Below are 72,089 nucleotides of genomic sequence, written 5' to 3' on the forward strand. Positions count from 1 at the left end.
TCCAAAAGTGAAATAACTTATAGAATGCAGCTTGATGTCTACCAAGAATATCTGGATATTGGTCATGTGTTTAGAGCACCTACTATCACAACCTTTTTGGGAATCCGCTTTTTCTTTACCTTACCACCGATCTGTTTCTTTCTGGGTTGTGAAACAGTTCTGGGTTAGCCATGCAATCTGAAACAGAAGGCTTTATATGGCCAAATCTTCCAAAATAGTGACATATTTGATCCTTATTTCCTGAGAAATTCTTCGGATGTCTTTGCGGATGTCGGAGCCTTTAATCTAAGATTTTATGTTTTACTCCAGCTGGAACAAACTTAACTTCTGCCACTTTATCTTTGGGTTTTCCTTTATGAGTATACCCAAGACCTCTGTTATTACTAGCATTCTTCCCAATTTGAAGGATCTTATTGAACACATTAGAACTACTGTTGAGCATTCTAACAGACTTAGTCGTATTGTTCAATTTTGAGTTAAGCAACATAACCTCTCATTTCAATTCATAGGTGATGGAAAGATGTTTTGCTTTATCACTCTAAAGTTGTGCAATAATCTTCTTCTGATCTTCAACTTGTTGATCAGCTTTCAGACTCTTAAGACACAGTTCTTTGCAACCTGTGGAAAGCTCCTCAAACGGGAGTTCTTCACAATCTGATTCTTCATCACAGATTCCAGATAGTGTTGTAACATGTTTGGCAGTATCTGTATCTCTTTCAGACTCACCTTCTGACCATTATACATTTAGTCTCTTCTTCTGCCTCTTGAGGAAAGTAGGACACTCAGCCTTTATGTGTCCATAACCTACACATTCATAATACTGAACTCATTTTCCTTGATAGAACTGCTCTTCAGCCTTGGACTTTTTATCAGTATCTTGATTTTCGCTCATGTCGAGAGACTTATTCTTAACATTTGGTCTCGACTTCCAGTTTATATTTTTAAACACCTTATTGAATTGTCTACCAAGTAGCACAAGGTCTTCAAATAGATCTTCACCTTTGTCTTCTAAGCTTTCAGTATTTGACACAAAGGCTACACTCTTTTTCTTATCAGACTTTTCACTAAGTCCCAACTTAAAGGTTTGAATAGATCCCATAAGATCATCAACCTTCATGGTGTTTATATCTTGGGCTTCCTCAATAGCAGTGACCTTCATGTCAAACCTCTTAGGTGGGGATCTGAGAATTTTTTTGACCATCTTGGCATCAGAAATATTCTCTCCAAGTGCACCAGAAGCATTGGCAACTTCCATAATATTCATGTGAAAGTCATGAATACTATCATCTTTTTTCATTCTTAAGTTTTCAAACTTAGTGGTAAAAGTTGAAGTCTTGACATCTTTACCTTAGAAGTTCCTTCATGTACAATCTTCAACGTTTCCCAAGCATCTTTGGCAACAGTACAACCACTTATCAGTCTGAAGATGTTCTTATCCAGTCCATTGAATAGAGCATTCAATGCTTTAGAGTTTCCCATGGATTTTTTATCATCTTCATCATCCCAATTTGCCACATCCTTGACAGTAATGTTATCGTCCTTGTCTTTAACCTAGGAGGACTCCAACCTTTAACAATCGCACTCCAGGCTTTGTCGTCTATGGAGTTAATGAAAGCCACCATGCGAAATTTCTAATAGTCATAGTTGGTTCCATCAAGAATAAGTGGTTTATTCAAGAACGCTCCTTCTTCCTTGTCCATTGTACCATAAAGTATATTCCTTAAATCTCACCCAGAGTCAGAGTAAGATGCATGCTCTGATACCAATTGAAATTCTGGTGTTTAGATCTCAGATGTCCTAAGAGATATCGAGACACTGATCTCTAAATAATACAAAATGACAAGGTATATAAAAGTGCAGTGCAAAAACTTTTAAAAAGAACACTAGTAATTTTTGACCCAGTTCGGTATTAACAATACCTACGTTAGGGGCTACCAAGCCATGGATAAGTCTATTATTATATTATCAATTGGAAGTACTATGCAAACAACCTCTAGTTCACATGTAAACAACCTCAATTTTACCGCCTTCTCACTTATTCACCACCCGTGCTAACTTCTACCTAAGACTTACCTAGGTATGAGGCCCTCTTCAATCCACCTCAATCACAATCGTAATGATCAATTACAAATATTAGAATACACACTTCCAAAAAATAACCACTCAATGCTTAAAAGGTTATGAATGAACACATAGCTTACAACTCAATGAAAACATTAAACTCTTCTATCAAGACGATATTAGAGCGGCTCAAAATAGACAATATTGCACAAACCCTAACACAAATTACAATGTAAGTTCCACAGAATAATAGGTTTGATGCTTGCTATTTAAAACAATCTTCTGGTTTGGACTTGGGCTTCAAATCGCAGTAGGGCACTCCAAGCAATATTCCTCAATCTTCACCATGAAGATAAGGCTTCAATCATTAGTTTCCTAAATATTCTACATATTTAGAAACCAATCAAATATCTTTAAAATAGATAAAAGATATCATAACATCAAACAAAAATCCCAAAAAAATTAACCATAGGTCAAACATAAGTCAACAAGTGTTGACAATATTTTTTATAATTTTTGAAAGTCAGAAAACAATTTTAAACCAATTAAAATAAAGCTAGCAAAGTAAAAATAAAGAAAAATAGTAAAATAAAAAATATAAATATGGAAAAATATAAATCAGAAAGAGAAAAATAAAATAAGATTTTAGCAAAAACAATGGTATTTTTTGGAATTAAAATGAAGGAGTTATTAATTTTTGAAATTAAATCAAATAATCAAAAGAAAATAAAAGAGAAAAAATCTGGACCATAAGATAATGTCAAAATGCGTTGGAAAACAGATCCAAGGGACCTGGCACGTTGTGCATATCATGGACTCTCCCAAATAAAACACTGAATCACTTTAAAAAAAAATTAAAACACGCGTGGCTTTTTGTCATTGGTTGAAGATGACCACGTCATCGTCTTTAAACTCCAGCCACCCTGAACTCATCACCTTCAAATGGTAAAATCAAGAGCTCAGACCTATCCCATTCTCTTTGTCTCATTAAGACGATGACAATCATACCCTCACAAAATATTTATTCAAAATGTAGCTTAGTTGTTTTAGAAAAAACTAGAAGATCATTTGAAAGGGGGTTAGAAAATACATGAGCATAAATCACTTCCAGTTAAAAATAACCCATACCTCAATTATCAGAGTCATGAGAGCTACATTTTAGCCACAAATTTGAAGAGAATTGGTGAAGGAATCTACTTGTAGAAGTTCAACTTGGAAGCTCTGAAAATGGAGTTCGTGTGCTTGATTCATGGAGAGTTAAGGCTTGATTCTTGCTCGGTTAGCTTCAGGAAGAAACAAGGAAGCTAACTCAGCAAAGAATTTTGAGTGAATTCGAATCTCAATTTTAGTAAAGGGTAGTGTGAGTTGCAACAGATGTTTTTTGGCTCTCTAAGCTTGGGGAATGAATGAGGAATGATCCTCTATTTATAGGGAAGCTGATGGAATCAAAAAGCGTGTCAAATGATCGAGAATTGAGTGAATTCGTGTGAAGGTCGAAGCAATAGAAGTGTGACTTGCAATTCACTCAAAACACAGCAAAAACTTGATTTTCAAAGAACCAAACTCCTTCTAGAAGGTTTCTAAACATGTTTAAGAGAAAAAACGCGTGCCACATGGTATTAGAATTGAGTAATTTGGAGATTGACCAAACTGATCATGAGCTTTCTTTAGCTTCAAGGTGCCAACTTCACCATCATGGGGCAACTTGTGTAGGGACCTTTATGATACAATCTTGGGCTCTTTGGAAAGTTGAGGAATCAAGATTTGTAATGTGCTTGGAAAGGTTTCATTTGGTGTCTTGCATAAAAAGTTATAGCTTCTCAAAGTGGAGAAAAAATGCACAAAACACTTAGCCAAATTTAGCAATTTTGGTACTCTTGGTCAGCATACTTCAACCTAAGGCCTCTACCAATTGGCTCGTGTGTTTTTTAATATTTCTTAAGCCAAATAACCTTCTCATTACATAGATCATGATGAAAATAGAATCAACTCCATAGGTTCCATGAATCAAAAGATATAGCTTTGGCAACTTGGACAAAAACAAGGCATTCCCTCGAGGTCATTTCATCAAACACCTTGATGCATATGCCGAAAGTGCATCTTAGAGCTTGAATTTGCTAAAAGTTACAACTTGAAAGCTATAGAGAATAGAAAAATAAGCTTAAGTACAAAAGTTAGAAAAATAAGTTTAAGTACAAAAGTTATGCAAGAGAAAATGAAATTTGCACCCATTGGCCTTGAGGTCAGTTTTGCACACCAAATATGCCTCGAAACCTTAGGCACACCAACATGACCTATAACGTTTTCTCTTCAAACATGATCTTCCACTCATATTTTTCTCTTGAACTTCAAATATGGATCAAATTAGACTCACTCAAGATCACTATGCAAAAAGAATAGGCTCAAGATGATGAAAATTGGCCAAGTTATGATTCTTTGAAGTTATTACACAATTCCTTAACTTTCAAAGGAGACTTGTAATGTCTTCTATCTTTTGATGACTTTCTTCACAAAATTTACTCTTGAATTGTGAAGAGAAGTTGTTGTTGAATTAAAGGAGTATTTTGCAAAAAGAAGCACTGAAAAATGTTGAAAATTGAGGGAGTTATGCCCTTTTGACCATAGAATCAATCACTTGTCCAATTAGGTCTATCTTCTTGAATCAAATTTGAAATTTTCTTGCATAATAAAGCATGAGAGGGTAGATATGACCTTTAAATGATATACTCTTAAAGCACACTTGATTGTGAGGTTCATAGCTTGATGAAACTTATGAAGAAGGCATGGAAATAAACATATGAACCTATGAAATTTCCTGATGAATCAAACCATATAATATTGAGATAGACTTGACCAAATGAAGTGAAGAGATTCTTAATACTTGATCCATGATGATGGGAAATATTCTCTTGAATTACAAGTCATTTACCTTTCATGAATGCCCGGTTGCTTGAGAATCACCCTCAAAACCCTAATTTTAGGAGAGGTGTGGATGCACTTGATTCAACACATATCTTGTATCAAAAAAAATGAAAGATAAAGACATATTTTTGTATTTTGGTTAGTGTAATATATATATATATATATATATATATATATATATATATATATATATATAAGCTAAAATATAGGGTCTTGATGGTCCCTCCTAAAGATAAGATAAGAACAACACCAAAAGAAACAACCCTCAATATTGTGATCTTAATTAATAATTGGAATGCAAATGAATGGATAATATTAGGGTTAAAAAATTGGGATATGACACATTCCTATCGTCTTCTACAAATTTCTGCTAAGTCTTCATGTGATCAGAAGAGGATAATTAGAAGAAGACAAAATGTGTTCAGTTTGATAGTAACCTATCAGAGTTTCTTGATCCTTGAGCTTTGATTGGCTTCATGTTCTAAGTCTTCATAGGTTGACTTAATCTTTAAAAGTTGACTTATTCAGAGTCTGGAATCTTCAAGTTAGCATCCTTGATCATATTCAGAGTGTCTAAGTCTTGAGGTTCTGATACTTTAGAGATTTACTTTTATTCAGACTCTGGTTGTCAGAAGATGACTTATTCAGAATCTGGGATATTCAGGTGCTAGTTCTTGCAACTTTTCTATGGATGTTCAATGTTGTGTCATAACTTACTTTGAATCAGGATTTTGTAATATGTTCCTGGAAACTTGAACAAACATTAGTATACCCAATTCTTATTTAAATACTTTGTTATCATTAAAACCTAAGGGATATGGTACAAACCAATTTTGTTCTAACAACAGAGGAGATGAATTGAATTTTTAAAAGATTATGATTTTGAGTTGAGTACCATCCTGATAAGGCTAATGTAGTGGCAGATGTGTTGAGTAGGAGGTCAATTCATATGTCAACTTTGATGGTTAAGGAAATGGAATTGATTAAGCAATTTAGAGTCTTAAGTTTGGTGTGTGAGCCGACACCGAGAAATGTGAAGTTGAGTACGTTGAAGGTAACAAACCACATGTTAAAAGAGATTAAGGAATGGCATAAGTCAAATTTGTATTTGATGGATCAGTGGACACTAATAAATAAAGGAAAGGAAGTGCACTTTAAGGTGGGTGACGACAAAATTATGAGGTTTTTGGACAAGATTTATATACTAGACGTGTCCGAATTTAAAAGTTGTTTTTGGAAGAAGGTCACAGGAGAAAGTTAATTGATCACCCCGAAGCTACAAAAATGTATTAAGATCTTAAGAGGATGTTTTGGTGGCTAGGTATGCTTAGGGATATGGTTAAGTTTGTGTATTCTTGTCTGGTTTGTCAGAAGTCAAAGAATGACCATTATAAGTCATCTGGATTGATGTTGTAACATCCTCAACTCCAATATATATTTTATACAAACGCATGCAGAAAATATGAAGATAAAATCAATGGAGACACATTGATAAAAACCTTTCATTTGATATTTCAAATGAGGAATTTAATTCAAATCATGGCATCAAAAAATATAGCAAAGTGATTTGTTCAAAACAACTTAATGACATAACAAAAATCCCAAATTGATGTTACAATATTAGAGCAACACCAGATACAAAACTAGATAACCAATAAAAGATACGGAAAAACATAAGCAAAAGTAAACTATTGAAGAGACCAACTACGCCATCCTCGATAACCAAAACTATCACTCTTGAGTCTTAACATGGGGATTACTTGTATAAAGTATAAAAGTAAAAACATAGAGACAAGAAAGGAATGATAATACATTTCACAATTCAAACGGTGTTAAAACAACAAGGATAGTATAATCATCATATACAAACAAATTACAATCACACAATTAGATAACATAGATAATTATGCATGCAATGATCTAGTGACACATAAAGCCCAATCATGTGCAACTTAATAACAAGACAATAAAATTCCATTCAAATTAGAACACCATTACGACGTCAGACCCGTGAATTAGGCAAAGATACCATACCCTTAACTACATGCCCAAGGAAAGTTATAGGACCTCAAAAACAAGGTGGATCTTACCTATGATAATACTTGATTCGGGAAAATGATTGAAGAATAACCATCATATGATAAAATGAATTACCTTTTAACATTTGTCAATTTTCATGGTGATATTATGGGACACACTAAAATTAATACATATGTGATTGATGAACTTCAGTCCTCTAGGTTCCACTTTCAATAGCTCATAACCCTTCTTACCTCTTGGATAGACATTGAAGGCACAATTCACAAACTTTACCATCAAGCTGAATTAGCTTGATTTGATCAATAAGCAATATTTTGATGACCTTCATAACAAAGTAGGTTACGATCTTCCTTCTCTTAACCTCTACAAGTGTTTCAAAGTCTACTATTTTTAATGAATACTTGTCAATCAGGTAAGTAGATGTGGTACTGGACTTACCCCAAAAACTCCATGAAAATTTAAGGGCCAAATGCATTTTTATCCCATGTCTTATGTAAAACTCATTAAAGTGCCTTGAAACAACCTTTAAGAATCATGCCTTGACCTCAAATCACATAACTTGTTCTTTTCATGAAAGTAGTCCCTAGTTGATGATTAATGAGCAATAATACTAGAACTCCCTAAAATATTTGAGCCTCATATTTTTAGACCATTTACTTATAATCACTTCACAATGTGAAATCTTCAACACCTTGTGTTCAACTCTAGTGCAATAGCCTAGATCATCAAAAATACTTAAGGATAACAAATTTTATCTGATCTCTAGAACATACCTCATGATGTGAAGAAGAATCCCACAATCATCAAACATTTTAAATCTTCTCATACCAGTACCATGAATCTTACAAGCCTTAATGTCAAGAAGGTGAACTACTCCACCTTCCTCTAGTTTCAAAGTCTTAAAGTATTCTTTTCTTGGACACATGTGATAAAAGAAATCTGAACCCATGACTCAACTCTCTTTACTCTCCAAACTCGATATCATTAATGCACCAACACTCTTATAACTATCCTCGTTAGAGGCAGCAACAATTTGAATAAAATCTCCATTGTCCTTCTTCTTGGGACAATCTTTCTTAAAGTGATATGGTTTCTAAAAAATAAAGCATTTTAACTTTGACTTTTCAAACCTCTTTGGTTTTAACATCCACTTCCTCCTCTTTATACACTCAAGTCTTCACCACAATTGTCAATTTTCAAATCTTTCACCTTTGAATTTTTTTTTATATCTCACATCTGTCTTACTTCATCCAAAGTAATAATATCTTCATTACCATAAAGAAGTACATCCTTAAAGTTCTCAAAGGATTTGAGTAATGAGCTCAACAAGAGTATAAATTTTCCCTTCTTTAATATTCACCTTAATCTTCTAAATATCATCAATAATCTTATGAAATTCTATTAACAGCTCCACTATGAATTTGTTCTCTACCATTCTGAATAAGTAGAGTTATTATTTTAGACACAACTTGTGATTCAGAGACTCGGTCATATACAATGGTTCAAGTGTTGCCCATATCAAAACTATTGTTTTCTCCCCAACAAATTCCATTATAACTTTATCCATGAGGCACAAGATAATGACACTTCTTTATTTATCCATCATCTCCGTTTTTTATAATTGTGTTAGGCATGCAGACATTGATGTCTCACCCTTCAATCCTTCAATACATTTATCTTGAGTTAAAATTGCTTGCATCTTCACTTTTCACAATCTAAAATCGTTGTCTTCAAAAAATCTTTCAATCTTCTATTTAGAACCTATGTGTTCACTTGTAAACAAAATTCCTTTGTATCGTGATGAGTTCCACTTGTTGTGAAATTGAAAGGTTCAATCGCATTAAGAATTTTGATATATGAGGACAAAAATGTTGGAGAATTTCCAAAAAAATCTAGAATATAAATTTATATTTATTGACAAAGAAGTCATAAAGAAAAGTATGATATATTGGTTGAAATACTTACTGGTAATATTGATGTCATGGGTTTGAATCAGGAGTATTTTTTAGTTTTTATTTGTTTATATTATGAACAGTAAAAATGTTGCAAAAAAAATTGAGCCTTTCAACTGTTATGAATATATTTTCGTTTCTGAATGACCATCTTGAAATAATTGAAACATTGTTTCTCCTCATCAATTGGTACAATATTTTCTACTTGAAACAATTGAAACATTGTTTCTCCTCATCAATTGGTACAATATTTTCTATAAATAAAAATACTTGTTAGGCATAATATATACACGAAAATTACCTATTTCAAGAGCCAAAAATCATATTTAAGTCATTCTTTTATTTTTCTAATGCACGGCAATAAGTGAAGGAACCTTATTCTTTAAAATATCATTGATCAATATACTTAATTTGAATGTGCGATTCATGTTAAGATTTCTAAAATATCCTGAAGGGAATTCGCCGGTTAACCCATTTGCATATAATTTTCCTAAATTTGTGGAAGAGAGTAATGACAGCCAAAATAAATGGCATTCAACAAAAATAATTCTATATGCAATAAGACATCAATCTAACTTGGTAGAAGAAGGTGAAGTAAAAAAATATTCAAAAAACTTATTTACTTTGTTCGATCAAACGATCTACTCTAGAAGGAGAGTGATCTTTAAATCTCTAATTCATCATACTTCTAACTTCTAACATTTGTTACAAAAGATTAAAAATGAGTTACAAGAAAATAATCACTCAAATTTTTTAAAAGAACTATATATTCTACTAGTGTTTCTCAATCTCTCCAATTTTTTATGTGAATCGCACAAACCTAAAATGTTTAGAAATATTTCTCAACCCCTTCCCTCTTAGATATTTTCATGAATTTCCCAAATTTCAAGAGCCCCCTCTTAAAAATTTACCATTGATTTTTGATTTCTGCAATCTCAAAAACATTTGTTTTTTTCTTTCATCACTTAAAATTTAAAAACATATTCCAACAAAAGAGTTGAAGATGAAGATTCACTTATGCGCTAGGTAGGATGGATAAGGAGTACACCTTAATTGTCAAAACACATAAAGACCATAACATATCCCTTTTGTCTATATTTTTCACATCATAAATCAGATTAGATAAAATACTAAACCTGTGTAGGGCACCTAGTTTTATATTTCTGCTGCTAAGGCCATTTTCAACATTACAAACAAAAACGCATTCCAATAACCTAATCTTGACCCACACCATCACCCAATGACAATGACAATACAATTAAAAAATTCTCCTTGCTTTTCACAAAAACCACAACTCTATCTTCTGTTTTCATGGAAAACCACTTTTATTTTTAACACATATTTATGGGATTTTGTTCTATCAACTGTGCCAGTGCACCCATGTTGGTAACTACTAACTAGATAACATTCTTTTAATGCCATTACAGATAAAAATTAATCACAAATGACACATGCAGCTACACATTTTAATTTTTAATTTTAAATATAGCATAAACTATATAAACTTAACATTAGTTCACAATACAACAATTTTGGAGAATGTGACTTCACCTACACCCCAAATATAAAAGAACCTATCAAACTTAGTAATAACATTAAATAAACCAAAACATAGTAAACCCCTTTTAAACAAGAACCAAAATTACACCCAAAATCCCAAGCCCAAGCCTTACAAAGCCCAGCCCGCGAAGCCTGCTAGACCTAGCAAACCAAACCCTCACATCATCCACAACAGGCCCACAAAGAGAGGTCATATCATCACTTCTAGTATTGTAGTAAACACTATAGAAAGCAATTCTAGTCATATCAGCCTTGGCAGTGAAATTGAGGTTAGAAACTTGAAAGGTAGAATTCGAATTCGGCGTGTAATGAATGTTCTGCGTTTGATCTCCAGCAAAGGCCATAACAGCAAGAGGCTCTTTGCATTTGTCATCAGCATGGCCTAACGAAAAAGTCAAGGTATATGGCTTTTCAGGTTTGGTTTCAACCATTTGAGATATGATACCTTCTTTCCCTGAGAGAAGCTCAATGGCTCTCTTTCCTTGTGGAACCGCATAATGATCGGAGTCTATGAAGCGAACGGCTCGGTTTGATTCAACTATCCAACCGGGGAGCGATGAAGTTTCTTCGTCTAGGTTTGTTGGTAGTAGGACCCCCATTGACGTGTTTCGGAACATCCACGGACCTTCTTCAAAATCACCATTGATTACTGCATTGTCTATAAAGCAAATCCCAACATAGTGCATTAAATATTTGAATGACCTTGCAGAAAAACATTAAAAGTGCTCACAAGTGTTTTCAGCAAAGTATAAATGCATAGAAATTATAAACAATAATGGGCTTCAAAATAATATGTACATATACCTTTGGGCTTCTCAGGAGTGAAAAGCTTCTTGATAGCAATGTTATCAATAATGGGCCCACAAGTAGGATCATCCTCCATACCCGGATTCTTAAACACCAACTTAAAACTATCCTCATCCGCATTAAAAGAAACCGCATAAGGATTCCAACCCTGAACATTATACAGTGTCTGCAAGTCTATCGTCTGTGATGCGGACGACACCGACACGTTAATAGATTCAAATTGCGCGCACGTGCGAGCCGCACAGAACGTTACCGAGTAACTTGAACCTTTTTCTACCGGTAATTCTTGGCTTATTTCAGCGTCGTTACCGATTCTTACTGCGTGTCTACCCTGTGGTACTATGAGGATCATTCCACCTTGTTTTTGCCCTGACTCGACTAGCTCAACGGTGCCGTTTGATTTCCAGTTTGGGACTTCGGTGGGTCCCTCTACTATTGCTTCGTTGGGGAAACCGTTCGATGGACTTAACTCAAAATCTCCATTTGGTATTAATCCTGTAAATAATTTAATGTAGAAAATGTCAGTATTTTTCAATTGAGTTAAAAGGTAGTGCACTAACAGTGTAAAACTATTTTACACTGTCGGTGCAACTGTCGGTGCATGATCCCTTTTCTCTTTTCAATTTTAACATGATTATGTGAGTGTGATATTAACCATAATATTTGGCAACAATGAAGGTAATTTTATGACCCATTAGTCAACTATGGTTCAATTCCAAAATAAGCATCTACCATGCACTAGATGAAAAGGTTAATAAAAAAAGTGAAAAAAGACAATACACAATAATGGTTACCATACATACCCCACCCTAACTTTGAGAAAAATGACCCTTCAAGTTCAACTATCTGTTAGACTATTTAGGGTAGAACATAAATATATTTTATTGGATTCCAACATAAATATATCTATATTTTTTTCTATTTAATATATTTATTTAAATTTATATTTTATTATTAATTAATTAATTAATTAATTATAATTTAGTAAAACTTTAAAAATAAAATATATTTTAAAAAAAGGTTTAATTTGAATTAAATATATTATAATTTTTTATCTAATATGATTTAACAACTTCTGTCAAAAATAAAATTAAACACAACTCAAACACTAATACATTAATGGGCTTAATGTAAAAAAAGGAAAAATTTTAGAACCAAAAATGTTTAGAACCCAATTCCAACATCTTCATTAGAGACATTAAGAAAAGCATATTCATAAGCCTCCATCAACATACCAATTTTTATAAATTTAAGTTGAAATTATGAGACAATGAGTGGCATATCAAATCTAAGTGTGTGTTTGGTTCTGCTAAAAAAAAATTAATTTTGAAAGAATTGATTTTAGTTAAAATTAAATTTAACATAAAGTGACTTATGTTTGGATATATTCACAACAAAAGTGATTTGTATGAAAAATGTTAGGATATTTTTATCAAAATGGCTTTTGGATATGTAAATGGCGAAAAGGGTAAAAAAAAGATGATGAGAATTAAGGATATTGTTCAATTTAAGGGAAAAAAGAAAAATTGATAGAAAGAGAGAATTGATTTCAAGAAGCTAGGAATTGTAGCTTCATAGAAAATCAATTCTGAACTAGAAAAAGCACAGTGCCGGCAGAATGTTTGAGAATGTCAAACACTCCATATTTGATTTTACAGGCTCAGAATTAATTTTGATGTTTTCTATCGGACAACCAAACATAAACTAAGTCATTTAGTTAAAACAATGAACTGTTACCAACTCATTAAAATGTTTTTGGATAAGTCAACCATTTCTAATTCTAATAAACCATAACAGTCACCAAAAAATTAGGAGTTTTTTATCAAGTTACAAAAGGTGGTCTAGTCAATCACATAATAACTCTTCCAAAATAAAAGTACATTTATATATAGACTCATCAACATCCAAAACAATAAAACTCAATAAAAATTATTAATTCCCACATGTAGAATCACACAAGATAAAAATAGCTTTAAGCATGGTAAAAAAAATATAATACTTTAGTATAAAACGACATGACAGTGAGACAAAAAAACTAATATAATCTGTGCAGGGCCACATTTTGCGCTGAAAAGATTTTCAATAGGTAAGGGATATCAGCAGAATCAATGTCAAAGTTTTGTCCACAAACAAATGTCCCCAAACCAAACCAAATTCAATTCAAACCAAAAGCGATAAATAACAACTCAAATTTATTATTTGACCCTTCTTTGAAAACAAAAACGGCAATAAACAACCACCTAGTGAAATTTAGATTACCTTATCCAAATGATATGTCTCAAAGCCACATTGGACCAATAAATTATGGAACAAAATAACTCAAAGTCACATTATACCAATAAATTATGGAACAAAATAAGCAACAGTTCAAAAATGTCCCAATGCATGCCAACTAGCGAAGAATAGGAAACTAAAAATAAGAACAAAATAAGGTAGCATTGAAAAATGACATACAGGAAGAAACCATCAGAAAATAGGTGGAAAAGATTCCAATGAAGAAAAACACGACAAAAAATGATGTTGATAGGAAACAAATTGAGGTCTTGTACGATACCGCGTTCACCGCGTGGGTCCCAACACATGCCCTCACTCCTCTTCTAGTAATTTTTTTTTGAACTATTAAAAAAAGTTTTAATATTTTTTTGGTATGTTAATCTTGGATATTTGTTTTGGTCTTTTAAATTAAAAAATTATATTATTATTTTAAATATTATGTTATTCTTTTCTATTCAATTAGTGACAGAGTGAGTGCATGTTATATTCAAACTCTAATATAACGTCCAATTTAATAATATTGGTTTAGTTATTGTGAATTATATATAAATATATATTTTAATGATAAAGAGTATGGCTTGAGCATGGGAATTTAGTTTAGGGTTTAGTACTTTAGGTGACATAAAACCAAAATATTGGGGAGCTTGAGGCACTTTACGGAAAGGTCCTTACACTTTGCTCAAGATTGGAGGGAAAAAAGCAAGTATTGAGAAGCGGGAACACTGTGGCAAAAACGTCATTTTACCATTTTTGTATCCCTAGGATGCGAAAAAGTCTTTGGTTTGGGACCCATGTGTTTACGGCTTACCAACCATATGCTCTCTTTTACATCTTTAGGTTAACATTTTCTTCTCTTATTAGTCCTACAATACTATACTATACTATGGCCATCCTATAATAAGCTTACTTGACTATTTTGATCACCATGTTTTTAGGGTAAAGTTTTTTATCCTTTCACTTTATCAATTATTGTGGGATAGTGATGTTTTTCGCGGTGATTTTAAATTTAGAAAATAAAATATCTAAAACAAAACTTATATACAAAAGTTTTTTTTGTTGGACACACTTTTCTTTAAGATTCGATAATAAACACTAAGAACTCACACCCATACAACTATGAATATAATAACGTTCAACCAATTAATAATTGAACTTGAATTTGCAAACTGTTTGACACTTATCTAAAAAGTTCGTTAATTCTATTCAAATTTTGTAATTAATAGAGAAAGGTAGTTATATTATTTGAAGTACTCTTTCTCTAAACTAAACTTATTATGATAATATATTTTATAAAAACAAATATTTCTTTTTTGTCTTATATTTTACTCTAGAGTAAAAGGGTAGTAGATATATCACTGTCATCTGCAGTTTTGTACACAAAATCAAAGTGGGTCATATACAATTAGGACTAGGAATTTGGTCATACTAACAAGATTAGTTGCATAATAGTATTTTTTTTTCTAAGAGCTTAAATCCTATATGTCAAACACTACAACCCCAGTACAAATTTTTCAATTATTCTGCCATCATAGAATTCTTAATTTTAACTTTCAGTCCTTTTCTAAGTACATTTTTTAACCCCACTCCTCGTGACACTGGTTTAAGGAGGAATGAAATTTTAACATTAAACCAATGAGATAAACCAAAACTAAATGAAAAATCACTTAATTAAAGAAAACAAAGACAGTGTTAAAAATCATGATGGTGTTAGTTTCACTTCTTGTAGAAGCTTGAAACCTTAAATAAAGTCCAACAGAACAACCTAGACAGAACATTTATAATGATTTTAAGGTTTCACGAATTTTAGAACATTATTCTAAGCTCAAACCTTAAAAATCACTCTCTTATTCTATAATAGCAGTACAATCACCTAGTAGAAACAGAACCCAAAAAAAAACTAGAGATACCATGAAATGTAACTAAAAAACCCACCAAAATCATAGAATACAATAACACACAAATTATATGCAAAACAAACAATTTTGATGTCAGATCTCAGCATACAAAAAAAAAAAAAGAAAGAAGAGAGACATTACCATCTTCAGCGATAGTTGCAAAAGCCAGATGAAACAAGAACAGAGGCACCAACATGAAGACCCGTTTCATTCTCGTAGAGCTCCGAGCCATTTTCACACAAAGAGCTTATCTGAGAACTGTATGGTGTGCTCTGTTTTTGAGGAGCACAAAGGTAAAGAGAGTAAGAGGAGTGAGTGTCCTTTTATCTAAGATTCTCTCACAAGGAGCTAGCAATAGTGTAAGTACTATTCTCTTTTTCTGATTTAGCTTAGAGTAAAATCACTTTATTGAAATAAAGTGATTTTAAAATTCTTGCGATCTACAGTGTGGGGACACTTTTTTTGTTTTGCTATTATTATAAAAAGAGTGACATTGGTTTAATAAATTTTGTATATAGATAGATATGATAAACTTTTTTAAGGGTATAGTAATATTAAAGGCATTCCATTGTTTATTGATGTTATGTATTTAATTGTGTACATTGTAGTACAGAAATTAATATTTATTTGATGGGCAAACTAAATTTACGGGTTCTGAGACTTTGGTCTCACGGCAGGCCCACTCCAGCGCCGTATCAGTTAGGACATACTACATTATAGTGTTCATATTATGCGTTTCAGTGGTATAATATCACATAGTAACCTTCTAGATCTATGTTTAGAAGGTCTCTTTTCCCACCTATAAATTTTAGAATTCGAAATTGTTTAAGATATGAAAATACACACTAAGCACAATATCATCTTATATGTCAAATATTAGTAGGAAGTTGTAGATAATTAAATACAAATAAGATTATAGGTTAGACACATTAAATTTCTTTTTCATCAAGTTCAACCACTAGTACAAAAAGATCAATATAATTTTAAAATTTACACCCAATATATAAAAAACGGGTGTAAATAAAAAATGCGGTGGCAATTTTGTAAATAACATGTCATTTTAAACATTATGAGGTGACAATATACACCCTATTTTCTAAAAACGGGTTTAAATTAAAAATATTATTATAATCAAAGTTAAATTACTCCCTTTAAACAAAAAAACGGGTGTGAATTTATATGAAAAAAATTTTATTTAAAATTTATAACTCAAAATATATAATCTATATAGCATATTAATAAATAATTTACATATTACTAATAAATTAATAAATGAATATTAATGGGTCTAAACAAACGATTTAACTTTGAAATATAAAATTGATGTTTCACTGTTTGACCTATTGAAATAAAAGTTATAAACCCCATTCTTACGCTCTCACCTTTATCTCAACCTCCCAAAACCAAAAACCTAAACCTTACCCTTTCTGCTCGTCACAGCTTCGTCTTCGATCAAATTGATGCAATTATCGAACATTCTCAAAAACACGAAACACGTCAAGGAATTCGAGCTTGGTGTGAATCTAAAAACTCTCCAAACGAAATTATCGAACCCGTTTCGCAACCAATAACAATATCTTTGTCTCATGAAGAGGCAAAAATGAACAGTGAACTCGCGAAATTAGTGAAGAAAGAGGTGGATTTGGTGCATCTGTGGCCGGAGTGGATTCAATTGATGAAGATATTGGTGCATTAGAATTATTTTTAACACATGAGGAAGATTGAGGATAAAATGGTGCAGGATTTAGGGTTTGATACTACCGAGGATGTACACGACGAGGGGTTTGATTTTACTAAGGGTTTTAAGAGTGTTCGTGTTATGTGTCTCAATTTTGGTGAATATCATTTTCACTTGTTGAGGTTTGTGCATTTTACTATAGATTTCAGTTAAATTGAACTCATTTTACTTTGGGGTTTTCAGATTATATTCAGATTTTAAGAAAAATGACAATTTTTTACAATGTTTGTGTGGATGTTATTGTTTTGTTTTGTTTGTTAACTCTTGAGGATTGTTTATATGATGATTAGTTTGCTACTTTGCAGTTCAATGGGAAATTATTTATTGGTTTGTTGATTTCAGATCCCTTTCGAGGCGGGATATTTAAGTTTTGGATGCCCTAATGGGGACAGAAAGGTGATTTTCTCTGGTAAGCTTTTAAGGAAGCTTGTACACCTTGACAAAAGAGATGTAAGTGTAACATGTACTATTCAGTGTTCAACGCAATTAAGTTACCATTCCTTAAGTGTTATTGCCTTACACGATTTATGCAACAGGGGTCTTGGAAAGACAATTCATTCAAATTTTGTGAGATTAATAGATATTAGTCCCTAATCTATGTGTCCATGTCTTTGTGTAGGAGTTGATGGACACTGAAGTTGAAAAGAAAAGGTAACATTCCAGTATTTAAAGTTGTTGTATCATAGAAATATTAAATATATAGGAGTTTACTTTGTGACCTTTTTTTCTTTTCTAATAAGCTATCCAATTTATCTTTAAATTACAATGTAGAGAAATAATTAATGAAATTGATATAAATAGGCATAACTTTGTGTCCAAACAGATGTTGTAAAATGTAAATCTTAATTCTCCGAGGTATGTTTTGATTTCTTAGCTTGCATCCATTGTACGTTATTTATTCGTGCATAAAGTCTCTAAAAAGACGAGGGGAGTGTGTTGGTGATGTTGTAGATGAATAATATGATGGAGACATAAAAGATCCCATTTTGTGAATTATTCCAGGCAATTTGGTCCTTCTGCTAACTTGTAAGAACTAGTTTGACATTAAGTGGTCTAATTCAGGGTCTAATTTGGTCCTTCTGCTAACTAGTTTGACCCTTTGGTATGTCTGTAACAAGTCTCTCTTGCTGCAATTACTCAAGTAATGATATCAATTTCCTTAGGTACTTGAACATAGAAATGTGGTTACTCAGCTTGTGAGAAGAGATGAATCTGCTGGTGTAAAGGCAATTGCGCTTACACTAGACACTCCAATGCTTGGTCGTAGGGAAGCTGATATTAAAAACAGGTTGGACGAAATAGAACAATAGACCGAAAGTTGATTTGACCAATCTTGTAACTTCAATAATTTCCTCCTGCCCCAGCAGAAACATGCACATCATCATAAAATTTTCATATATTCACGGGAATAGAGGTGGAAGTCAGATTATCGGTTCCCCACATCTGCCATGGAATCATCTTGGGTTTGGATCTGGACGAGAATATGACTTTATTGTCTTATAATTCTATGGCTATATTGAATAGAAAATATGCACACATCATTGACACCCCCTAGCGGTTGCATGTTAATCATCAAATAGTTTTTTAATGTGATAAATAAAAGAAGATATTTCATGTCTTTATCACTTATTTGAAGCATGAGTAACTTTTGTCTTGATGCAGGTTCGCTTACATCTTCTTACTGTAGTAATGAAGTGTTTCTTTAAAAGACCCCTGAGACTCAGAAAGCATTAGGAGCTGCACTGGCCGCAGGTCTTGCTGACTTTCACCAAGTCAGCTTATTTTGTAAGTTCACTATGGTTTGCTTTTATGATCTCTTGACAAGCCTATCTAAGAATGTCCCTGATATGTGTTTGAGAAACTATTACTTTCTTCATAGTTATTATATCAGTAATTTTATTTATCGTGTTTAATGATATTTGATATTTGCTAGTTTTACTAATCAAAGAGCTGCAATGCAATATTTTGGTTTTTTATATGATTAGTACTTGTCAATCTGTTCTTAATGAAGCTGTGTTGTTTGTTTTGTGCATTGGTTCTGTTTTTTGTGTCATTCTTCGCTTTCACAGTTCCTTGTTTGGCATCCTTTTAACTACTGCCTTTTTCATTCAGGAGCACAAGGAGAGGGTACTCCTTTGGTTTGTGGTTTCCCTCTCGCTATTGGTAGTCGGATATATTCTGGAGATTTTAGGTACTATAATTTAGATTTCTCAAGATTAAGATACATTTAATTCTCCTACTAACAACTGTAAGGTTTTTCAGGAATTCCTGTATCAAAAGCACTGTGAGATTCTAATTTAATTTAATAATCGAAATATCGTGTAACTATTAAGCACCATGAGTTGTTCCATTCCATTGAATTAAGCTATCCAAATAATGAATGCAACCAACTAACTACTCTTTCATAGCTTCTTTATTTGCTTAGTCAAATTGTCTTTCTGATTGAAAATCTCCAACAAGATGGAACAAGGTTTTTTTTCTCTTCATATTTTCCCACACTACATAAATATAAATATTATGTTTGTATAATAACGTGAATAAACTACAACTTCAACATATACTATTTTTCAGATGGCTATGGCAAAGCCCTCTATGTCAAATTGGTTGATGAGTTTGAAAGATGCATTCTCAGTTACTTTGCATTTCGTGTTGAGTGTTGTTGAGTACTGAGTTTTTCTTTCTTATCTAAATTATAGGTATTGAATACTCAGTCTCAACACAAAACAAAACTGAAAGAAATTCTATTGGCAGCTACAAGGTAATTTTCTCTTTTATGATTCCTTAAAATAGTTTCAAATTTGTTATAGTAAAGTGAGAATGACACTAAGTGATGTACATTTGACAGGAAGCAGAGATTTGAGAGAGTAACCAAGAACCTGAAGTTGACAAGAGTGTTTTCTACTTTGGTAGCAGAGATGAGAGTAATCGATGACGGCGGTAAGGGAGTCATGGTCCCGAAGGAACTCAGTGAGAGGAGTCCAGTGCTACTATTCATGAGTGGCGGCATGGGAGCCGGAAAAGTATCGTTCTTAAAGACATTCTAAGAGTAAGTACAACTTTATCATGCTGATGTAAGTAAGTTTCTGCACCGCTTCTGCTTGTGGCATCCTTTTATCATATAACTGAACTTCATAAGCTCCAATATTTTCTCAGGTGGATGCAAGCAACACTAGTTGACTTTTATATCAATGTTGTGGCCCTAGCAGTAAGTCTACATTTTATTAATCTTAGTAGCTCTAAATTTATTTCACTGACTTGGCAGATTAATATTCAAGAAGTTCTGTTTGTACACAAATAGATTTTAAGACACTCTGTTGACATTATTATTTTTTGTGCTTATAACAGAAAGACTTATTCTATGAAATTGTCAATACTCCTCTCCCTGAACTTGACAATTGCAATGAGAGAACAAATAACTGAATTCCCTTAATGCAAATAACTTCTCACTTAGCTATGTAGTATTAGATAGATACATATTACTCTATTAGAAGGTATGAAATGTAAATGATTTCCATCACTAGAAAAAAACTGCTGTTTGGTTTATTTTAAGTTTTCATTTTCAGTTGATGATAAGTTTTCACATAATAAGAAAAATGGCACGGATTATGCTTTTAAATTTTATGGATCTATTTATATACCCTGCCATTTTTTTTAAGCTGATTCAATTTTTAACCAGGGAAACTTGTTTTTGCTGAGCCTGTTCCCAAGGATAACGAAGCTGCAACTTGGAGAGACAAGTTAGATCAGCTTTATAAGAGTTCATCACAAAGTTTTAGAGTTGTTGTTCACGGATCAAAAGTATGCACTTCTTTTCTTTATGTTTTTTGTACTGTCAATTTTTTTATCACCTCTCTTTTACATACATATGAACATGCTCTTACGATAGGAATTAATCTTGACCAACTACCATAAATATTAATTCTAAAGCAAAACAGATCTCAACCATTGATTTCTCTGTGGTCCAGATTAGCTCCTCAATTCTCTCACGCTCGCTTGATACGCTACTTGTTTATATGATATTCGGAGCATGTCCTTCAGAAATGAGGTGGAAATGAGACAAAGTTTGCTGTGTAATATATTTTACATTGAAGACAGTGCATTAGAAGTTAAGTAGAAGTGAAAATGAATTAAATTGATAGTTTGAGAGAGAATTCTCTAAACCGTATCTGAATTTCATGCATGTGAATGAGTAACAACAATCAGTTGAAATTAGTTAAATTCTCCTAACTGGTAATTGTTTCACTTTATTATAACTAACTGACTAAAGAGTATAAGTCTATAACAGAGTTTAAAAGGGCTGAAAATAGCAGCTAGAAATTTGTCTTCAAGTGGACTCACAGGAGAGTTAGTATATTCCATATGGAAGCTCACTATGCTACAGTATTTGTGAGTATCTTTTTTTCTCTATATTCATTGAATATTCAAAATTGTAACTCTGCATATAGATTGTTCATTTCAGGAATTTTTCAAACAATAGCTTAACCGGACCTTTGCCCGAAAGTCTTATACAACCACTAGTGCTATTGTCATGGATTTGGTCTCTGATTTCTTTGGCATGAATTTAGTGTGCCTTTATAGTTCTTCTTAAACATAATAATTATGAATTGTTTGGTAAAACTTGGTGCTGACATTTGATAATAGTAAAGATAGGGGTTATGGTTTTAGATAGATTAATTGAAGACCCAGTCATTATTATTAGATTAATTGATAATGTGATACAGTGGTGACGTCATAAGGCAAACTTGAATGGTTATCTCTCCTATCAAACTGGCCAAAGCTTAGATAAGATAATTGTTTTCTTGGTTCTAGTTTTTTTGCGCCATAAAGTTTGAAAAGAATTAGTGAATTTCTACTTTTAATTGAACAATGATTACATTGTTAAACATGAATCAAATGGATGGTCTCTGCAACTTCTATCATTTGCATGTTTATCTTTAGCAGCAAATATGGAGGAACCCCTTGTTCCTTCTCTCTTGGACCTTCAGGTATAAACTAATAAATGATTAGAATTTAGAACCCATGTTCATTTGGCACTTAACAGCCTAGAACTGAAACTACAATTATTATGAAGGACGGTTTTGAAATTACTACTCAATATTTGTTATATTTTCCGTGTAGTCCACCTCTCAATTTGATTCTTTACTATTAACAATCTCTGCATTTTAATTTTAGGTTTCAACGTGGTTTGAACAGCAAGCCTAATGCACTCATCAAGAAGCTCCGCAAGGCGGTGAGTTTTCTATTTATTCACGTATTGTTTCATTTCGTTTGTTAATTCTTTTTGATACTTGATTTCAACTTAGAGGTTGGAGTTGGAATAAATTTGAAAATAGGAGGATTTTGACCAACCATCACAGTGAACCGACTGCGTTACTACGTCAAATACCTGAAGTCAACGTTGGTCCTTTTAATAAACATGGCCAACACATAGCCCTAAAACATTTCAGAGATAACAATCTCAGCTATTGCCCTATTTGTTAGATCAAATACTTATTGGATTTTGGTCTGATTGCTTACTATTCTATCTCAAGTGAATCTCTCTTATATATGAAGCTATATCATTTTAACTTATGCACGTATCAAGACTGTAATTTACATTCTAACATCCACCAAATACAGGACTCTGATGAGCTAATGATAGAAGCTGATATCACGTGCACAATACTAAAAAGCTGATTTTGGTCTGATTGTTTATTCTCTTAGCCTTTGTTACACCATGTAGGCATCAATACTATCACTTCCCAACAGTCTGTCAATCACTTCATTTTTTGCTTCTTAAGATGTATCCTGTTGCTTACAATAGAAGGATCAATCAAACTCTTGGTATGTATCTTTCTCTAACTGTATGCATAAGCATATTTAGACTATGAAGCACATACACATATACCGACACTGGACATGACACCGACACTGACATGCTAACATCAGTAATAATTTGAAAAAATGAATAAACCTTCATATTTGTTGCAAAGCATTAGCGTGTTAAAATGCACATCTGAGCTATATACCAAATTATGTTTTTTAAAAGACTATCCAAGTGTTTCAATGGTTACCTCGTGTAGTCAATGGTTACCTCGTATCTTTTACATACCCAATGCACAATCATATATTATAAGATTATCCGTATTTCATGCAATAAAACATAGCAAAATCGAAGCTCCTTCATTATTAGGGTTTTGATGGGTACAGAACGGAAGAGAAAGGTGAGTTTGTTCGACGTCGTCGACGCCGCCACCGCTAAGATGGTGAAAACCAACAGCGCGGCTTAATCGGCAACAGCCTCATTAACCACTGGAACGGAAATCCGTACTCTCAAAGGTACTATGAGATTTTGGAGAAGAGGAAAACGCTTCCTGTTTGGCACCAGAAAGAGGATTTCTTGCAGGTTTTGAAGGATAACTAGAGTTTGATTCTCGTTGGTGAAACTGGTAGTGGTAAAACAACGCAGGTTTGGTTTTTTTATTCTAACTATCTCTTTCAAATGAGTTCTATTTTGTTTTTTTTTAGGTTTAGATCATAATTAATGAATAAACCAAAAATTTAGTTCCTTAAGTAAAGATTACATTTTAAACAAACTCTAATTAATGTTTATATGTTAAGTAGTTGCCAAATCATATGAGCTTAATGAAGTGAAAAGCTAATTGAGGGATGGAGACATGAAGTTAATAATGCTAGATGTGATAGTGTTATGGGATAAAATTGGTTTTTTTTAAGTGTGTAGGATGTTAATTTTGTTGTGTATTTTTGGGAGACAGATTCCCCAATTTGATTTAGAGACCCCAGATAAACGCAAGAAGATGATGATTGCATGTACTCAGCCTCGTAGAGTGGCTGCTATGTCTGTTTCACGACGTGTGGCTGAAGAGATGGATGTTACTATTGGGGAAGAGGTCGGTTATAGCATCCGATTTGAAGATTGTAGTAGTGCAAGGACAGTTTTGAAGTATGTATTATTTTTCATTTGAAATTATGTTATGTAATCGATATGAAGCTTGTTATACTATTTTGATAAGAAATTGTTTTCGCCATCTTTTTTGTTCACAAATATAATGTTTTTTCGTCGTTTCTGCAGGTATTTAACAGATGGTATGCTTTTGAGAGAGGCAATGACGGATCCTCTTTTGGAACGATACAAAGTAATTATTCTTGATGAGGCACATGAAAGGACTTTGGCTACAGATGTGTTATTTGGCCTTCTTAAGGAAGTTCTTAAAAACAGACCTGACTTGAAGTTGGTTGTTATGAGTGCTACACTTGAAGCTGAAAAGTTTCAGGGATATTTTTTTGGAGCCCCTCTAATGAAAGTTCCTGGAAGGCTACATCCAGTTGAAATTTTTTATACTCAAGAACCATTTTTTTTTTCATTTTTTACACTCGTCAAAACTGCGGTATGGTTACCATTGATACATGTGACTCTTTATTGTAATAACACTTTCTTGTAATAATTTCTTGTGTCTTGTTTTTTTGCATACAAAAAACAATTGCTTCTCCAGGGCGTGGTATTTTGGCCATGGATGAATCCAATGCTACATGTGGAAAGCGGTTGGATTCAATTGAACTAGAGAACACCGAAACTAACCGTCAAGCATGACGTAAAATTATATATGAAGAAAGTGTTATGACTTAGTTAAAATATAATTTTTATGTGTATGATTTTATAATACTTGAAATATTATGACTTTACATGATTTTGTATATTTTTTTGGTTAATATGAAAAATATTTTGACTTAGTTAAAATATGATTTTTATGTGTATAATTTTTATAGTATTTGCAATATTACGACTGAAAATGAAATATAACTAAATGGTGTATATGAAATAGGGTGTAAATAGATATAATTGTTCATTCATAAATGGCGTATTTACACCCGATTTTTATTAAAATACGGTGTAATTAAGAACATATTTACACCTGATTTTTATTAAAATAGGGTGTAATTAAAATGTAATTATGCCCAATTACACCCGATTTTTATTAAAATGAGTGTAATTAAAACGTTATTACGCTCGATTACACCTGATTTTTATTAAAACAGGGTGTAATTAAAACGTAATTATGCCAAATTACACCCGATTTTTATTAAAATAGGGTGTAATTAAAAACATAATTAAGCCCAATTACACCCGATTTTTTTTAAAACAGGGTGTAATTAAAAACGTAATTACGCCCAATTACACCCGATTTTTATTAAAACAGGGTGTAATTAAAAATGTAATTACGCCCAATTACACCCGATATTTTTAAAATAAAACGGGTGTAAATTCATTAGACATTTCTCACCCTGTGGATATACACCCGATTTTTATTAAAAATAATGGGTGTAAATTTAATAAAAAACGGGTGTAAATTAACATTTTTGTACTAGTGAACTATGCACATTGTGATCTAATCAAATGTTGCGAGACAAATCAAATTTAAATATTGCATGAATGGATCTAACCAAGGTAATAGTTTGACCAAATATTGAAAATATGATTCCACATCATCATTGTGATGATGTTTAAAAGTGCATGTTGGTAAATTAAATATGTTCATTACTGTTGATTGACAGTCAACGATACTCAACAGATCATCATTTTTGTGTAATAGTGGTTGAGACACATATTTATTTAGATTAATTGGTGTTCGAGATGAGACAATGTAACATTGACAGTGATCCTAAACAAATAAGAATGGGTCCCTTGTTGTAGCAATTTGCAGTTAGATTGAACTAATTCTAATAGGGTAGGTAGTTTGAAAATCTTATGTATCTAGCCTTAAATACACCCTAAGAAACCTCCAAGATCATATGCATAAGTTTGCAGTAGTTCCATGAAGCTTTGCAAATGTTTGGAATGATAATAATTCATGAAAAGATGCATTTTTGCAATGTATAACCGATTACTTAAAAGGTGTAATAGGCTACCACCCTCAACGGTACATTATTTTTTAAACATAACCTTCATGTAACATAATTTAAGAAAATTACGACGGTTAGGAAAGTGCTCTTACGGCAATTTCAACAGTCATAATTTACAAAAATGATGTTTTTTTCAAAGATATGAAGCGAGATCAACTGGTAATTATTTACCACTTTCATGTAACCAATTACCACTGTGTTGAAAGTGAAAAACTAACTTTTTATGGCAATACTTGAATGGTTTTGATGCATGATGGTTTAGAAGCTTTAGAGATGATAATGTATGAAATATTATGAGCATTAAAGTGATATAACATGAAATGTAATAAACCTTTTAAACTTGATCATTTAGTTTGACTCTTAACTTGATTAACTTCAATATAATTCAACATTTGTCCATCAATTTTTCTTCTTTGATCACCATTGTCTTCAATCTTCACTAATCTTAATCATGATCAAACATCTTGATTTAAACTTTAAAATTGATAAGCATTCATCATATGACTTTTTAAGCTCTTTCTTCTTTGATAGCCTTCATCAATTTTTATTTTCATCAAAACCCCATTTGATAGAGGATGGATATATTCTTCACAAAAATCACTATAAATTATAAAAGTAATGTTAAATCACCAAAGACAAATGTAGTCAAAAACGAGTGTTGGGTTGTAAAATCGTAAGATCATACGTGTTGGGGTGGTAATTTAGTGCTAGGATCTGGGAAAGATCGTTTTTGGTCACTCCATAGTCAAGATTGAGATTTTTTTAGTAAGATCGTAAAAAAAGTAGTGTTGGGCCTTTTTTTTTTGTTTGGGCTGTCAAACCGGGTCGGGTTTTTTTAAGTGAAAACCCAATTTTTATTTAAATGAAATTCCTAACCCTAAAACATAACACAACAAAAAACGGCGCTCCTCGTTATCTTTCACGACCTTTTGCTCTTCATCCTCTCCCTCTTCAACTGATTTCACGCTCCTCTCCTTTCTTTCACGATTTTTTTCTCTTCGTCCTCTGTCTTCTTACCTTTTGCTATTCAGTTTTTGCCGAAAACTTCAAACTTCTTCAGTTTATCTTCTCCCTATTTAATGGCTTCCAACATAGGGTCAAAAAATGTTTCATCAACTTCTTCTGACCCAGCTTGGAAATATTGTGTTTTAATTGACCTAGCTTCAAGAAAAGTGAAGTGTAAGTTCTGTGAGGGTGAGTTTACAAGAGGTGTGTATCATTTGAAGCATCATTTGGCCGGAACCAGAAACAATGTTAGCCCTTGTTTAGCTGTTTCAGATGACATCAAAATAATAATGTGGGACAATGTTAAGCTCGGTTTAGCTGTTAAGATGATTTAGATGTTCCTTCTATTGTTGAATATGATGCTATTGAAGTGGAAGAGATTAAGAATGAGGATGAGTAGGGGGTTTATATAACTATCATGATATAGGAATGCATAATATCTTAGATGATTAGACTTATTTGTTATATTTATATTTTTTGAGCTACTTATGTTGAACTTGATCTTTTAAGCTTATTAAATCATGGAATGATGATTATGAATTATTAATTAAATTAGTTGAAAATTGTGATTTATTAGTTATTTTGTTCATGTATTATAATTTTCATATTTTTGTTCATGTGAATTTACCATTTTGTCCTTTAGTAAAATCTTAAGTGTCGTACTACGATCTTTGCTTTACGATTTTTCACAGGTCGTCCGATCCTACTTAAGATCTCGTGTTTGACTACCTTGCGAAAGACTATATAGTATCAATGTTCTATAAATCAAATTTTAAATAAAACTCGTTGCATCCTAGTTGGAGTTTTCTATCCCTAATTATATCAATTTCAAAACAACTATATCACAATAAATTTATGCATAATTTTTAAAATACAACAGTCACCTTCATAATAACACAAAATATATGAAACTCTCAACTATCAAATTTTTATACATTAGGTTTCAAATGCTACTGATTTGATCTTGATCAGAGTTTTATATCCCTAGTTATACCAATTTTAAACAAGCTATGTCACAATAATTTTCTACATAACATCTAAAATTGAATAGTCAACTTTACAGTAATATGAGATATTATAAAAGTATGATAAAGTTATGAAAAATTTCAATTTAATTGTTCTTACATATGTCAACCAATTCATTTTAGCAATACACTACATTTCTACTTTAACCATGAGAATATAAACAACATGATTATAAAATGAGCACTCTTTTACTCTCTTATGCTTAATTGATTGACATCATATAAGTTACACATATCCTTAAATTTTAAATTGTTATATATTTAAGAATAATATATAACTTAAGTCATCAAACCATAATTATTTAAAAAAAATTACAATACTATGTTTAATTAACAAATTGCCTAGTTGTCATCTAAAAACATATCTATCTTAATTTTCATTATACTTACAACAAAGGATAATATCATATCCATTTCTACACTTTTTAACACCTAATTTTATTTTATTTCTTATCTCAAATTAATTAACTAGAAGTATTGCATAAGCTATAGTATAGTGTACATAATAGTACCGTATATGTCATGTTAGCTTCTTTTCCTTTTTTGCATAATATATTTTTTGAAACTGATTAGTATATATTGTTATCGTGCTAGTTGTTTCTAATTTGATTGTGTGACAATGCCATGACCCGGTTCAAACGATAGTGGTTCGCATATGAGGTTTTTAGTGAAATGCCACTATTTTGAAAAAAAAATACCAATATGCTACACTTTCAAAAAAAATTATAATACCACACTTTCAGAACAAGCTCGGTCATCCAGTGGACAAGATAATACAATTAATTATTTTTATTTGTAGGATTGATCATCCATTGGTCGAGTGGCTTATTAAGTCGATTCCTTTTCACTCTTTAAGTCAGGTTTCCTGTTAACTGACTTAATAAGTCTTGTTGCTATTTAAAATTTTTTTGTTGAAATTATACACTTGTTAAGTTAAGTCTCATGTTAACCAACTTAATAAGTCTTGTTGCTATTTTAAATTTGAAAAATTATTTGAAATTATACACTTGTTAAGTCAGGTATCCTGTTAACCGAATCAATAAGTCGCTCGACCAATGGATGGCCGAGCTTGTATTAAAAGTGTGGCAAATTGGTTTTTTTTTCTTTTCTAAATAGTGGAATTTGAGTAAAAAATCCTTCACATGGTTTAATTTATTTACGTTTGTTGCTGTTAGATTGGTATCAAGTTGCCAGCAGCATTGCGTTGCAGTTTCTTTTATCTTTTCGTTTCATTTCGTCATATTCCATTTACATTATCTCCCATTACTTTACGCTATCGTCACTTTAATTTTTGTCGCGTACGTGTTGTTTTCTTGTCGTTTCGATTGCGATGAGCGCAATTTTGCGTTAGCAACATGCTGGATTCTCATGTATTTAAGTGCGACATTTTATGATTCATTATTGATGCGTTGTGTTATGCCTTTATGTTGCCTTTCACATGATATGTTGCATTACGTTAACTCTCGTTGTGCTTACTTTATTTTTGTTGCATTAAGTTATACACCATTGCATTACAATTCGTGGTGTCACCTTTCGCATGATAAGTTGCATTATGTTTTGTTTAAGTTTCGAGTTGATCGTGATGAGCGCATTTTGGGTTAGTGGCCGACCGTGATTTTTTTAGTGTGCGACATTTCATTCCATTGTTGTCATGTTAACTCAGGAGCGTGTGTATTATCGATAGTTTGGCATGACGTCAATATGCATTTGCTTTTGCTACTATGTTTCGTAACGTAATTTTACCATTCGTTATGATGCGATACTTCATGTTATGTATTATTTGTTTTTTCGCTTCGATTGTATTGAATGCGTGTTAGTTGTCATTATCGTATGCACGTTAATTCTCTTATCTTTTGTGGCTTTTGCGTGCGACATTACGTTATGTTATAATTCGTGCTCTCAAGTTAATTTATTTTGTGCAATGCTTAATTTTTTGATATTTTTGTGTTGTATTTTATCAAACCATTTCACAATAAAATTAACACATTTTCAAATCAATTTCAAACCAAAATCAATCAAACACTTGATCAACATCAAGTTGTTTTTCAAATTCAATCAAATCATTTTCGATTTAAAATCAAATCAAACGCTTGATCAACATCAAGTTTATTTTCATGATCAAAATTCTTCATTTCTTTTTCTTAACAAAGTCGGATGAAAAAGGAAGAGTTAGGCGTATGTCCTTTTTTTCAGGTATTTGGGTGCCTGTTGTATAGCTTGTTGCTTGGATACTCGTCTCTGCTCAAAAAAAGTAATAAGCGCAATTGAATGCCACGAGGTATGCCAATAATAAAGTAATAAGCGCAATAATAAATAAATTAAAGTTAAATAAAAATTATATACCTCTCTATATCATAATCGGTATGCCACATGGTCAATATATTTTGTAAGCACCGATTGGTCACTAGGTCCTCCAAAGAACTCTTCGTTAGTGTGCATAGATTGCTTCATCAAAGAAGGAGTTGTAACCAATGTAACAACAGTAGTAGTAGACTCGACGTCATCTGTCTCGGTCTCAACAGTAATATATACCATATCTATTGATAAGTGCCAATTTGTAGTGTTTTTGTATATATAGTTTTATGGCACTTATCGTGTTTTTCTTGTATTACCATTGAATAATTCCGAACTTAGTGTATAAATAGGTTTAATTTGTTTATACTCGTGTTTTAATTCATTTATCTACCAACTAATAGTTTTCCATTCATTTTGTAGGTATTCATGCATGGTTGGAGCATTGAGTAATAAAAACCAAATGTTAAGCTTTAAGATTGCAATGTTTAGCAGTTTATGAAAGAATAAGGCTCAAATAAGGATGATAAAAATCATCAATTTGGTTGCCATTTAATCATTGTTAGATAGAGCATTGAATAAGCTTTCTAACACTTCGAACTGAGCGTAAATAAAATCTGATTTTTTTTCAAGTTGCAACAGAGTTCGCTTAGTAAGCTTTTGCTACTTCTAAGCGAGATCTGCTTGGCAGAATTGTATATGTAAGGCAAAAACACATTTTTTTTAGGTATGGGTTGGATATTTTTGATTCATAACACCATCACCTTCATTCTTTGATGAGAGAAGCTAAAAAAACAAAAATGGATCATGCATCTTGATGATTATTAGGTGGATTTGCTTCAATCGGTGTTGATAACCCGAGAGATTCCGATTTGTCTTTTCGCTTCTCTATGTATTTTCCATCTGTTGGGTTTGTTTGTATACTTACTCTAAAAATATGTATATTTATCGTTCATGGCGTTGTAAAAAGCTTGCTTTACAAATCAAACTTGTTGTTTTCCTTGATATTTTTGCATTTATGTTTGCATTTGTGTTGTTATAGATATACACCTCACAAATCTTGATTGAGGATAAATATCTATTAGTTTCTAGATTCTAGAGATATATTTAGAGCTAATATTCACTATGGATACCGAAGCTTAATGCTTCAGTGTTTGAGTTTCACGCAAGAGATCGCCGACGCGAGAATACGGATGTTCTCGCAACTTTGCGTTAAAGATAACTTGAGTTGTGATATGTCTCGTTGGTGCTTCAGAGATGAACACTGATGTGAGAGATACGTGATGAGTTTGACGAGTATTGTAGGTTGAGTGCAACTGATCGATGGTTTAAGTTTGTGACGAGTAGTGTAAATTCATGCCTGATGAGTTTCTCCTCTCCAAAGAATGCATTTATTTTCTTGTTCATACGTTTTTGCCTTAACCCATTCAAACCTAAACTCATTAATGCGAGAAATTGTCGAACGGAAATTCAATAACACTAATCTCCATAGACACGATAAATTCCCGAAATAATATTTCCAAATCTTTTTTTGCTTGCACTCTACTATTTCAACATCTATCTCGACCTCATCAGTAATATGGGTCGCATCTATGTCGACCACCTTATCAATAATAAGGACAACATCTGCCATGACGTAAGGAATGTTCTTAAATAACAGGCGTCGAGCTTATGACGTAAAACAAGCATGTTTATTCTTTTTAGTTTTTTTTTTAGTTTAGGTATTGTGATGCAATTTCATCTTCACTTTTAAATCTTCACTTTTAAATTCGTTTAGAAAATTTCATCTGGTATTTTAGTTTGTTAATATTAATAGTTTGTGTGTTTGCCTTTGAGCTTGTTTTGAGTAGCTTGAGGAATTTGAGGTTATTTTCCAAGTTTGATCGTTTCGACTTGCAAGTGTATGGTAATGATTTTGTTAAAGTTTTATACATGTCTAAGGTATGTGTTTATCGCTTTCTAAACTATATCATATTCATGATACTTAGGCATTTTCGCTTGTGAATCACTTTAGTTTCCACCTTTTTTTGTGAGGTAGTTTTCCATTGTTCATATATGTTGGAGAACACAATTCTTATTCTAATTAGATTTTATTATGCTTAATCTTTTGTTTGTGTTGACTATATGAAATCAGGAAAAGGATCAAGCCATTTTTGCTTCATTTTGAGCACAACTACCTAGCCAAATAGCCATTTTTACCTTGTGAGCGTGATCATTCGTACCCCCTTTTGAGCCTTTTGTCATTGTCCATATTCTTTGAATTTGATGCTTGTCTATGAGTATTAATTTCACTTTTTGTATGGATTTTGATTGTTCTTTTTCTTGAACCCTCAACTTTTTGTTGTTGTATGAATTTTTACCTTTCCTTAGAAAGTAGGGAGTATTCACATAATGATACAGTTGAATTAAAGTTGGGGAGAAAAATGATTGTGCCCTTGTGGTTGATTGCTATGAGGTTGAAAGAGAAAAGAAAAAGAAAGAAAAAAAGGAAAAAAGCTTTAAAAAAGAAAAAGAAAAAAGTGTTTGAATATTGTGCAAATAAGTATGGTGCTTTGGTGTGAAATTTGGGTTGATAAAGAAGTTTAATTAGAATTTTGTGTTTGAATCTTTGGTGAATTGATTACTCCCTCAGATTTAGACAAGTTTTTGTTTCAATTAGCCTTAGGAATTATCCCTTGTTTGTTCACCCGACCATGCTACAACCTTGAAAAGTCCTTGTGATTCTTGCTTTTGTATATTCAATACGATTTTTGGATGACTACATAATTTAGTCTTTTGTTTGCAAGATTGTTGGATGAGTGAAAATACCCCACTTTTGTTTTTTCATCTACTGATGATTGTGTGCTAGGTGTGATTCACTTTTGAACTAGTGTTGTTTTAGGATGTTTGACATGATTCTTTGTATTTAGCATTTGTTTTTGTGATTATGTTGTCGTCACAGTTTAGTGGTGAGTATGTTTCTTTATGTGTACCATTTTACATTTGAGCCATACATTTGTTTTCGTTTTTCAAAACTTGTTGATTCGCGATTTTTGAATTTTTGCGTTTGTTTCCTTGAGTTAGATGATTCTTGTTTAGGGACAAACAAGTTTAAGTTGGGAAGAGTTTGATAAGTGCCAATTTGTAGTGTTTTTGTATATATATAGTTTTATGGAACTTGTCGTTTTTTTTGTTGTATAACCGTTGAATAATTCCCAACTTAGTGTATACATAGGTCTAGTTTGTTTATACTCGTGTTTTTATTCATTTATGTACCAAATAATAGTTTTCCATTCATTTTTTAGGTATTCATGCATGGTTAGTGTAACATCCCGATTTTTATTAATATTTTTATTAATTATATTAGTAATTATATTATTTGGTGTTTTTAATAATTACTTATTTATTTAGTTATTATGTGATATAATAATTATTTAAGTATTTAATTATGTGAGTGTTTGTATTTGACTCAATTGAGTTATTAGAGAGATATAACTAAATGGGCCTAAGTGATAGAAACATAATGGATGGATTGGTGGGTTAAGCCCAATTGACATAAGTGAGATAGTAAGAGAAGGTTAGGGTTTTAGAGGTTACTATTTTCATTTGGGGAAAAAAATAGGAAGAAGAGAAAAGAGGCAAAAGGGAAGAGAAAAGCTAGAAGAAACCTCATTTTCGCAGCAAGTTTCAGCATTGAGTCACCTTAGCAAAACGAATGTATATCTCAATCCAACCATTGGATCGTCGCGTGGTTTTGACACAACATTCCTAACTCATAGAGGTAAGTTCTGACCGGAGCGATTTTAATTTTGAGGATTTTAAGTTCGTCTGATAAGCTGATTTCCGAACTGGTTTTTAGGTGTGTCTCCAAATTATGTTTGAAGGATTTATTTTGGAGAAAAGCTTAGAGCTATGGTGAAAGATTTCATATTTTCCAAGGTAAGGGTGGGGTTCTTTCATGCTAAAGGGTTGTATGATAGTATGTTATAGTGGGTTTAATTCTATACTTTGATATCCATGTTCTTCTATGTTGCAATTTTGGGTATTTGATGATTTGTTGGAATGTGATGATATAAATGTGATAAGTTGTGTGCAATTGATAATCTATGTGTATTAGATTGTTATGTTTGTTGTGAGTAAACCATTGATAGTGAAATAATGGGTTTTGTTATAGAATTGGAAAATAATGGAATAGAAATATAATAGTTGAATTGAAATTAATATAGTTTAATTATTAATTGGATAGTTAAATTATTAGTTGAATTGATTCCAATAAGTCTATGTGATTGGAATATACTTGGACTTGGACCAATTATTCGGTTTATCGGTAAATTACGGTATTTTGAGAAATTGTTTGTAATTGTGTTTTGGCTTGAATATGTATGTTGAGAAATATATATTGTCATGCCAATGATGTTGTTTTGATATTGATTCTTTATGGTTAGTTGGTTAGCATTAATTCTAATGACTAATTGCTTGATGTTGAAAATGTGTGTTCATGTATAATTGACAAAAATGAGAATTAACATGAGATAGTATGATTACTAGTGTTAATTGGATTGTGTGAATCGTAATTGATTAATTGGCCTCTCATATGTGAATGATGTGTGTGTGTTGTGAATGTTGTGTACAATTGGTGGATAATTCATAGAGTTGAATTATTGTGATATGTGGAAAGTTAAGATGGTAGAGATGATCTTAATTGCATATATTTGTGAGATTGTACATACATTCATATCATAGTGTGCCTTGAAACATAGGTGGAATTGCTTTGAAACACAAGCGTGGCTTGGATTCTAGAGTGAATCGGAAAGCGGTAAACTATATGTTTACATTTGGTGGCTTTGGTCTTGTCCGGATCTGAAGCGTGGCTAGATTCTATATGAATCGGAAGCGGTGGAACTTTGGGTCCATATTGGGTACCACATGCATAGAGTCGCATGTCTTGCATTGAGTTACATTGGAGTTATGTGATGTTTGAATATATGTAATTATGTGATTAGGTGATTGTTATGTGTGCATGAGATGTGATAATTAAATTTGGTGATGTTTGATACATGATTTTGGTGATATATGTAAATGAAACGTATATGATGCGAATGCAAATATATATATATATATATATATATATATATATATATATATATATATATATATATATATGTATTAATGATATATGTATATATGTGGAATATATGAACCATGTTTTGCCATTGTTGATAGTTGTATTAATTTACGTTGTGATTATGAAGTATATGTTATTATGTGCTTGAATGACATACTTGTAAACTTGAATACATTGTTATAGTTGATAGTTAACATTATTGTTGTGATGCAAATTGCTTATATTGAGAAGTGGTGAATTGTGTATGATTTTATCTTTGCTATATGTATTATCATACTTTCCTTTATAATGTTTGATATCTCACCCCTTCTGCTGATGTTTCCCCTACCATGGGAAATGGGCAGGTACTCAAGTATAACTGTGGAAGATTGTAGATTCATCGTGTCTGGTTGGTGTGTCGCTTTGATACGTAGCACTCAGGGGTTGTCTATATTGTTGTTTCTATGTTGTTCATGTTTTAGTTGTTGAGTTCCAAATTGGATAATGAGAAGTACTATGATGTTTGAAGTTGTTTCCGATTAAATAAGATGATTTGTTTATAAATTCGAATGTTATGATTCTGCTGCATATTACTATGAAGTTGGTTTGTCTAAGAGCTGTTATGAGTTGTTTTGTGCTTCTCTGAGATTAAAGTGCTATGTATCTGTTTATGATTTGTTTATAGGAAGTAAATGTGATATCCCAAATGCATTGTTGATAGTTTTTAAAATACTCTGATTTCTCACATGATATTTTTGGGTAGAATTTGGGGTGTTACATTAGTGGTATCAGAGCAGGTCGGTCCGTCCGGCCAAGTTGTCGAGTCAGTTGAGTTGTGTGACAGTTGAATGATGTCAGTGTTTTATTCCTTAGTACGCGACATGTGTGTGAAACACTGTTGGTACTTGTTCGTTTTGTTGCAGGGTTATTTTAAGCGAAGTAGGGGAGAAGCTGTGCTTCTCGGATATGTTTCAGTTGTAAGTTATTGGTGTAATATATTGCTTAAGGGGACAGAACAATCAATGTAGAAGTTTGTTGGTTCCGAATTCTAAGGTAACATGGATTTAAGATTTTGTTTGTTTAACAAGTCGGATCATCTTGGAATAAGGATAATTGTTATAAGATGGAATTTAGGAAGTTGCCATATTCAGCATTATTAGTGGACTGTGAAGTTATCAATTTAAGTAATCGTTGCGTAGGATGTTGACTTAAGAATAATGATTAAGCGACGGATTACGGTAGACCTTGTCAAGGGATCCTTGGCAAGAGATTGGAAAAGTTGTCGAAGTTGTTGGAACGTTCAAGTCGGAGTTAGAAATGTGAAGGGACGAGTATGATTCCAAGAATAAAAAGTGTTGATAGTGGTGTAAAGGAATTATGTTCTAATGTTATCACAAGGTGTGTGTTAGCATGTTCAGATGATTTTAGGAGTTAATGAAGTATGGTATTTTTGGTGACGTAAAGGATTCTATTGCAGTTAAGTAACGATGGTTTACGCTACCATTATGGTTGTCGACTATCTATTGACAAATTGAGGAACTGATCACCCTTAATCTCTTGTTGATAGTAGACGGAATCGTATTGGAATTAGATAGACTTGTCTTACCAGCTTGATAATATTGGAAGTGAATAAGTCTGTGCAAGATGGTGCGATGTTGTTTAGGTTGTTTGCAACTTTGGATGTTCATGAGGAAATAACGATTGGGGGATTATCGATAGTTGGCGCATTTGCATAAGTGTTTCCTAAAGATGTAAGTGATTTACCGTCAGAAAGAAAAGTTGAGTTTTCGATCGATTTAGTTCCTGGAACTAGTCTTGTATCGAGGACTCCATATAGGATGTCTGCTTATGATGTTGAAAGAGTTGAAGAGTCAACTTGAAGATTTGTTTGAGGAGAGGTTGATTCGTTCGAGTGTGTCGTCTAGAGGTGCATATGTTTTTGTTGGTTAAGAAGAAGGAAGGTTTTGCAAGGCTTTATGTTGAAACAAAAAGGACAAGTTGTAGCTTATGCTCCAAAGCAACTTAAGATTCATGAGAGAAATTATCTGACGCAAGATTTTGAGTTGGCCGCCGTTGTTTTTGTTTGAAAACTTTGAAGGCAATACTTATTTGGATCGAGATTCGATGTGTATAGTGACTACAAGAGTTTGAAGTATTTGCTTGATCAGAAAGAGTTGAATATGAGACAGAGAAGGTGGTTGTAATTATTGAAGGACTATGATTTTGGTTTGAATTACCATCCGGGAAAAGCGAACGTTGTAGCCAATGCATTGAGTAGGAAATAATTGCATATGTCTATGTTGATGATTCAAGAATTGGAATTGTTGGAATAATTTCGAGATTTGAGTTTGGTATGTTGAAGCTTACTTGTGGTATTCTCGATGAGATTAGAGAAGGTCAGAAATCGGATTTGAAATTGGTTGACAAAATGAAATTGATTGATTGAGGATAAGGTGATAATTTTCGGATTGACGAGAACGGTGTCATGAGATGTCGTGATTGAATTTGTATTCCAGATGTTTCGGATTTGAAAAAGAGAATTTTTGGGATGAAGGGCATCAAAGTGGTTGAGTAATTATCCTGGTACTACTAAAATGTATCAAGACTTGAGAAAGTTATTTTGTGGCGAGGTATGAAGAAGGATATTGCGGAATTTGTGTATTCGTGTTTGACTTTTCAGAAGTCAAAGATTGAACATCAGAAACCGTCTGGTTTGATGCAACCGTTGTCCATTCCTGAGTGGAAGTGGGATAGCATTTCTATGGATTTGTTTTGGGTTTTTCTAGGAAATCGATTAATTGTGAGGCAATTTGGGTCATTGTAGATGGATTGAAGAATTTTGCTCACTCTATTCCGATAAGCAGGGATTATCCGATGGAGAGACTTGCAAAGTTGTATTTTGAAAAGATTGTGAGTTGGCATGGTATTCCATTGAGTGTTGTTTCTGATAGAGATCCGAAGTTTACTTCTAGATTTTGGAAAGTTTTGTAGAGTACTTTGATTATTAAGTTGTGTTTGAGTTTTGTTTATCATCCGCAAGCTGATGGTCAAACGGAGAAGACGATTCAGTAACTTGAGGATCTTTTGAGAACTTGTATTTTGAAGCTTTGTATGGTCGAAGGTGTGGAACGCCTTTGTGTTCGTGTGATTCTGGGGAGAGTAAGTGTAGTTTTGGAGATGAGATGGTTGTGTCGATGGTATTTTCGAGGACGAAAATATTCTAAGTGGGGGAGAGTTGTAACATCCCGATTTTTATTAATATTTTTATTAATTATATTAGTAATTATATTATTTGGTGTTTTTAATAATTACTTATTTATTTAGTTATTATGTGATATAATAATTATTTAAGTATTTAATTATGTGAGTGTTTGTATTTGACTCAATTGAGTTATTAGAGAGATATAACTAAATGGGCCTAAGTGATAGAAACATAATGGATGGATTGGTGGGTTAAGCCCAATTGACATAAGTGAGATAGTAAGAGAAGGTTAGGGTTTCAGAGGTTACAATTTTCATTTGAGGAAAAAAATAGGAAGAAGAGAAAAGAGGCAAAAGGGAAGAGAACAATGGTGGAAGAGAAAAGCTAGAAGAAACCTCATTTTCGCAGCAAGTTTCAGCATTGAGTCACCTTAGCAAAACGGATGTATCTCTCAATCCAACCATTGGATCGTCGCGTGGTTTTGACACAACATTCCTAACTCATAGAGGTAAGTTCTGACCGGAGCGATTTTAATTTTGAGGATTTTAAGTTCGTCTGATAAGCTGATTTCCGAACTGGTTTTTAGGTGTGTCTCCAAATTATGTTTGAAGGATTTATTTTGGAGAAAAGCTTAGAGCTATGGTGAAAGATTTCATATTTTCCAAGGTAAGGGTGGGGTTCTTTCATGCTAAAGGGTTGTATGATAGTATGTTATAGTGGGTTTAATTCTATACTTTGATATCCATGTTCTTCTATGTTGCAATTTTGGGTATTTGATGATTTGTTGGAATGTGATGATATAAATGTGATAAGTTGTGTGCAATTGATAATCTATGTGTATTAGATTGTTATGTTTGTTGTGAGTAAACCATTGATAGTGAAATAATGAGTTTTGTTATAGAATTGGAAAATAATGGAATAGAAATATAATAGTTGAATTGAAATTAATATAGTTTAATTATTAATTGGATAGTTAAATTATTAGTTGAATTGATTCCAATAAGTCTATGTGATTGGAATATACTTGGACTTGGACCAATTATTCGGTTTATCGGTAAATTACGGTATTTTGAGAAATTGTTTGTAATTGTGTTTTGGCTTGAATATGTATGTTGAGAAATATATATTGTCATGCCAATGATGTTGTTTTGATATTGATTCTTTATGGTTAGTTGGTTAGCATTAATTCTAATGACTAATTGCTTGATGTTGAAAATGTGTGTTCATGTATAATTGACAAAAATGAGAATTAACATGAGATAGTATGATTACTAGTGTTAATTGGATTGTGTGAATCGTAATTGATTAATTGGCCTCTCATATGTGAATGATGTGTGTGTGTTGTGAATGTTGTGTACAATTGGTGGATAATTCATAGAGTTGAATTATTGTGATATGTGGAAAGTTAAGATGGTAGAGATGATCTTAATTGCATATATTTGTGAGATTGTACATACATTCATATCATAGTGTGCCTTGAAACATAGGTGGAATTGCTTTGAAACACAAGCGTGGCTTGGATTCTAGAGTGAATCGGAAAGCGGTAAACTATATGTTTACATTTGGTGGCTTTGGTCTTGTCCGGATCTGAAGCGTGGCTAGATTCTATATGAATCGGAAGCGGTGGAACTTTGGGTCCATATTGGGTACCACATGCATAGAGTCGCATGTCTTGCATTGAGTTACATTGGAGTTATGTGATGTTTGAATATATGTAATTATGTGATTAGGTGATTGTTATGTGTGCATGAGATGTGATAATTAAATTTGGTGATGTTTGATACATGATTTTGGTGATATATGTAAATGAAACGTATATGATGCGAATGCAAATATATATATATATATATATATATATATATATATATATATATGTATTAATGATATATGTATATATGTGGAATATATGAACCATGTTTTGCCATTGTTGATAGTTGTATTAATTTACGTTGTGATTATGAAGTATATGTTATTATGTGCTTGAATGACATACTTGTAAACTTGAATACATTGTTATAGTTGATAGTTAACATTATTGTTGTGATGCAAATTGCTTATATTGAGAAGTGGTGAATTGTGTATGATTTTATCTTTGCTATATGTATTATCATACTTTCCTTTATAATGTTTGATATCTCACCCCTTCTGCTGATGTTTCCCCTACCATGGGAAATGGGCAGGTACTCAAGTATAACTGTGGAAGATTGTAGATTCATCGTGTCTGGTTGGTGTGTCGCTTTGATACGTAGCACTCAGGGGTTGTCTATATTGTTGTTTCTATGTTGTTCATGTTTTAGTTGTTGAGTTCCAAATTGGATAATGAGAAGTACTATGATGTTTGAAGTTGTTTCCGATTAAATAAGATGATTTGTTTATAAATTCGAATGTTATGATTCTGCTGCATATTACTATGAAGTTGGTTTGTCTAAGAGCTGTTATGAGTTGTTTTGTGCTTCTCTGAGATTAAAGTGCTATGTATCTGTTTATGATTTGTTTATAGGAAGTAAATGTGATATCCCAAATGCATTGTTGATAGTTTTTAAAATACTCTGATTTCTCACATGATATTTTTGGGTAGAATTTGGGGTGTTACAGTTAGACCATTGAGTAATAAAGGCCAAAGGCTAAGCTTTAAGATCGCAATGTTTACCAATTTATCAAAGAATAAGACTCAAATAAGGATGATAAAAAGCATCAATTTGGTTTCCATTTAGTCATTTTTAGATAGAGCATCGAATAAGCTTTCCAACGCTTCGAACCGGGCACAAATCGGAGTTACGGTTCTCAAGTTATGGCGAAAACAAAATCTGATATTTTTTCAAGTTGCAGCAGAGTTCGCTTAGCGAGCTTCTCCTACCTCTAAGCGAGATCTGTTGGGCAGAATTGTATATTTAGGATAAAAACATATTTTATTTAGGTATGTGTTGGGTATTTTTGAGTCCCAACACCATCGCCTTCATTCTTCAATGAGAGAAGCTCAAAAACAACAATGGACCATGCATCTTGATGATTATGAGGTGGATTTGCTTCAATTGGTGTTGACAACCTGAGAGATTCTCGTTTATCTTTTCTCTTCTCTATGTATTTTCTATTTGTTGGGTTTGTTTGTATACTTACTCTAAACATATGTATATTTATCGCTCATGGCGTTGTATAAAGCTTGCTTTACAAATCAAACTTGTTGTCTTCCTTGATCTTTTTGCATTTATGTTTGGATTTGTATTGGTATAGACATATACGTCACAAATCTTGATAGAGGATGAATATCTATTAGTTTCTAGATTCTAGAGATAGATTTAGAGCTAATATTCATAATGGATATAGAAGCTTAATACTTTTGTGTTTGAGTTTCTCGCGAGAGATCGCCGACGCGAGAATACAGATGTTCTCGCAACTTTGCGTTAGAGATAACCTGAGTTGTGATATGTCTCATTGGTGGTTCAGAGATGAACGATGATGTGAGAAATATGTGGTGAGTTTCCAAATATCTCTCCATAGACACGATAAATTCCCGAAATAATATTTCCAAATCTTTTTTTGCTTGCACTCTACCGCTTCAACATCTATCTCGGCCTCATCAGTAATATGGGTCGCATCTGTGTCGACCACCTTATCAACAATGACAACATCTGCCATGGCCACCTCATCAGCAATAAGAATCCACATCTGTCTCGGCCACCTCCGGTGGGTCAATAACCACCTGACCTTGCACCTTCTTAGCATGAGCAACCTCAACAACATGCTCATCTACATCATCTTTGGGTTGCCCGTCTAATCTAATCGCTCGACATCGGGTGCTACAGGGTGAGAACCAGTTGGAGCTGCGAAGACCCTGCCTCAATAGCCCTAGCACGGGATGCCTCTCTATTTGTGATCATGCATGTAATAGTGTCGTCATTTCCCCTAGTCTTCACTGCAAAATAGAAAAATTCAAAAAATTAATGAACTATCAGCAATTTCAAAATTTCTAGTATTCATATTTTCAAAATTTTCGGTACTATGTTAAAAAAATTTGAACTACCGACATTTTCAAAAATTTTGGTACAATTTTAAAAAATTTAAACTACCAACATTTTCAAAAGTTCCGATATTATTTTAAAAATTTTAAACTATCGATATTTTCAAAATTTTCGATATCAATGTATGAGTAAATACCAAAAACTTTGAAATCTCAAGTAAAAACTCATAAATTTATACTGCCATTTTCAAAATTCATGGTACAAATACAAAGGGTTTTACCAAAAATTTGAAAATTTTCAATAAATTCTCATGAAACTTGAAAAAAACATATTATTATTTTTTTTAAAATTTTCGATATTAATTGTGAAATTTTCGATATTGTTCAATAACTTTTGATAAATGTGAAAATTAGGGTGGATTTGAAAAAATAGTTTAAAATTTGTGAAAGATAATATAAACAATTTATTCAAAGTGTAGGGATGCTAGATATAAATTGGGGTATGGTAGGTTAAATTCTAAAAGAAATAAAATTGTAGCGGACATCAAGCCCATAGACTCAAAACAAGCCTGCAGCTAAGGTCCAAGCATTTTTTTTCTTAAAAGGTAAAATTGATTGATCCAAAATGGTATGTAGTGTAGTAGTATCATTTCTCCAAAAACGTTATTCTTACATGAGGTGTAATTACATTCTATATATAGACTAGAGTACCAACTACAAACAAAGTACTCATTAGTACTTCCTATCTGCGTTTTTTTATTATAAATTGCTTTGAAAAAAAAATTATATTTTAATATAAGTTATTTTATAATTTTAATGAATAATTAATGATATTTTTCCTACTATATCCTTAAATATTTATTATTCTCTCTCCATTCAATTATATAAATTTATCTTTCATATATATATATATATATATATATATATATATATATATATATATATATATATATATATATATATATATATATATATATATATATATATATATATATATATATATATATATATATATATATATATATATATATATATATATATATATATATATATATATATATATATATTTTGAGATTTGATCTTTCACATATATTAATATAAGACAATTTTATAAAAACTTTCATAATTTCTCATTTCATACAAGAGTTATTATTTTTTTTTAATATATATAAAAAATTCAAAACAATTTATAATAAAAAACGGAGGTAGTAGTAACTAGTACTAACAATATCTCTAATATAAACTAATGGTCTCTAACCATACATACATCTCTCATGAGCGGTCATAAAATTTTCAGCACAACATTTAGACAAAACTTAGATACAATTCTTTAGGTGCGGTTCTTACTATTTTCCAATGAAAATATAACAAGTGTATAATTTCCTATTACACATAAGCAAATTTCTCCTAATTTCACTCACAAAATGATATTTAAGTATATTTATCATTTTTTTATTGGAAAATAGTAAGAACCATATCTAAAGAATTATACCTAAGTTTTGTCCACAAAATTTATACAGAGTCACAAAAATGAAAAAAAAAACAGTAATTAAATAGTGTTAATGTTTAAATAACTAAACAATATGTATTATTAAACGGTCAAAATTTCAAAATGAAAGAACACACCCACCGTAAATTTAATTAAGCAATGTGATATGCATCAATTAAGAGACTAAATATTTTTGGATTTTGGTTAGACGATTGGTTGTTAAATGTTAGTATTTTAGTTATTAGTTGCGAAAATCTTAGACATCTGTAAAGTTTAATGAGGCTGATGTTGTTTAGGCCTTATAATTAATACTCCCTCCGTCCCAAATTATAAGAGAAATTTACTTTTTAGATTCATTGAATAATTAATGTATCTGATCTGCTTATAGACCAGATACATTAATTATTCAATGAATCAAAAAAGAGAATTTCTCTTATAATTTGGGACAGAGGGAGTATATATTTGGCACTGACCAAGGGAATAGTTATCTGATTCCCACTTAACAAAAATTTGTTATGATATAATTGGCTTTCATGACAATAGTATAAATGTGTGAAGGACTTGGCCATGGCCGAGAAATAAAAAATTGAAATAGAGAAGCAGGAGGTTTAGGTTGTCAAAAAGACTCCATCTCATTATGATATAAATTTTAATGATAATTCAGAAAATTTGATCAATCAAGTTGTAAAAAAGACTCCATCTCACTATGATATAACTCCAAATAAATAATTAAATAATCAGGTATCGAAATGTTATACACAATATCATGACTTAAGTTACATCTAACACTCGCAAGCGCATCAACCCATTCGTTCATTTCTTTAAAGGAGTGAGCCACACAAACTTTCCCATACTTATTCATAAGCTTTTTTTATCTAATTGATAATCACCATGCTCTCTCTAACTCTTGAGCTACCTTTGTTAATTGCCCGAACCACCATGGTAGAATCCACGTTAACTTCAACCTTCAGTAATCCAAGAGACAACATAAACTTGAGGCCTTCGTACAAACCCCACAATTCATCCATAAAAGCAATACAATGGCCAAAGTATTTCGAAAAACCACCTAACCACCTGCCTTTCTCATCTCTTATCACTCCCCCAAAACCAGCCAACAAATCATTTTTACGAGCCCCATTCGTATTCAACTTCACCCAATTACTACTCGGGGGAATCAAAGCAATAATTTTGGCTGTTTTAATCTTCTCCCTAACTACTTGATTCGTTCGCATAGCTTTTTCGCACTCCTTCATTTTTGAATATATGAATTCCCCTAGGTCAAAAGGATAGTCAACCTCTTCACCATGATCCTCTTTGTTCCTCCAAAACCAAATATAATAGCACCCCATAACTCATATCACACTCCAAGGAAACATAAGACTGCTAGTGTAGGAAATACTCATCATAATCCACTCATCCAACTCCTTATAGTTGGAATCAGACAGCCATGCACTCTCAAATCTAAATTCTCGAGGCACCTTATAATTTAAACACAACTTCAGAGTGATCAATAAAGGGTGATGATCAGAGAATTCTACTCTAGTAAGCACTTTAGCTTGAGCATATACGAATTCCAGTCTCCACTCTTTATTGCTCATAAATCTATCTAAATTCTCATAAATTTGTTGTCCCCCATGAAACAAAAGACATCTCCATATTTAACAGATTGCAATCATTAATTCTATCACGAAATTTTTTGCATTTCCTCGTCGAAGCTGGTGCACCACCTTTCTTATTTGCAATACTAGCTATATCGGTAAAGCCACCCGCTAGAAGCCAAGGTTCTTTCACATTTTCAGCAACACTTCTTACCTCCTCATAAAGAACTCTTCTATTACTTTTATTGGGGCTTGCATAAATGGCTATAAACAACCAATCTTTATCAATATGAACATTAATTCACATGTGAATAAACTGAAAAATTATATCTTTTAAAAGATAAAATTAAATGCAAATTACATTTAAATTGTTTTCTCTCTCATTTTTTCCATAAACAACATTGATTGTTTTTACATCTTTCTATGAAACGTATTTAAGAAAAATAATTTTTTTAATAAGTGTTAAAATATTAGTTTTTTTACTTAATAATCTACCATGAATGGAGTAACAAACAAAGTGGGACAATAAGTTATGGGAAATGTTCATAAATAAATGCTACGTGGTGTAATTGTAATACATTTACCCACAATATAAGTGTTTCGATACGTAATTAATTGGTGAGATTTTATCCTACCACTTTCACAGATTGATTTGGCATCCACGCATATTTTCATAACACATATTATCTTTGTCAAAATTTTGTCAAACCATTGAATAACTATTGAAGTATTTTCTAAGGATGGAGAATAGTTTAGTGGCAAATCGTATTATGACCAAGAAGTAACTGGCTTTGGGATAGGTTGGGGGTCAACAGTAAAACCACTGATTTAAGAGATGACAGTCCTCTGAGGTTGATCTTCTTTATCAGTCAAGGCTTGTAGAATCTCCATGACCTTGTTCACACTCCCTTTCAATTCATCAATGTCTACTTTAAGTCTTTCATTATGCTTCTCTTGATCCTTCATTCTTCTTTGGACGTTAGCCCTGATTCTGTACTTGTATCAAGGAATTAGCTTGACAGTAGACAAAAAACTTTGAAGAAAAAGACAAATGGAATGAATTTCTTTGACAACTTGAATGCACTCATGAAGATGAATGCAGATGCATGGATTTTTTTATTTTCGAAAATACAATTCCATGTATGGATGCATACAAATGGAATGCAACACAATGCCACATACGGCTCAGAAGATATAGTTTTGGAATCATATTGGTCTCAAATGATTTACGTATGATTTCTCATGGTAGGAAGGAGTTTAGGTGTTGCACAACCAGTAATTTTCATGGGTAGGCTCTAGAGTTCATCAGGTTCCTAGAGTCATTGAACATACTTTAAGAATATCGTGACCTTAACGGATTACTCATTGGACGACAACATCCTTAAATAAATCTCTTCTAAGTGAGGTTATCGCGTCAACCCCACTAGGTATACATCTCGTGGTCCAACACCACACAACCATCAACTCCAAGGTTTTTGACAGGGTTCTCAGAGTCACATACCACATTTAAAAACATCATTGCCATAGTAAATTACTTGCTTGTCAATGATATACCTCCAAAAGGATATATTCTGAGTGAGGTTTAGCATCAAATCCAAGAGGCATACATCTCACAAGCCAAAACTAAACCAGCATTCCTAATATCCATTATTTTGGGGTTCTAAAAGGTCCATCGAGTTATAGATCCCTTTTGATAATACTATTGCCAAGACAAATTACTTGCCAGTCAATAATACCTTTAAAAGGATCTACTCTAGGCAGGGTTTTTGCATCGATCCCACAGAGATTTATACCTCAGAGGTCATTACTACACAACTACCATCATAACGTAAGTTTTCTTTAGACTCGTGTATAGAGCCTTCTTCACTATGTGCCACCAACCAGGATATTCCAACCATACAGAATATGAAACGGTACAAAGGAAATAATAAAGACAATTAAAAGGAAAAATAAAGAAACCAAAATAAATAAGGCTAACATAAACCAACTAAACTAGGGTGGAATCACTTTAGGGAAACCTTCCCAACAAAGTCGCTAGCTGTCGCGGCGTAAAAATACTCGAGCAAATCGCCCGCTCGAAATAGAACATAGTCGCCACCGAACATTATTTATTCCAAAAAGAAAGGGAAAATATTGATAAAAAACACAAAAGAAAGGATAAGATGGTCATCGCAACCAAATTAGGGTTAATGAGTCAGTTATGCGAGGGGAAGATATTAGCACCTCTCACATCCATTTTACTCAACAAGACAAATTAATTAGTTTTATGATTGAGTGTTAGCGTGATGTTTTATTGTGATCTTCTAATTATTACGCGAGAAAAGGGAAGGAAAATATTTTTTGAATTGTTTATTATGGTGCCAGAAAAAACTTTGGGTCATGCTCTTATGTATCTCCAGGTGCGGTGGAGAACTCAAGTCTACGTAGTTTTAGGTAGAAAATGTTTGTGAGTTGGTTGATTTTAGTGAGAGATACTCAATCACATTCAAACGAAAACATGGAGCCCAAAACATTGATAATTGAACATCTGCATCACCTCAAGAATGAATGACTGAATCTGGATCGACACAGATTCTTGCTATCATCACATTCGAGTGAAAAACGTTTGATTTTCACATTTGGAGGCGTTGTTTGCATCGTCGCGGAATAGAAAAAGAGTCTTTCGTTTATGATAATGATTTTGACATCGCTACAGGGAGAAAAAAAAGATTTAATGCATTGAGTTTATCTTAGGTGGGAGCCAAGCATTCAAGCGGTAAGCTATTACAACCATCACCTAAACATTTAGAGATTAGGATGAGTATTACACCCAACTAACCCTTTTGTCGTCCAAAACATTTATGAAAAAGTGTGAGACGAATCAATATTCGTTTAATTATCGTGTTTTGAATGTTTTTTATTATGAATTTTTTTTGAAAAGAACTTGATGTTGAACAAAGTTTATTGAATTAAATTGAGAAATTGACTTGAGTACGAAGTGAAGTGGAAAAGCAACTTGATGTTGATCAAGCATTTGAGACTTGAAAGATTGATTTTAATTGCCGTTTATAAAAGCAATAAAAATAAAGGGGAGAGACACACACTACCAATACAAGAGTTGATCAAAGCTAAAAAGAATATAATCAATAAAGGAAATAATAAAAAGAAAAGGGGTACGCTATCGATACATAATGTGTGAGCAATTAAAGTAAAGAAAAGTAAATGTGAAAAATAAAATAAATAAAGCATAAAGAAATAATAAAAGGGATAAGTATGCACTATCAATACATGAGTAAGAATTAAATGACATAAAAATAGAGAAGAATGCATTATCAATACAAGAGTAAATAAAATAAATAAAACACAATAATAATAAAAATAAAAATATATTCAATTAACTAATTAAATGAATTAAGAAATAAAATAAAATAAAATACTTTTTGAGTTTTTTAATATGTGAGCAAATGAAATTTACAAATGCATGAAAAAAATAAAATCGAAACTAAAAAATAAAATGATAAAGCATTTAATAAAAATAAGAAAATAAAATAAAATAAAAGGGGTGTTGGGCAAACAGGGTGCAAAGAGCATAAGAAAATGGTGGCATTAGACAAATGAACGTTGGGCCCACCAACCACCAAACAAAAAATAATTAGAAAAAAGACAAAAAATGAGCATGATAAATTGATGACCATGATTTAATCAGAGTTTGTCTTCAAGAACAACAACAACCTTCATTCTTATTTTGCCCATAAGTTGCTCATTTTTTTTAAAGAAATTAAGCAAATGAATAATGAAAATTCATCTCGATCTCACGTACAAGAATTTAGGCAAAATGGAGTTTTGAATCAATGAAATTTTAAATTGTTGATTTTTTTTGGCTTTCGCACTCTGGTTCTTAGGGAAAGAGGCCCAAGTAATCTAGAGCTTGTGCCGAGAGGTACGGGCACTGACCATGCATTGTTCCCACCTAGGAATCGAACCTGGTATTTCTCGAATCACATCCTTAGCAAGAATAAACAATAAACATTAAGAGCCCACCTAAATAAAGAAAAATAAAAGGTGACTTGAAAATTGAAGAGAAATGTGTCCAAAGTTTTGGTTTGTTTTTGTGAGTGATTCTTGATGAGATTTGCGAATGAGAATGAGTTTATTTATAAGCTCTAGAAATGATAGTTTAAGAATTAAGAAAAAGGAGTTAAGAAAAGTGTTAGTGAATTCTAGAAGCTTAGTTACTTAAATAATGAATAATGATGCAATAAATTAATGAAATAATGATGTACATAAATAAAAGATATTTTGGGTCTTCTAGAAACTTTATTTTTGTTTTATGATATATGAAAATAATTAATAAAATTCAAATTGATATAATGATGATAAATCAAATGATCATAGATTTATTTTCAAAATACATAATGAAATAATGCAATTCTAGTCAATTTTTTTCAACATGTAAAATGTTGACTTTTCTTTGACTTTTTATTATGATGTATGATATGATAAAAGAATATTCATAATGAAATGATGTGATGATTTGAATGATTTCTCAACAATGATTAAGGATCCATGAATTTATAGACAAATTTTACAACACATGAAATGTTGACTTTTTTGTTGACTTTTGATTTTTGAATAAAATAAACTATAATGCTATGTGTATGATTATGATACCTTTATTTGATAAAAATGCACATATATATATATATATATATATATATATATATATATATATATATATATATATATATATATATATATATATATATATATATATATATATATATATATATATATATATATATATATATATATATAGCTAAAAAAATAAATTTTGTTGATAAATGAATATATATCCAATGAACTTTAAAACAGACCGAACAAAATTAGAGTATTACAATTACAATTAAAAAAAAAATCTAAATTCAATATTATATAAAGTGATCTCTTCATACCTTTTATGAAAGATTATAAAGGGTTATCGCAACAAACTAAAGGCAATCCAAACAAACCGACTAGATTACAATCCACATAGTTAAAGAAAGAATCCTACTCCTTCTATACAAACCAACCCAGCCAAAGTATATTATGGTGCACATCCCAACCCAGAACAATCAATGAACTAACTAGGAGCATTCCCATAGACTCTCCAACCACCTGATAATACAAGCTACTAAACAATGCTTAAGACACAGAAAACATCCCAAAATAGACTTACAAAAAACACAAAACACAAATACTAGAAGAAACTTGATCGGTAACAGCTTCCACACTTCCTTTCTTGGGCCAATTAATATAAAAACCGATCTATAAAGATGAGTGAGAGACCAATTATATAAAGTCATGCGTACGTTTTATTTATAAAAACATAAATAATACACTTGTAAATAAATTTATAAACATTATTATTATTATGAGAGTGTTCGTAGCCTCAGAAAGTTGGTCATAGACTCCTTCAAACTCAGGACCTCAAGGAGAGCATACCCTTGAAACTCAAACACCCTCTCACTATACCAACCCTCTCGGGTTATTATGATTTAACCGTAATAATATTTTATAAAGCACAATTTAACTGTGATAAATTTTAAACTATAGATTATAGTAATCCACCTTGGCTCTAAAGACATCTTGCTAAGAGTTAGGGGTCACTTCAATTCCATCAAGATGTTTCATTTTCATCTGCACTTGCATTTGCTTCCATGTTAGATAACATATACTCCATGCTTGTCTTAAGGCATATTGTCTCCTTAGTTCTACAATTCAAATAAATACTCAAGAAATAAGCATTAAAAATATATACATGATCATATCTTGCGCAATTGCCGCTAATTTCAGAAGCTTCTGGACCAGGACTTGTCTGGTGAACCACTCACCATGAAAGGAATATTTGTTTCATTGAGTGAAAATTGAACTCTAGTAATACTAATACTCCCTAAACACAAAAGGGAACAGCCACTCAAGAAGGGTAATGGGATGTACCTATATTTGATGAAATTATATCTATCATTATCTTATGAGTAAGTCGCATCTTTGGAACATGTTTATTGCGGCCGTCGAACTGCTATACACCAACATTTCGAATAAATCACTCATTCTAAAATAGAGTAATAAATTATTATCAAAAATTGAATCCATGTCTTTGTGAGGTAAGAGCCAAATTTTTATCAAGTGAATGAATCTTCTTTGACAAAAATTATTTAGGGTTAATTCATACTCCCTCCGTCCCACAATGAGTGACCCATTTGGAATATTTTAGTGTCCCAAAATGAATAATCCATTTCAATTTTCAATAAATTTTTTCCAATTCTACCCTCAATTAATTAAACTTTCACAATTTCCAATACATAGTTAGGGGTACTATAGTAAAAGTATTATTCTCTCTCTTACTTTTCTACACTTTTCTTAATATGTGTGAAATGGTGGGCTGGGTCACTCATTGTGGGACGGAGGGAGTATTTGATTAATTATAATAAGGGTTGAATATCTTATTGAAAGCTCTGGGTTAATATATCAATTTTCTATTTTAGTTTCTCTGATTTTTTTATATGTATACCCCGGTTTTGCCAAAGTCGATTATTTCCACTCTTAAACGGAAAATTCATAGATGACATCTCCATTAGTAATTATTGAGAGACATTTAACTTACTAATCTTATGACTTCTAACAAGTAGTGGCATGTTAATAAATTGGATTAATTGCAAGGGGCAAGATGGTCATTTCTACAAAATGGCTTAAGTGGAATTCTCTTTTCTCTCATTCATTTTCATATCAGAATTTTAGTAAGAAGATTGGAGGGAGAGGAAGTGAAGAACATGGAAAATGAAGAAGGAGTGTCCAAGATTCTCCACCATCAACATGCATTTGCAAGATACTTAGAGATATCAAAGTTTGGTTTCATGAATCATGCTTGGTGTATGGATCATCATCATCTCCATCATCAATTCAGAATTTGTTCTCAACGTGAGTTCCACAGTTAGAACTTGGGTAAAATTGGGGAAAATTTGTTTGATCATGATGCTTGATTAAATGGTAGAATATGTGTTCTTGAAGTGATAATACATGTATTGAATTGCTGTTACATGTTAGGGTTCAGATTGGGATGGATTAGAATGTGTTAGAACTGATCTTATGCAGGAAAAATATCATTTTTGGCTCTAGTTCAGTGAGAAATCGATTGTACTGTGAAAAATTGATATTCTGCGCTTCTGGTTCAGTGAGCAATCGATTGCACACCAGTGCAAATTGATTGCACCTGACAGAAATTTACTCGTTTACTGTTTCGACCATAACTGGAGCTTCGTAACTCGGAACTGGGCGCCGTCGGAGGCATTGGAAAGTTAATAGAAAGGGATACAAGATGCTTAAGCTTTCACAACTTTAGAATACTCTTAAGTATTAATACAATCCATGTGAATATTCTTGTACCTTGATTAATAAAAGATAATACTTGAATAATTGATTGTTAACCATTCTAAAGGCCTTTGTGCCCAAGCGTTCCTTCAACTAGGTTTTAGGCATCATGGAATAAGTGGTGATGAAAGTCAAAGCTAGCCATGTACACTAGAATATGTTGAGGTCTTATAGCTCGTGAAGCTAAGCATGTGAACCAATGGGATGGGGAGATCTCACAATTTGGTGTAATTTGTGTACATCAATTAACAAAATATGACTATGGTAAGGTGAACCTTAGGATACCTAGACTAAGAAACATGAACAAATGCTAGCATGCTATTCTCTTTTTCCTTATCAAGTGACTACATCCAAAGTCCTATAATTTAACGGTGTAGTGATTATGGACAAGGGGTTAGAGGACATACATAAGGACAGTAACTGCGAGTAGGCACGTTACTTATATGTTGGCTATTTCTTGTGGAGTGATTCCAACGATGCCCCTGTGCCACCTATATTGCAGGCGTTCTCAGGCTTTGGTCTTAGGAATTGGTCGACTCTGTAGTTCATGAGCTATTCTTCGGGGATGAACTCCCGGGGATGTGTACCTCACCCTCTCCTTTTGTCGTTTCCTTTACGGGTGAATTTCTATGTGAGATTCGGGACCTGGAAATTGGAAGAGTTGAATCGTTGTAGCGATTCAATGTCGTTCCATGGTTCTATATAGTCCAAATTAATTACTAACCAGATAGATTTAAAGGTATGATTTTTGGGTCTTGTTTCGGAGAGCAGATAGGTAGATAATCCCGAAAGACTAGACCTTGAGGGTAGCTCCCGACAGAAGGTAAACCCAGAAGACCTAATCTGGAGGAAACATGTACCTAATATCTGAACATGTGATATATTCTCAGAGTATCCAATTAGGTGATCAGTGGACACTCATTCATGGTGCTGCGAATGGATAAACTTTCATGTACTGGATAATGAGGACTCCTTAGGATCTGAGATGGATCCGTAGATGATGCATGTATCCTGTAGAGTCGAGAGAACCCATAAGATAGGGGAACTCACTAATATTTAGTAATCTCACCCCATTCATATTATTATTTTTCAAGTACCATGCAAGATCGAGTTTTTCCAGATGCTTGGATCAAGATCTTTTGATCAGATGTCGTGAAGACCGTGCTTGATCCTTTCTTCCGCAGTGTATCTTTATCATCGTGTAGATATATTCATTTTATCCATCTTCGAGATGATTTTGAAATGTATACAACTCATGTTATTGTTCTGACTTTTGTATGTACTCAGTACCAGTTATTAATATTTTACTGCTATGATTCTAGACGCATATTGGTAGGGTATTACATTATAAAAAAATTTTGTTGCAAATTTTAATCTCTACAATTTATAAAATGTTTCAAATGACTATTTTGAATGAATGTCATTGCAAATAACTTAAAATATTATTAGATTAATAATTTGTAAATATCTATTTTGGTCTTATATCTTAATCAGATAAACCGAATATTTAGTCTTTTATGTTAGTCAAAATTAATAAATAAGATTATCTAACACTTAAATGACAAATATCCACGTGTCGTTATTTTTGTCATGGTGTATGACATGTGGTTTAAAATAACTTTTCTTCTTTATTTAATGAATGACAATATCCACGTGTCGTTATTTTTGTCATGGTGTATGACATGTGGTTTAAAATAACTTTTCTTCTTTATTTAATGAGAGAAAAATCAATCAATCTATTATCTATTATTTATTATCTATTAAAATGAAAGAACTTGGAATTTCCATATTCACCCTTTTGATTTTACGTTTTAACTTTTTTGATTTCAGGGATATAAAAGACTATTTGAAACGTTGTTTAAACCTCATTCACTTGACATTTATTATTGCAGAGGTGTTCCCCCCAACAATTTTTCTTACTATTTTTTATTTTATTTAAATGTCTAATGTATTAATTGTCAAGCATTTTGAATTTATTTTTCACGTAAACTAAAGTTGTAGAAGATGGCAGGTCTCTCTTATATTCACTCTTTTCAAATGAATAGTTAGATTTTTAGTTTCTCAATAAACCTTCACTCTCCTCAATGTCTTAAATAGTGAAAGATCACATTGAGTGTTGTAGTAAAAAAACTACACTCTTTAAACCATATCCTATAAAAAGAAGGTTAATTTTTTGTGTTGGGGGACAAAAAGAATACATATAAAAATTAGAACCAAAAAGAGAACACCAGAAGAAACTCTAAGAACAAGTTAACTGAAAACTTTTGCAGAGAAAAAAATTCCGAAATCAAATTGCAATACATTGCCCCATAAGTTATCATCACTGAAACAGATCCAATCAGTGGCATGTGATGAGCAAGGATGAGCTTGGCAAACATTAAGGATGAGGAACATCCAACCATAATGGATTGTCAGGAATTCTGAAGCTACACAGACTCAGTGCGAAGAGGTAAAGGTTGGAGATCTTGGAAGGATCATTTCCCATGTATGCCAAGACAAAGTACCTGAAGAGATGTGTTGTGTGAGGATTAAGGCCTTCAATCAAGAATGTTAGGACACAAGTCTATTTGCGGGTTGTGTTTCCTGGGATGGAATATTCCATCCCCTTGCTGGAAGAAGTCGTGAGGAGCTTGTTTTTCGTGGTGATTGGAAGGAATTTGAGGGTGAATTCTATTTAAAAGGGGGCAATATAATACCCATATGCTCTGACACTAGTAATTATCATTTAAATAGGTTAAATGGTAATTAGAGGGCATACTTTACTTTGCCTCTTAACATCTTCTTACTAGCAATCTAATTAGTCTAAGGAATGGTTAGAATGGAACTAAATAGCACATTAGTAATTTTTACATGGTTGGAGGGTACTCTGGTCATTTTCCATATTAATGGGAAGGACTTAAGGGTTCTTTGGTTGAGTTCTCACTCTCATTCATTGCAAAATCAAATTTTGAAGGGAGGAGAGTAGAGAAGACATGTATGGAGGAGACAAAGAGGAAATGCTCAAATGAACCTTCTTCCCCAACCACTATGGATTCATGTTGGAGTTTTATGGAACCTCGAAGTAGGAGCAGAAAGATAGCTATGATTCATTATCATCACCATCTCCATTCTTATCATCCAACTCAGAGTCTTCATCATCATCAAGGTGAGTTCCATAGATAGGAACTTGGGTAGGAATTGGGGGAAACTTTCATGATGTGGGGTTTAGAGTGATATCAATTCATTACATGCTTGATTAATTAATGGAAATTGTGTTCTATAATGTTCTTGTATGCTTTGGTTGTGAATTTTTCATGTTACTATGTGGTTAGAGCTGATATGGGAAAGCTTAGATTGAGAATAAATGTGTTGGGACTTGTTTTATGCAGGAAATATGTCATTTTTTACTCTGTTTCAGTGGTAAATTAATTTACCTTGGATGTAAATCGATTTCCCTTGCAGAAAATCATGTTTTTAGCTATGGTTCAGTGGTAAATCGATTTACCAAGGATGTAAATCAATTTCCCTTGCATAAAATCATGTTTTTAGCTTCTGGTTCAGTGGTAAATCGATTTACCAAGGGTGTAAATCGATTTTCCCTTACTAAAAATGATCTTTTATTGTTTCAACCATAACTCTAGTTTTACAACTCGAAATGAAGCCCACTCAGAAGGGTTGGAAAAGTCTTTTAGTGCTCTTTATGGATATGCTTAGACATCATGCTTTTAGTTCAGTTATGACATATGGAAAATGTATGTTCAATTGCATAAAGTTAGATAAACATATGTGACTTTGGGAATATGACTATAGGATGTTACCCTTGTGTTGGTTTCATGACAATAGGTCAAGTCTAAGTCTTATTCATGACTAATGATAGCTTGACTTGAGTAATGGATGTATGTTTGGGATTTGAACATAGATAATATGATCATTTGATTATGCTACTTGTATGTATGTATGTATGCAAAAGAAACACATTATATTGAAATGCTATGCTATGATCACTTGCTTGGTTACTTCCCGATTGTTCCGGCCGAACATTCAGATGTGGATTGTGATGTATGCTTAAATCAAAGTAGGCCGATGCTACTAGGTGGTAAGGCACCGGTATTCACGGACTTAGTTCCCGATGGACTACTGTTGCGATGTGCTTGTGAGGGTCTAAAAGGGCGTTTCTCACTTGCGGTTCACATCAGCGTTATCGGTATGTCATATACATTTGAGCTACTGTTGCGATGTGCTTGTGAGGGTTACCACTTACGGTTTACATCGGAGTTATCGGTAGATTATACACACCTGAGCTACCATTGCGATGTGATTTTGAGGGTCTTACAGGACGTTTCCCCACTTGCGGTTCACATCAGCGTGCTTGGTATGGTCGGAAAGTGATGCCACATAAGAAATATCACTTCGGATCCGCCTCTGGTGATGCCAAGTAGGAAATAATGCTAGTGCTTTCGCCCGATGGACTTGTGCAGTCATGATGGCGTTAGGCATGGCAACGGCCCGGGATGGAGACATTTTTTACCTCCCCCAAACCCAAACCGAACCCCCAATCAATCCCCATTTTCCGCCCCAAACCCAAAAAATCACACGGTTTTCAAAAAATAAAAAATTAAATTATAAAATTTGACATATTTTTAATCTTCTAAATATATATAATGGTAGTTAAAGATTGAAAGTTTTTTTAGTTATAAAAATACTAAAACAAAGCAACAAATTTCAAACTAAATTTTTTATAATTTAAAATTTTAAAAATTGTTTTATGATAAATTAAAAGTAAGTGTTACTCTATTTTTTTAAATGTATATTGTTGATCCAATTTAAAGTAATGTATATTGTTGGCGCCAACAGTATAATAAATCAAATAAATTATTTGTAATTTATCTAATCGAAATTTTATTTGTATCATTTCACGAATTTGTTTATAAAATCAAATTAATAATGATCAAATTATCATTTTGATTTAATACCAATGAAATTTTTTAGTATTTCTTAATAATTTAACTAAATAAAACACATTTAAAAAAATAATTCAATTCATTAAATCTAATCCATTATTACAAATTTTAATTTTGTTATTAAACCAATTACATGTAATTATAGTATATATTGTATTTTGTAATGTTTGCTAATAAATATAACAGTCAATTTTAATTTTCATATTATATAATTTTTATTCAAATATATTTATAAACAAGAAAAAAAGTATAGTTAATACTTATATATTCAACTGATTCAATCATATTTTTTTCTCGATTTTAAAGAATACTTAAATATTAGGTTAAATTACTCCCAAGGTCCTTTAAGTTATTTAATTGTAACAGTTTGGTCATTCAAGTTTTTTTTTTTGTAATAACTTTGTCCTTTTGGGTGATATCTGCCTCGTTTTTCTCTCATTTTAATCATTTAGAAATGTTGGTTATTGTGTTTTTGGAAGCACTTCATCATTTTTATATCTCTCAAAATAATTGCATCCACAATCAACACATTTTCTCGGTTAAAAAAGGATAATGATGTACACATTTGATAACATAAAGGACCTAGTTGTAGCAAAAATAACATGAAGGACAAAACTGTTACAATTAAATAACTTAAAGGACCTTGAGAGTAATTTAACCTAAATATTATTTGTTAGATTAGAATATATTATTTTCTAATAATAATATACAGGTTTCACTATTAAATTATTTTATTTTAAAAATTATAATAAATTTCAATAAGCAAAATTTAAATAGACAATAATTATTTCATAAGTAGACAAAAATTGGAAAATTAAAACGTTTATTTTATTATTTGCATTATTATAATAAAATAATTTAAAACCAACTGCAATTTTCAAATTTAAGTAAACAATAATTGTCCAATAAATTATAATTTCAAAAATATTAATTGTTTTAATTTTGAAAATTAAAACGTTCAATCATTATTATGAGATAAATACTTTATGATATGTAATTATTATTAGACGTCTACCCGTGTGATGCATGGTAAATTCTATTAAATTTTTATTTATAATTATTATAATTTAAAGAAACCGTGTCGAATATATTTCTATAAATATTTTTAAGAATAATTTTGCTTATGATTAGAATATAAAATAATTGTTTTGAAGTTTATAAAATTTATATAATATTTGCCACACTTTTACACTTTTGATTGAAAGGTAAGTGAAGTAAAATAGAGGTAAATAAATGTAAAATTTAGAATAAAAAATAATGTTACACATCTTGTGATGTTAGAATTAAATAAATAATTGTAATATATTACTAATACCTATTTTATATTTAAAAAAAATACTACTTTATAAATGATAAATTTAAGTGGTGTTTATATCTTGACATTTATTCGTAGTTATCAATAATTTTAAATTATTTTTTATGTAATTTTTAAAATTACAACATATAATTGTGCATGTGAAAAAATAAATTGTGCAAGATAAATAAATTGTTTTGGTTCATTCCACCACAAACTATTGTAACCACCCTTCAAGTTTTGGCTTCAAAAGTTATCAAACTTAACAACTTTAATATATAAGATTATTGAATTGGAAACTAAATCACTTTATGTCTTTTGAAAATGAGTGTAAAATAAATTTCATACGTTATGTTTTTTCATTGTGCAGAAAACGACCACTTTATGACTTTTGTGTCGAGACAAATTTACTAAGGAAATTTGCATTGTCATTCTAATCAATATTGTCTTTTATTACTCATCATAGTTTTTCATCAAAATTGAGTTTTATTTTATTTTAAATTGGAGTTTTATTTGCAACAAAATATTGCAGGAATATATTAGTAAAGTCTAATCAACAGTTACCAATTTACATTTTGATTTAATATTAATTACGTTGAATATTTTTATCAAATATTTTATTTGCCAATAGTAATAATAAATAAAACAAATCATTTGTGATTCATGTAATCGAAATTTTATTTGTATCATTTTACGAATTTGCTTATAAAATCAAATCAATAATGACCAAATTGTCATTTTGATTTAATATCAATGAATAATATATATTTTTTACTAATCTAACTAAATAAAACACTTTAAAAAAAATGTAAGGATGTTTATTTAATATTTCAATCTAAAGATTTGAATTTTTTTACCATTATATACACTATGCTCAATGCATTTATCGGCAACTGAAAAGTCACAATAGAATTTGGAATGTCTGTTTTGGGAAATTAAAACCCTTCATGCATCTAAATATTTTACTCACCAACTTTATAACCTAAATAATTTCATTGGTAAAAAAAAAAACAGAGAAAGCTGAGTTAGCAAGCACATTACTTAATTTTCAATATGCTTCAATCTATCCATAACATATTTTAAATATGGGTTCTAATAAGTTGAAAAAAATAAAATAATTAAATGTAACCAACAGTATATCGTAATGAAAGTTCTTAGAGACATAAATTGACAGGTACATTAATCTAAGAGTTATTTTTATTTCTCAATTGTTCATCGTAATGAAAGTCCTTACAAGCATAAATCCGCGGTAGACTATTCATTTTAATGCCAATCTTTTAAATCGTTGTTTTGTTGCCATTTTATATTAATTCACTACATAATTCATTTTTGATTAAATTTTATAATCTTTTTAACAAAATCCGATTAACATTAAATACTTAATACAATCTTGGTCAAGTATATTAATTTAAGAGTTCTTTTTATTTCTCAATTTAATAGCAGTAGATGGTTCATCATAACGAAGGTTCTTGCAGGCATAAATCTACCGCTAAATGTGAACTTATCTATGAGATACCAGCGGTAGACTATTCATTTTAATGTCCATCTTTTAAAAAAATTTCTTTTGTTGCTGTTTTATGTAATTGAAGTTAGAGAATCGGTTGTACGGTTTATTATAAGTACGAATTAATGCTTAAAAGCTGGTGCATATTATTAGCCTACATTTGTAACTATGTGAATGTTAACTAACTGATTAAATGAAGACAAGTTTTACAAATGAGAGTGAGGTAATGTGAATACAGACGAGACCCGTGCGATAGCACGAGTTTCTTACTAGTAATTCATAAAATATTAATACATCTGATATATGAGTAGACCTTCTCAACTTCAACTTCCCCAACTTTAAATTCCAAAACATTTTCATCTTCAAGTTCCTCTATTCTTAACAACTGCTTTCTCAGTTTCAAGTCCTCTAACTATGACTTATAGTTTCTTGCCAGCAATATTGAATTTAGGTTTCTGCAACCTAACACATTGCACATGACCTCAAAAAATAGAAGTATATATAGCTAAATAATTAACAATCCATAGTGTGCAAACTGCAGAGAATGATAGGAAGAAAATGTTGTTGGATCGAGTCTCGACAACACCAATTTGTAAACTTTCTTTTTATTATTGTATAAAAGCTACATACAGTAATTTTATTTTATTACTACATGAAAACTAGATACAAGAGTTTGAAATGACGCACCAAAAGTATATATGTACTATTGTGTTAAATAAATTTTCAATTATAAAACTAGTAACAAACCCGTGCATACGCATGGGTTCTGTTCGGTTATGCGAATTTGGATATATCATTTATTTTAAATAAAAATGCTAAAAAAGAAAGAAAAGATAAATAATTGATTATTTCGTTTATAAAAATATTTAGATCAATAATATATTTTTTCCCGTATACAAACTTCATTTTTGTTTAGGTATCATTTACAAAAATATTTGGATCAATAGTAAATTTCGTATATAAAAATATTTAGATCAAAAGTAGATTTTTTTCCGTATATCATTTTTGAATAAAAAATATTTGGATCATAAATACCATTTTTCAAAAATAATAGATTTTTTTTGAATACAAATATTATTTTTATTTAGGTATCATTTACAAAAATATTTGAATCAATATTAAATTTTCGTATATAAAAATATTTAGATCAATAATAGATATTTTGAATAAATTTTTCCCTATATCATTTTTGACTAAAAAATATTTCGATCATAAATACAATTTTTCGTATATAAAAAAATATATATCAATAATAGATTTTTTTTTTGTGGAAGAAAGAAGTGAGAAAGTGATGAAAGAGAAAAAAAAAGAATGGAGAGAGATTTCATAAGTTTGATAAAATATAAGAGTTGTATTATTTTAATAAAAAAATTAAGAACTTTATGGTGCAAAGACAAAAAAACCATAATTTTAATATGGTGGCAAAAATCAAATAAGAGTATTTTTGACTTTTCCACAACTATTAATTTTCTTATATTATAGATGATACTTTTGGTATATAATTGATTGAAATTCATAATGAACACTTCAGTTAAATTTCGTCCTTGATGGTTGTTTTGTATAACCCTTACAATTTTATTTCAATTTATTTTTGTATATATTTTACATACTATTTATAGATCATAAATAAATATTTAAAAGTTTATCATATGACCAACTCATTTATTATCATATTTTCATGATGAAACATAATCCGTTATCATTTATGCCTTGATTTATTATTTTTCTTTTTAGGGATAATAGTCATTTACCCCATGCCATATGAGCGTGTTTTGATTTATCCCCCACCATTGCCAAAGGCAGGTTTTGGCAACGATTTTTTTGAAAAAACCGTTGCCAAAAGGTAGGGAGGGGGGAAAGGCAAAATTCGCTAACATTACACGGGGTAAATGACTATTAACCCTTCTTTTTATTATAGAAAGATATATTGTTAACATTTATTTATAACATATTAAAAAGTTAAGCAAGATTACTATTATCATTAATTAAGTTATCATAATTAATTAAATAGATAATAATTGGGGGTGCATGTGAATTTTTTGAATTACCCACGTGTGACATAAGATCTACACTTAGACCGACATATATTCTAGACTTCTAGTGTACGAGTGGGTTTTAGGGAAACAAATATGCGTGGATTTGCCTGAGGTTTCCCGATTTGAGCGAGTGAGGATTGAAGGTTTTATAGTGAGACCGACTGTACTTAAAGATGTTACAATTAAAATAGTAAAACATGAGAAAATATGATTTAGCAATTAACATGTCTTCATAATGTTTTCATTTGAGACTTTTAGCTTTCTATTTCTAGAGGTTGTAGGGATACGATCTTAGTTTGTTTGCAGATCATAAGTGCTTACAAAATATATACCTAAAAAAAAATTATCAAAATTTGAAGTATTAATTGTCAAATAATTTTTGATAATTTGTTTTAATTTTAAGTATGTTTGCTTTTGGTATATTTCAACAGACGTATCAAAGTTTTTTTTCGTTGAGGATGGTTCTCAATACTTATAATTGTGATGATAATTTAACCTCTTAGTAAGTTGAAAAGACAAGTTTATAATGGATTTATCTAACTCGTTAATTTTTTTTACCAACACTCATATCCAACAATTTGCAGAGAATGATATGCGACATTATTCTGTCCTTCCCTCGAAAGGTGGAACTTTAATCAAGGTTACTTGATATTTAAGGTAGCCCATTTTTTAGAGGTTGAATAATCAGAAAACTCTTATCAACCCTCTAAATAAGTGATTTATTATTTACTCATCATTTAAAAATATTACTAATGAAATGGTTGAGCATTTATCATTTTTGGAGAAAAGGGTGCAAAAAGGTGACAAAAGCAATATGCCAAAGGAAACTTTCAACCCAAGGCCCAAAAAGACCAAGAAGAGTGAAAACAAGGTAAATAATCGATTAGCCTAATCGATTAGATACCCATTGTGTTTCAAATTTAAAATAAAAATTAGATTGTATCTCTGCTTCCAAGCATATCAAATCAGAGTATTGTCATACCCCCAAATTCTCTCTCCCCTCATTTTTATTTTATCTTGCTCATGGCATTGGATTTATCTACATACATTTTCCCTAATCACTCATTGTAGGTAGAACCATTCATTCATTTAAATCTCATGTAACATTACTAGGTCAAGGGATCACTGGAACATTGGATTTAACTGTTTGATATTGATTCTCAGTGTGTTTTCCTCATGATCAAATGATGTTAGAACTGAAGACCTATTGCTTATTAGATAAGTCATCTCGCTTTTTATTGGTTTATAGGAAGATCATAGAAGGGTATGGAAGAAGTGCTCAAGCTTTATCAAGGTTGACTTTTGGTTGGCCTATTTGTTCATTACTTCATCATTCAAATTAAATTTTGATTTTCATTGTGTGAATACATGAGGAAAGAGAAAGTTTTGAGGCATTTACATTATGCTGACTATTGGTCAACAAAGTCTACCATGGAATGTTGACTTTTTGACCAAGTCATGTAGAATTTCTCTATTCATACTTGATCATCACTACAGTTTCAAACAATCACTTGATGCACCTTAGCGACTAAAGGAATTTCAATTTAGATGGAGGGAAAAGATGTTACTTAAAAAGTAAGCCTCATTACAAAAGTCAATGTATGAAGACAAATGCAAGAGTACATTTCAAACTTAAGTGTACAATACAATGAAAATACATTGAAAAACTACAAGAAAAAAGCTACAGTTAACTTTTGGTCAACAATTGACTTTTTGGTCAACTGTTGACCATTGACCTTTGAGTTTGACTCAGACCACTGACTCCCCAACAAACTCATATGAGCTATTCTCAATTTGTTCCATTTTTGTACTCCAATTCCTTCCAAATTCTCTTCATCTCTTCACTTCTCCATATTCAAGTTTTTTCATGTAATATTCCATATTCATACCATGTCCAAGTTCATGCCATGAAGATCCGTCAAAAAAATTGGTAGGTTGTACTTGGATATTAAAGAAGACACTCATGTTCAATTAGAGAATGATCCTAATATAGAACTTCTCTATATTGATTCTGAGAATATAAAGGATTTTATGTTTGGAAATGAGTGGTTGAACATATCTATACTACAATTTGGGTGCTTATAAGTATATTTTATACGCTAATTACTGTCAATTTATTTGGTTCACGTAAGTACTTTCAATGTTAAGACTTCTTTCATTTTTTGAATTTTGTTTTACCATTTAGATACATGCATCATTTTTGTATATAATAAAATAAATAAAATATTTTTGGATTCTAAGACCCAATTAGTATGAAATTTTAATTGAATACTTACAATCACAGTTAAAAGATTGAAATAAAGTTTGTTATTTAGCATCGTTTATCCATTGGTAAATAATTTTGAATGAGTTTTCTCTAATATTTAGTATTCAAATTTTTACCAATTGCTAATTATGCTTTTGTTCATTTAGTGGTCACTGGAAATTGATTATTATATGTCCTAAATAGAGTATGGTAATTGTGTTATGTTCCTTAGACAAACAACTTGATTTAAAGATTAAACGTATAATTGCTACGTAAGTTTATATTTTATGAGACTTAGTAATATATTATTTGAATTTGTAATTATCATAGTGGAATGTTTAAATTATTATCAATATATAGAGGCATGGAGGAAACCAATATGTTAAAAGGACTTAAAAAACACAAATTGTATACCCCTATATTAAGTGTATTATTTGTGACATTTATTTATTTATAATTACTTGTGTTGTTGTGTGTATTATTACTCAAATCAAGCGATCTTATAACATTTTCTTCAAATTTATATAGTTGTTTAAGGACGCTATATCATTTACATTACCAAACTTTAAACACATTCATACACGTTAGACACCTTACTTCAATGGGATTTATCAAAGTGACAATATATTAGTTTTGATGTAAATAATGTATATGTTGTTTAACATTTTGGTACTAGATGCATGCTATTTTGGTGCATATTATATATATATAATATATAGTTTTGTCACGAATTTCGGTGCATATTTTGGTTCATATGTTGTTCTGGTAAAAAAAAAGGGAAAATTATACGCACCTTCCTTGAGGTTTGTTAAAATGACATCGACATCCCCACTAGTTTTAAAATATGCTATAACCTCTACTAAACATATAAATACCAACGGAAATTTTTAGTGACAAACCAAAAATAATAGGTAAATGTCATATATACCCACAGTTTTAAGCTACCACTAAAAACTAGAGGGCTGTCAATGTCATTTTAAGAGGCATCAAGGGAGGTTAATGCATATTTTAAAATTATAGGGGTGTCAGTGCTATTTTAATAGACCTCGGGGGAGGTGAAAGTAATTTTCCAAAAAAATATGGTATACAATATATAAATTAAAAAATGATATATATGTAAAATTAAAATAAATTATTTAAAAAATAATAATAAAGGAATTAACCACAATTGGATCACCATACTGTGGTGAAAGGTGACACGCTATCTATTAACTACTCATGGTTTGACTGTAAAGCAAACCCATAACCTAGCAACATTTTACCACGGTTGATATTCCTAACCATGGTATAATATGGTGCGCTATCCCGATTTCACCACGACTACTAGTCTGTGATGAAAAGTATCACACTTTCTATCATACTCTTTGTTATCACAGACTATCAACCGTGGTGAAATCTTTCTTCTAACCATGGTGAAAGATGTTTTTTGTAGTTGTGTGTGACATCTTGTTACTCACCAAACAGAATTTCACAGTTTATCAACAACTTCTTGGAAAGACTATTGCGACTCAAATTGAGGATCTTGCCAGGATCCCAAAAGATCAACGGTAAGCTTGGATCATTTTTAATCTCCTGGAAAAGTAAAAAAAAAACTTCCCCCACTATTTCTAGAGTGTAATAAAAAATGGAATATCAAGCTTTTGCCCAAGCCACATGTGAAGTCCATTGGCTAATGTATCTTTCGTAGAATTTTTCAAATTTCTCATTTTACAATCGTATTTATCTACTACGATAACAAATCTGCAATGCATATTGCAGAAAGTCCAATATTTTACGAATGTATCAAACACATTGAAATGAACTGCCATGTGATTATGTATAAAATTCAAGTTTGAATTCTGCATTTATTGTCCATTGCTTCTCTTGATCAAGTTGTAGATATTTTCACTAAAGCTTTACATCATATTTCTTAACATTCATTTCACCTTGAGAGTACTATTATTATTATTATTATTATTATTATTATTATTATTATTATTATTATTATTATTATTATTATTATTATTATTATTAATATTATTATTATTATTAATATTATTATTATTATTATTATTATTATTATTATTATTATTATTATTATTATTATTATTATTATTATTATTACAGTTTTGGTCCCCCATCCAAATTTTGAACCAACTGGTCATGTACGGTCATGTATTGTTCATAAATTATGAACAAAATTGGGATGGGGGACTAAAACTGTTTAAAAAGAAAATATGGGGACCAAAATCGTGAAAATACCAAAACAGGAGGACTAAAACTGTAATTTAGCCTACAAATTATTATATTTCTTGTGAATTGATGTATTGATAATATTTTAAACGTTGATATTATAGATGATATAAATTTGTTTATAGACAAAATTGAGTTACTTTTTTCTTCAAATATTTATAAACATCAAGGTAAAATATTATTTTTTAAAAATAAATAGTTAAATTAAATAAGGGCTTTTTTCCTGTGTTGTGAGTGGAATATATTATTTTCATTGCATATCCAAAAAGAAATTGGTAAACAGTAAAAAATATCATTTATAATTATTTTTTTTAATTGTAATATCTTCTCAATATAATAATGAATGAGTTTCTCAATACTGTCAGTCAAAAAAAATTATATTATTGAATTTTTGCATTAGATGATAATATTCAGAAATTATTCTCAAATATAAAAACGGACTTCATGAGGTGGAATCAACAAAAACAACAACGCCATTTTGTGAGATAGATTGCAAAAGTAAAAAAAAAAAATGTTTTGTTTAAGATTGATAAAATTAGTTTCTTCAATGCATGAATGCAACAACAACAATACACGACCTTAAAAGATTTCCTAACTAATTAATAAATGTAAAATATTTTTCTGTCTTGTAATCCATCTTAGAGAATGATGTTTATGAGTTTGGAGTGACAACAAATGAGTTATGTTAGGGCAAAACTAAATGAATACGTGTTTTTATAGATGAAACTGAGTAATATTTTCCCCTCAATTAATAGTCTAAATGAAGGAATAGTTGTCTTAATATTTAAATAAAATAAAAAATAAACAAAATGACACCATTATAAAAGAAATATAAACATAAATTGTAGTTGATGGGATTTGAAGCGAGTCCTTTAGTTAGTTTTTCATTCGATTATGTGTAACAACTGAGAGAATACATATATTATTTTTTAAAAAAATTTAAATGTGGCCTGCCCAGGATTTAGACCTAGTTTTTTATTGGGTGACGTGAAAGTTTAGTCATAAAATATATTATTTGTAGTAGTGCTAATATCGATCACGAGCCGGTGATCTCAGGACTTCTCTTAGTGGCGTAGTTGTGGCAATGGGAACTGAATCTGGTGCGACAACCTGATCGCCCTGGGAGGCTATCTCCTATACAATACCGTCCCTTTGTGGAGCGTGTTGAGAATTCTTTTCAATTATGAATATCCTTATAGTCATAAATTATGAGTTATGCTAGTGTAACACATTGAGAACAATGTTTAACAAATATGTATCTCTTTGAACTTGGAGGTTCGCTTGTAACAACTGAAGGGTTGAAAACATTTCCTATCCATGAATAATAGGGAGATGAGGAAGTTTGCGTGAGATGGTTCACCCTGGTGAGGTTGTTGTGTGAATGTGAAAAACCGAAAAGCCTGAAATGTTCGTTGAGAAACTCTTGGAGCAAAATCTTATTGTGTAGGTTCAGATAGAGATGCTCCCTAGAGCTAAATCGTCTTTTGTTGGGGGGGAGAGGAAGAGGTGGAGCTTTGGCTGCTTCAACGACTGCAACAAGAACTTGTGGAATAATGGATTGAGTGACTTTGGATGTCAACGTGTGTGATGAGTCTGATGATATATCTATTCGAGGAAGAGATTGGAACTTCAAGAAATAAGATCGTCGAAACTTCAAGAAAGGAGATCTGAATCTTTGGTGGAGAAACAATGGTTTTTCATGGAAATTAGCAAGAATCAGAGGTTGATTCTCATTGACGGCGCCACTGTTCGGTTAGAAACAAGAAGTGAGAGGTGAGATAGTGAAGTTGTGTCCCGCTACGTTGGATCAGTACTTCCGATGTAGAGGAGAGGGGGTTCACCTACAAGGATATATCACTCCAACGCTCAAGTCTGTGAGAGAAACCAAAAGTAATATGTGAGTGATGATTGAATTTGAATACCTAAAATGATGTGTTTTACCCATATATATTACGAGCGGTTGAAACTGTTCGCATATGATTGGACACATTGTACATACAACCTTCAGATTAGAACGAGATTCTACGCGTCTTTCAACTTGAGATTTGCTCTTTAAACTCTTAAGAAAATTAAATATAGACAATTTTTAACTTAGTTTGAACTTAAGTTAACCATATCAAAGGGATCTAATCTGTTATGCTATAGACTCCAATCTTGTTGGTCGTATCAACATGATATTATTTTCATACTATAGTTGCCAATGCATCTTCCTTATGTTGCGCGCTATGTTAACCACTATACCAATATGATTGAACCACTACAAAGAATATGAATCTCCCACTTAGTGGACAGGGTTCATCTATAACTATCTTCTTCATGGTAATAATGATGACTTGCAATTAAACTTTTCAAATAGAGGTAATACCCACGATTCCAAATTTAGCACATTGCTCAATTAACATATTAGTAATGTCATATCATGATTCATGACTGGTACATTCTGATAATCAACTCAACTCTACCCAGATTTCAACATGATAGAAAAGTTGAAAGTAAGCATTCACGTGTCCCTAGCCAACCAATCCACTTGGTCCTTTTGATAGTGGTTTGGAATAAGTGGCTATTACCATGTCAGAACATTTCTATGGATGGATTAATTAATATTCTTGAAACCACCACGCCTGTTTTACTTTGCTCATTGATCAACCAACATAAGTACTTCATATCACTGGCGTAATTAAGTGCTCTGAACATTTTTTCATGTGAAATGCTTCAGGGCATAGGAGGACCCTGCATCTTTTGTTTTCTACGTACTTTTCCACTAGTCGGAAAGCGATCCCTCACTCACATCATGCACATGTTAAGTGACTTTAGAGTGACTAATTGTGCATGAGAAAATGGTACGTATGAGAAAAAAAATAATTCAAAAACATGTATATTTTTAGATTTTTTTTTTTAAACCCAACTTGTAGAAATGTATGAGTTTCCATTTGATTTTATGAACGGAACAACTGGTCTCATTAATTTGACAAGATTAAAGGTTCTTGCTTAAAGCCTTACAATGAGAAAAGGCTCTGTGTATTACTTCAGTGCAGAGAAAACAAGTAGAGAAGCTTTTGCTATTATTATATGTAACTGGATCCATATTTATCTCACTTAATTTTGATTTAGTCAAAATTCTAATAAAGATATTATATAATCAGCCTATTATAATAATAATAATAATAATAATAATAATAATAATAATAATAATAATAATAATAATAATAATAATAATAATAGAGTTAAAAGGTAGTGCACTGACAGTGTAAAATAATTTTACACTGTCATCCAATAGAAAATCATAAATGTGCCATGTCATTAAGTTTTTTTTAAATAAAAAAATGGTTTAATTGGATACATGGGTGGTGATTGGTTGACAGTGTAAAAATATTTTACACTGTCAGTGCATCACCCCTTTTCTCATAATAATAATAATATTAATAATAATAATAATAATAATAATAATAATAATAATAATAATAAGGCTAAATTACAGTTTTAGTCCCCCTGTTTTGGTATTTTCACGATTTTGGTCCCCCTATTTTTTTTTTAAACAGTTTTAGTCCTCTATCCTAATTTTGTTCATAAACAGTGTATGATCCGTACATGAACAGTACATGACCGTACATGAACAGTACATGACCAGTTGGTTCAAAATTTGGATGGGGGACCAAAACTGTTTAAAAAGAAAATAGAGGGACCAAAATCGTGAAAATATCAAAACAGAGGGACCAAAACTTTAATTTAGCCTAATTTGTATGATACTCTCATCCACAAAACATTGTCATCACATCAATTCGGAAGAACCATTTATAAGTATTTATAAATTAGCTCTGTTTGAAAAATTTAATTATAAATCATCATTATTAGTATGAAGAAGATAGTTAAGATGAACCATGTCCACCTCAAATGGGACATTCATATTGATCCTTGTGGTTCTAATCTTGTTTATTGATCTAGTGGTTAAAATCGCGCCGGATCCATAAAAGATGCATAAATGTTTCATAATCGTATTTCTACTCCTTAAAGCTCAAATTTAAGGTGAAAAATATGGCTGCATTTATATATTAAAAAAATCCTACTGATAAGTGATTTTCGTGACAAACCAATAGCTGATGTCTTTTATATGGAAAATTCTTTGCCCACCTCTCAACCTTCTAGGTCATCTCTGGTGAAAAACCCAAAATACCCCTTACTTCGAAAATGCATCTCCGAAATGCAAGAAAAAGGTGTTTTCGGAGATGCATCTCCTAAAGCGCATTTTTTTCTTCAAAATTTGTCTTATTTCGGAAATGCATTTTCGAAAACACCATTTCGAAAATGAACTTCCGGAATACTGCGCGTTTTGCAGATTTAGCAAAACAGCCCCCCTCCCCCATTCACTTTACCCTAAATCTACTTCAAACTTCCTCTCTTCAAAAATTTCTGCAAAAGCAAGTGTGTATCAAAAATTTAGACATTCCAAAAGCTTCCCAAACTCAACCTAAATCATCCCAATCTCTTCAATTGGTAAGTTTTTCAATTTTTTCAATTTTTAGATCCATTATTAAAATCTCTATTAGGGTGTTTAGAAATTGCAAAAACTGTATTAGATTAGGTTGGTACTGCTATTTAGGTTGTTTAGATTGAATAAAAATTGTTTTGAACTTTGTTTTTGGGGTCTGCCAT

General features: G+C 31.6%; 2 protein-coding genes across 29 annotated transcripts; one reads left to right on the top strand and one right to left on the bottom strand.

Annotated features, from left to right (window-relative positions):
• Nucleotides 1-10,434: 10,434 nt before the first annotated feature.
• Nucleotides 10,435-15,892, bottom strand: LOC131595538 (protein DUF642 L-GALACTONO-1,4-LACTONE-RESPONSIVE GENE 2). Its single transcript, XM_058867903.1, has 3 exons — nucleotides 15,653-15,892; nucleotides 11,340-11,837; nucleotides 10,435-11,193 (listed from the first exon to the last, which is right to left on the bottom strand). The coding sequence occupies exons 1-3, from the start codon at nucleotides 15,741-15,743 to the stop codon at nucleotides 10,601-10,603; spliced, it is 1,182 nt and encodes a 393-aa protein (XP_058723886.1). The 5' UTR covers nucleotides 15,744-15,892; the 3' UTR covers nucleotides 10,435-10,600.
• A 964-nt stretch (nucleotides 15,893-16,856) lies between these two features.
• LOC131595541 (probable pre-mRNA-splicing factor ATP-dependent RNA helicase DEAH2) lies at nucleotides 16,857-25,106 on the top strand. 28 transcript variants are annotated; one of them, XR_009281930.1, is made up of 15 exons: nucleotides 16,857-17,371; nucleotides 17,592-17,699; nucleotides 17,869-17,900; nucleotides 18,912-19,034; nucleotides 19,362-19,440; nucleotides 19,946-20,007; nucleotides 20,095-20,295; nucleotides 20,403-20,454; nucleotides 20,926-21,047; nucleotides 21,215-22,234; nucleotides 22,422-22,479; nucleotides 22,972-23,072; nucleotides 23,439-23,697; nucleotides 24,005-24,192; nucleotides 24,322-25,091. XR_009281930.1 is itself a non-coding variant. In XM_058867905.1 (3 exons), exons 2-3 carry the CDS (start codon nucleotides 23,972-23,974, stop codon nucleotides 24,689-24,691), a joined length of 591 nt encoding a protein of 196 aa, XP_058723888.1. In that variant the 5' UTR covers nucleotides 21,535-21,635; nucleotides 22,422-23,971; the 3' UTR covers nucleotides 24,692-25,087. The 28 variants fall into 28 exon arrangements, 2 of the variants coding, with proteins under 2 accessions (XP_058723888.1, XP_058723887.1); XR_009281932.1 differs by having other exon boundaries at nucleotides 21,215-21,635; nucleotides 24,322-25,086; XR_009281934.1 differs by having other exon boundaries at nucleotides 21,215-21,294; nucleotides 21,535-21,635; nucleotides 21,709-23,697; nucleotides 24,322-25,099.
• The last annotated feature ends 46,983 nt before the right edge of the window (nucleotides 25,107-72,089 follow it).

Source organism: Vicia villosa, linkage group LG4, assembly GCF_029867415.1.
Source record: "Vicia villosa cultivar HV-30 ecotype Madison, WI linkage group LG4, Vvil1.0, whole genome shotgun sequence".
Taxonomy (NCBI): domain Eukaryota; kingdom Viridiplantae; phylum Streptophyta; class Magnoliopsida; order Fabales; family Fabaceae; genus Vicia; species Vicia villosa.

Coding starts and splice junctions, on each gene's coding strand:
- LOC131595538 (XM_058867903.1), bottom strand. CDS start 15,743: ATGGCTCGGAGCTCTACGAGAATGAAACGGGTCTTCATGTTGGTGCCT. Junction 11,838..15,652: donor TGCAACTATCGCTGAAGATG/GTAATGTCTCTC, acceptor AATTATTTACAG/GATTAATACCAAATGGAGAT. Junction 11,194..11,339: donor CACTCCTGAGAAGCCCAAAG/GTATATGTACAT, acceptor TTTGCTTTATAG/ACAATGCAGTAATCAATGGT.
- LOC131595541 (XM_058867905.1), top strand. CDS start 23,972: ATGTTAATTTTGTTGTGTATTTTTGGGAGACAGATTCCCCAATTTGAT. Junction 24,193..24,321: donor AGTGCAAGGACAGTTTTGAA/GTATGTATTATT, acceptor TCGTTTCTGCAG/GTATTTAACAGATGGTATGC.